General features: G+C 45.5%; 5 protein-coding genes across 21 annotated transcripts; all 5 read right to left on the bottom strand.

Moving 5' to 3' along the window:
- Window positions 1-18,298: 18,298 nt before the first annotated feature.
- Window positions 18,299-19,929, bottom strand: LOC149329075 (uncharacterized). 2 transcript variants are annotated; one of them, XM_089562099.1, is made up of 2 exons: window positions 19,905-19,929; window positions 18,299-18,693 (listed from the first exon to the last, which is right to left on the bottom strand). In XM_089562099.1, the coding sequence occupies exons 1-2, from the start codon at window positions 19,927-19,929 to the stop codon at window positions 18,299-18,301; spliced, it is 420 nt and encodes a 139-aa protein (XP_089418225.1). The 2 variants fall into 2 exon arrangements, with proteins under 2 accessions (XP_089418225.1, XP_089418224.1); XM_089562098.1 differs by having other exon boundaries at window positions 18,299-18,709; window positions 19,918-19,929.
- Window positions 19,930-27,691: 7,762 nt separating this feature from the next.
- LOC149329074 (uncharacterized) lies at window positions 27,692-28,727 on the bottom strand. 10 transcript variants are annotated; one of them, XM_089562094.1, is made up of 3 exons: window positions 28,030-28,189; window positions 27,805-27,996; window positions 27,692-27,765 (listed from the first exon to the last, which is right to left on the bottom strand). In XM_089562094.1, the coding sequence occupies exons 1-3, from the start codon at window positions 28,154-28,156 to the stop codon at window positions 27,692-27,694; spliced, it is 393 nt and encodes a 130-aa protein (XP_089418220.1). In that variant the 5' UTR covers window positions 28,157-28,189. The 10 variants fall into 10 exon arrangements, with proteins under 10 accessions (XP_089418220.1, XP_089418223.1, XP_089418213.1 ...); XM_089562097.1 differs by having other exon boundaries at window positions 27,692-27,747; window positions 27,802-27,996; window positions 28,048-28,189; XM_089562087.1 differs by adding an exon at window positions 28,716-28,727 and having other exon boundaries at window positions 27,692-28,195.
- An 11,979-nt stretch (window positions 28,728-40,706) lies between these two features.
- On the bottom strand, window positions 40,707-42,407 carry LOC149329073 (uncharacterized). Of its 6 annotated transcripts, XM_089562086.1 has the most exons (3): window positions 41,093-41,198; window positions 40,793-41,041; window positions 40,707-40,744 (listed from the first exon to the last, which is right to left on the bottom strand). In XM_089562086.1, exons 1-3 carry the CDS (start codon window positions 41,166-41,168, stop codon window positions 40,707-40,709), a joined length of 363 nt encoding a protein of 120 aa, XP_089418212.1. In that variant the 5' UTR covers window positions 41,169-41,198. The 6 variants fall into 6 exon arrangements, with proteins under 6 accessions (XP_089418212.1, XP_089418207.1, XP_089418208.1 ...); XM_089562081.1 differs by adding an exon at window positions 42,396-42,407 and having other exon boundaries at window positions 40,707-41,207; XM_089562082.1 differs by having other exon boundaries at window positions 40,707-40,759; window positions 40,793-41,222.
- Window positions 42,408-51,342: 8,935 nt separating this feature from the next.
- LOC149329072 (uncharacterized) lies at window positions 51,343-51,732 on the bottom strand. The gene has a single exon (XM_089562078.1). The coding sequence runs from the start codon at window positions 51,730-51,732 to the stop codon at window positions 51,343-51,345; it is 390 nt and encodes a 129-aa protein (XP_089418204.1).
- Window positions 51,733-65,584: 13,852 nt separating this feature from the next.
- Window positions 65,585-69,069, bottom strand: LOC149329071 (uncharacterized). 2 transcript variants are annotated; one of them, XM_089562076.1, is made up of 2 exons: window positions 69,046-69,069; window positions 65,585-65,959 (listed from the first exon to the last, which is right to left on the bottom strand). In XM_089562076.1, exon 2 carries the CDS (start codon window positions 65,918-65,920, stop codon window positions 65,585-65,587), a length of 336 nt encoding a protein of 111 aa, XP_089418202.1. In that variant the 5' UTR covers window positions 65,921-65,959; window positions 69,046-69,069. The 2 variants fall into 2 exon arrangements, with proteins under 2 accessions (XP_089418202.1, XP_089418203.1); XM_089562077.1 differs by lacking the exon at window positions 69,046-69,069 and adding an exon at window positions 67,866-67,877.
- Between the last annotated feature and the right edge of the window lie 2,369 nt (window positions 69,070-71,438).

The raw sequence follows: 71,438 nt of genomic DNA, 5'->3' as shown, positions 1-71,438 counted from the left end.
TCGGGATTGGACGAGAAGGCGCCCGAGTCGGCGAGGACTCGGGTCCACGTGGACCGGTACAGGAAGTCGAATTGGTCAAAGTCCACGCTCTGAACTGGCAAGTTCCACTGATCTTGGGAAATTTGCCTGAACATAATAAAAGTGAAGTAACACACTGAACTCCGCGAAGAACTTTAGTGACGAAGAGAGAAAAGCATACAACGCGATGATCCATAATACTACATGCGCGTTTGCATCCAGGAGCGACACTATAGTACTCAAAGCCGTCGGCATATCGTCTGGCTTTACTGGACCTTTGGGCTACCAGCAACGAACAATACATACCTCGGCGCGGATATTTTCAATCTTTTATTAAAGTAATACATACAGCGAGCTGATGTGCTGCGCAAACATGTTTATAATTATAGACTAAGATTTTAACAGCCTCGAGGAGTTCTCCTGGGAGCTTAAATTCTATTGAGTGTACTGAATACATGACAGTACTCTGCTATTCTTCAATGAAAACGATGTGGGCCGTGTTGGGTGCATTGGAAGCTTGACAGTTTGTAGAAAACTGGTGGGCTCGAATATGAGAGAGCTGGCAGTTAATTCTAAGGGCATTGAACAACGGCAGGTTTACGTGCCAGGCGTGAAAACGCTTAAAGCCGTATTTTTTCTGCTTTATTACCACACATTGTTATAGAATAGGATATAAGGAGGCGTGTATGGTAGTGGCCAATGCGTCAACCTGCTCAACTGCGTTTAGCATCCAAATGCACTAATATCTTAATAAACTTCTGGCTTTTCTACATTGTTAATGTTCTCCTTTGACATATTTTAACCCCTTGTCAACAGTCCGGTACCTAATGCGAGCTTGTCATGAATACTGGCCTTTTTCGAATAAAACCGATGCTTTGAAAAGTTTGTTCAGCATACTTTAATCGTTTTATTTCGGTTGGAACCGAATAGTCGAACCCCAAGATATCTTATTGAAGTACGGGTTTTAAGCACCGGGGAATAAAATGAGGCGAAAAAGGCGTCACAAAGAGGTGCGCTACAAGTTAATTGCCAGCGCTTTGGACGAAAGGGAAGCAGCTCTTTAGCTTGTTGATGCGGTCGAAAAGGAGTAGCGGAGGCCCCGTACTGAGAGAGAGCTTTTATGATCCGTAGCTCAGCGCCTTGGAGGCAGATTACCAACTGCGGGTTTGAATTCATGAGCAAACAACAAATGAGGGGATGTGTGCATCGCGAGTAGTATATTTAGCTACTTTTATATTCATATTAAATTCACTTTTTGCACCAAAATGTAACTTTCCTTAAGTTAATAAAGTGTTTTTTGACAGCGTTTTGAAAGCAGTGCGACTTTTTACTAGAATGTGCGTACAGATTTTACAGTTTTTTTCAAAGCACACTCTGACTTGCATCACACAAACGTATATATCGATACGAAATATATCTTAGCGCATAATATCCCATCACGAAGTCAAGAAAGACAAACGCAATGCTGACGTGATAGTGAACACACAAGAAAGTGTGGAAAAACAGGAAGGGAAATTCAGCTCCGCCTTAAGGTTATCATGCGAGAGCGTAAATGGTCAATTTGTATACATGCTAAAGGTCATTTTCTACTCAACATTCATAAATACCTGTTAGTCCTCATACGCCTCCTGGCGTAGTGGTGTAACGGTTAAGCGATGCACCACTGACCTGCGATGGCAGGTGCTCCCAGCGGTGGGCCTTGTGTGCCATAGGTTGGTCTTCTCGAGCGACCATTCATTAATTTAACTGCCACCTGACATGGTGGGCAATTTGTTCACTACCCAGCGAGCAGGTTGTGCTTGCGCTGCAATGCCATGTGACTTGAGGGCCCACCTGCACCCTAAGTGTCTCTCTGAGTACAATCTGCAAGAGTCATGCCAGCGTTTTTTCCTCTCACAACGCCGATTTCGCAGACACCGCATTTTCTGATGAACGGGGCATTCATCGCTTTCGCGTTAAAAGCCCCTTCTGTGGCTCAGTGGTTGTGGCGATTGGCTGCTGACCTGAAATATGCGAGTTCGATCACGGGAGTGGCGGTCACGTTTTGATGGAATGAAATGATAGTTGCCCGTGTGCTATGCGAAGTCAGTGGATGTTAAAGAGCCTCATCTGATGGAAATTACCAGGAGGCCTCCCGCACGGCGGCTCCCATAACCTGACTCGCGTTGGGACGTACAATCCTATAAACCAAATCAGACCAAAGTTGCACAAAAAAACAAACGTATAACTAAAGAAACGTAAACAATCAATAAAGCCAAACATGCCGGCATCAACACAAACTATTAGCGTTTATGCAGTTTTTCTGAAGTTTCCAGCAGCCCAAGGAGACATCCCAGGAAGCCAGTTTAAGATGAATGAATAGGGAAGAGTCCAAACGTGATTTGCAAAGAGCGACTGGGGCCTGCCTGAGTTTGCCGTCCAGGTACAGGAGGTCGGAGTGGTTGGCTTGTTCCGAGCCTGCGACGACCTCGACAGCCAGATCCAGGAGGCTTTGAGGGAAGTCAGAGTTGTCCGAGCAGCACGACCAGCATGTGCCAAAGCGGACGTCGGCGGTGTTTTGATCTCGACGGCTCACCCTTAGTACTGACGGGAGCCGAGTGCGGACAGACTTGTGTACCATGAAGGTTAAGAGCGTGGTGAAGTCTCCGACATGCATCCAGCGAGAGACGTCCAAGTCTGCGGCGGCCATCAAGCTCGAAAGGCTCGAACTCCTGTTGATCACCATAACCATCGACATCGTTATGGTCGTCGTCATCAGCTTTCTTGCATAGCGGACTGTATGGTTTGCCTCTTAAAAATGACTGAAAGGAAAAGTCATTTTGTTCATTTTAGTATGTGTGCGTGTGCCTGACAGCAAGGGGGGGGGGGGGGGGGGGCGGCGCAGCTACAGAGAAAATCTGGCATCATGAATTGACTTCCGTGTGTACGTTAACCTTATAACCCTTATGCGACATGCCAGGAACAAAGGTGTGCAGGGCTACAGAGAAGCGATCTTGTTTCACTATCCCAAACGGTTCACACGATTCCGACTATCGGCTCAATTCGCTTGGTCTGCATGCGCTTCTTATCGTAGTTATCAGAGCAGGGGCGGAATTCTAGGAGCCGTTCATTTTTCGTTGTTATTTCGCGCCCATTTAGTCAAGTGCCAATGGTCACTCAGATATATCTTTGGGGCCAGTGACCTGTCCACTGGGAGGGTGGCAACCGGACATCATAATTGACAGAATATTGCGGCCAATGGCGGCCAGTCACCTGCTGTTGACACAGGCCAGTGATGCACCTCACCACTGACTGCATATTGCATCCAATTTCAGAAAACGCTAAGCTCCGGCCCCCGCCATCCATTGGCCGGATCTCTTGCAATAGACGCTTGAAAGCCCCTGTTATATCTGAGTGACCACAGAGAGATGACCGAAAGAACGTGAAATGGACAACGGAAAAAGGCAAGCTTACAGATTACGCCCAAGGTAGCCGCTTTCGCGGCCTGAATACTTCCGTTGGAATAGCTCATTTCCCGCGGAGGGCCGTGTTTGACCCACTCCTCCTCTTAAGGTTTCGCTCACCATACCTTCTATTTACGGTTTCTTACCCATGATTGTTTACAATTCTGGGCAAAATGCAGCAAGCTCGTTTATTGCCTAAATTATAAACTGTCGTCAAATCTAACATATTGTAGATGCTGGAGGCACTGGTGGGAAAAACGTGTCTTCATTGAAGGGCTTATGAAGGGAACTCGGTTTTGCAGAAAAACGTTTTTCTCTGTAAGAAATTAAAATTTTTGGCACCTAATATTACTGGAAGTTCTTTTTTGAGCATGCACGTCGGTTTTGAATACTTCCGGTAATTTGCGGGAGCACAAAATTTTCATCAGATGCCACTTTGCACCACACACCTTAACTCTACACGCCGCACACGACAAGTGCGACAGACACTCGCCTGTTGGTGTAGAATGCGACGCAAGAGGCGTACACGCAGGCCATCTTGGCCGACGGCTCGTCGCTGTGGCACTCATCGGAGGCCGGTGCGCCCTCTGTGAAGTGTCCGTGCACTGCCAGCACGTAGTTGTGCCTCACGGTGTCCTCGTACGACATGGGCTTGCCGGCATCGTCCAGTTCACGCCAGCGGCCGCACGCATATTTGTACACGTCCTGAAGGGGAACGCATAGCTTACCTATTGATAAAGTATAGTATATTGATGTATACATAATATCATCATCATCAGCCTGATTACGCTCATTCCAAGAAAAAGGCCCCTCCCATGTCTCTCGAATGTCCCATGTCTCCCATAAGTAAGCATGTCTGATTTATGTGTGAATAAATAGAGAGTAGCTGTTTACGTTTTCTGTATGCTTTTTGGTAACAGCGGTGCTTTGGAGCGAAGTTTTCGTATCACGAAAAATTGAGAAGTCGGCCACTGAGAGAGCCAAGTCAAGACCGCGCAAGCCATCCCTCGCAGCGTGCGTGTGTACGCATTTGTAGCGATGACTATGTATTCATCCTCCATGCGTGCGAGCGTGGATCGGGATCGAGTTGCGTTCGCAAGTTATCCGACAGGGCCAGCAGCCTGTTCGAAATGCAGAAAAGTGTTCTGCAATACCCGCTCCGGTTGTAGCAGAAGTAGCGCTGGCGGCTGCTATGTTGAATGTTTACGTTTGGCTTGGCTAGTGCGAGCCCAGAAGGCTTTGCGCGAGGCCCGCTCATCGCGCAGCTCCGGGCTCCGCTTGGCTTGCGCGGGAGCGGTACTGACGAGCCGTTGCGCTCGCAAGTTACTGCAAATGGTCACCGCTTCCGCAAGACCGAAGTAGACCATGTGGCTCGTCTTAAGCAATGCCAGTGTAGGCTACTCAAATTGGCTCGAGAACGAGGTTCGTCTGCCACCTTGGAAGTTGTCACGCGACACACAGCCACCGCATTAGAAGAGGCGGCTGAAGACATGCGAAAGACGTTGGCTTGGCAGCCTGATCCGTTTCCCTTATCCGCCCAGCCTTCACATGTATATAAACCGATTCCGTCCGAAACTACATTCACCTACCAAGAAATCGCCCTTCACAACCGGGAGGCACGCTTGGCCTACCCTCCCCACATCATACTCCGAATCAGGCAGACCGAGTCAGAATCAGGCCGCTTCGCGATAGTTGCAAACCGAAGCTGTTCTTACAGGCTATCTCAACTCATTGCTTAATCCCAGCGAGGGCACCCCCCCCCCTTCCCCCCAAGCTGTAGCTAATGTGGCCACCCTAAAGCGGACTTTGCTCACAACTGTTGAACCTGAGCAAAAAAACCAGCGCCACCATAAGCTGTACTCGAACTTCCGGAAGGGTGGGAGGCCGCACGTCTGGCGCGCTGGGTTACCAACGAGGCCGCCGGGGTCCAACGACTCACGGCCATCCAGTGCGACCGCGAGGGTCAACCTAACTCTTTCTCACCCCACACTCCCACTAACCTCACAACTTTTTACGTGTCAATGAAAGTTTTTACCGCCACCAAGGAAAATCGATCTGTACAAAAAGGCGCAGTAAGTGCCACACCAATCGGCGAACACTCCAGAGCTACTTTTCAGAAAACGGCTGCCCAATGCCTCCCTTCTTGAAGAACATTAGTACCATGTCGACACAGGAAGGATGAAGGAAGGACTGAAGGAAGAAAGCAACAGAAAACAACGGACGATAAGATAATCTGTTGCGACCAGCATGAGTGAGCAGTGGTGACATCGCCTTAATGCTCTTATGACGAAACTTTTTATGAATGATGCGTCTCATTCAATCATTCGACGAACACATCGTTGTTACGCTAGCAGCCGAGCCCACTCTGGTGCATTATCTGGTGCTGGTTATTCCATCTGTCTAGCTTCACACTATCGCTGCTTGCGTTGCGTTTGCTGCTCGGTGCGACGAGCATACCGAGCTGCTTCTGGATCCACCCGCAAGTTTGAAATCCTTCCTGTCTCTAATCCTAAGGCTCGGTCCGCTCCCCGAGAGAGTTTTAAACAGGGTGTGCGTCCAGGCGCACATTACTCGGGATCTATGAGCAACGTACAGCATTTGTCAAAAGTAACCAGGCTGCACCTTTTTCATCTCAGTCGGATATTAAAGCTATTATGACAGCCCTCCAGCTCTAAATCTCTGTATAGTAAAAAGAAACCCTGTTCTCACCTTCAAAGAACTTTTTGAGCGTTAGGGAAGCTGTGAGGGCTCTGTTATACGAATGAGAAGCAAACCTTGAAGCCTGGTTACTTTTGACAAAAACTGTACATTTCAAGCAACAGCAGGATACGTCCGCTGGAAGCTGATGCAGTTGCTACCTCCACTCAGCTGCTGTCTCATGCCGATTGTTTAACTGGGCAGTTCCCTAGCTTAGCCAACTTTATTATTTCATGTCGTTGTCTATGACGATGTTTATGAGTCACGCCATTATGACCCCTACTTTATAAAATGTTTTTTTATATCGATTACAAATAATTTTCTTCTTTGCATTCACTTTCTGTCTTACTCGTTCTTGCCGTCCACATTTTGAAGGTTACGTTGACGATGTTCTCACAAAGATGATGCTTTATCCATAACCTCCCTGATTGAACCGAGAAGAAAAGGCAGAGCTATTTTGCTAAACGTGTCGCCAGAAGAAAAGAGAAAACTAGATCACCTTTACATTAAAACAGGTTTCCATACAAGCACTCCGCTTATTCTATCTGCACTTCGCATATTGCGCACCATGAGGCGCCTCATCCCTGGAGACTGTAATGTCTTAGTGGAAAAAAAAAACGCTCTGATGTCTACCGGCAAGCACCACGAATCGAATTCAGTGCTGTATACAGGAAACAACAAACAGAGACATCAGCTAAACATTGTCGCCTAACTATGCTTCACATTGCATTCTAAGTTGAAAAGAATGTTTCAGAAATAAACCGCTTAGTCTAAGTCTCTAATCACGCCAAGAAGAGCCCTCCTCTTCAGAAATCCTACATCAGATTACTGGCTAATGCATTATACGGGTAACCAGGCTGCATGGTTTGCTTCTCATTCGTATGGTAGAGCCCGCACGGCTTCACTAAAAATCAAAAAGTTATTTGAAGGTGAGAACAGGGGTTGTTCTTACCTTACAGAGATTTAGAACTTGACGGCTCGCATAATAGCTTTAATATACGACTGAGAACAAAAAATGTGCAGCCTGGTTACTTTTGACAAAGGCTGTACATGGCATAAGCCGAGGTGAAAACGATAGCTAACCTCGCAGGGGTTTGCTGTAGCGTCGACGGACGTGTTCATCTTGGCTACCGCTTTCTTGCAGTCTTCGGTGTGACAGGCCTTCTCCAGACGTTCGATGAGCGAGAAGCCCCGCATCGAGCTGGCCCTTCTCGGAGCTTTGCTCGGGCCTAGGAAGGAGGCCATGTAGCTGACGGCCAGAACGATGGCCACAAGCATGGCCGCCGCGCACGCTCCGACCGCCACCTGCGCAGTCAAATGGCATGGACTACGTATCGGATATGATGTGATAAGTCTAGATTAACGGTACCGAGATGGAAAGTGAAGTTGTCCTTTTGTTACCTCTAGTCTACAGCGTTTTAACTGTCATAGAGGTTATCTTAAAAATACATCATTGCGTAAAATTAAAAATGCAAAACAAACGAGGTAAAAAAATCGCCGCCACCGGGAGTTTTTTGGAGAAAATGATCGCACTAAATCCAATAGGAAACACTGGAGTAAGATTTGCAAGGAAAGTCTGCACCGCCTGCGACCTCTCATCTGAAATCAAGGAGTCTCTCCCGGTATTCATCATGAGTTTGACATTCGGCGGCGACAATTGCGTTTCTTTTCAGAATCCAACTTTCTCGCCAATAGTTGCACCTTTTACTGCCGGACAGACATCAACGTAGCCGGGAAGGTTTTTCTTCTGAATGTTAATTGAAAGGAGTGACCCTCACTGTCCGTCTGACGTCTTAAATGTGCCAATGAGCTGTGACAAAGGCCATTGTTGCGGGCTCCGTATTATGATAAGTAGAGCGACTTTATTGAACCCCAAATCTAGCTTAAATAAAGGTTTTTTTTTTATGCGGACTCCAACCTCCCGAGGCTTCGTGTCGGCTTTCAGATTCGCCGGAAGAAAGAAAAAGGTTCGACTTAGCCGGCAGACAGAAGAAAGAGCGGTAACGTAGAAGAATTTGTTTGAGGAAAATGATATTTTATGCTCAAGGAGCAGTAAACTGAGGTTCGTGTGTGGTAACCATTAATTTCTCGGTTTCCTCGTTTACACCTTTATCAATAGTAGCTCCGGCCTGCGAGGAAACACCGCTGGTCGCCATCTAGAGTTATAAGAAAGGTGCTGACCAGTGGTACCGGGGCAAAGAAATATCCAGCAGGATCGTGAAATAAAACCTCATGCAACACGAGCTTCGAGATGGAAAGAAATAAAAGAGTAACGGCCTGAAGAAACCGGCGTATGCAGTGCACTCTATTTTCGTTTCCTTCCTCACTGTGGCTATGTTTTTTTTTTTCAAGTTTATTGTGCACCAATCGTCAAAACTGAACACTTGTTCATGTCATGACTGCGTTTAAAAAGTAGCAACTTTCTTCGCCATGGAATAAATATCAAGATAGAGAAAAATGTACAAATCGTGCATGAAATACGGATGCAAACGACAAGCATGTTTATTCCAAGGAAGTACGTCGCCTATTTCGCCAAAGAATTTTATTCACAACAGCAAGCAACTTATGTCTCACTCAAGAACTCACTCAAAGACGAGTAGAGTGCTGTCCGGTCTCTTGTGACTCTGAGAACCGCCTGCAGTAGGTGCTTAAACATCTCATTATTGAATTAATGCACTTGTCTTACCATTTTTCGTTTCTTTGCGTTCTATTTTCTTTATTTTGTGTTTGTGCGTTTTTAAGGAGAGCTTTTTCGATTTCATGCATTTTACTTCTTTTTAAAACAACAATTCAAGGCTATTGTGGTCGAAGAAAAATCAATTTTTTGTTTCCATGGGACGCTCAAAAACATCATCCTATGAACGGAAGTTAGAACTAAGCACAGAAATTCTTTATAATAACGTTTGGTAGCGCAGAAGGAGAATATCGCAAGTAAACTTCCACGCTCTACTGGGATCATTTCATTTCGCCTTGACGGAAGTGGCTTTGTCTTTCAAAATACCTCTGGAAAATTCTGACAGAGTTCGATACCTTGTGAATCACAATGCCAGATGCAACCGTTTTTCATGTCAAGTGCCAGGTTCTCAGATGAGCTATCACATCTTTTTTCTTTTGTACAATTGACGGCGTAAAGCTCAAAGCATGTAGAAAGTGGATTCTCAAAGAGCACATTCAGATCCTCAAAGAGGACGCTTCGTTTTTAATTACAGGTGCACAAACTCTAAATGCAAGACACTGACCTGGGTGCGGCGGTTTTCAATCTGCATGCGCTCCTGCGAAGAGAACTCCTCTTGTGTGGGATGGGCATGGATTGGAAGCGGACGCTGAACTTTCCTTTGAGCCTCGCCCGTTGATACCTGGCCGGCTGTGAGAGAACGGGAAATAAGCGCTGTGAACTGTTGACACAGCACTCGGGTATCCAGAGTTTTACGCAACATGAGTGGCGGTGCTGCTGAGAGGTACATGCGTGACAACATCTGCGTGACAGAAGTTACGTCCTCTTTGGGTCGTACTTTGTAACGCTTGAAACAGGGATTTCTTTTCATTTGCGTGTGATGTCAGTCGAAAGGACACCGTCAAATGACACGAAACAAAAGTGAACGTGGAAGTAAAAGCAAGTTTAAAAAGAAACTAAAAGGTTTATTGGTTTATTGGGGTGTAACGTCTCAAAGCGACTCAGGATATGAGGTACGCCGTAGTGAAGGGCTCCGGAAATTTCGACCACCTGGGGTGCTTTAACGTGCACTGACATCGTACAGCACACGGGCCTCTAGAATTTCACCTGCATCGAAATTCGGCCCCCACGGCCGGGATCGCTTTCGGGCCAGCAGCCGAGCACCGTAACCACTGTGCCACCGAGTGACGGAGACCATGTTCTCCAGTTTGTTTCCTGAACCATACAAAAGTTGTTTTTTTTTTCACCAAGACGGGACTTTTCCCGATAATGCTCCTCGAAGATGACAATCGCGCTCCTCGAAGCTTCGTCATTCGCCACAGTCGGCACTGGTAGCCCTATCCGTAACGGACTGACAACGTTTACACAAGTTTACTCAAGGGGCATCATGTGCCTGTTGTGCCAAGAGCAGCGTGGCTTTATCTCCCGCGGCCTACATCATCCTGAGCAGCGATGAATGGCAGAGTATTCAGCGAAATGAACCCAATATTCAGCATTACAAAATAGGGCCTGCGAAATCCCGGATGCTTCCGGGAACCTCAGGGCTTAGTTTTAATAGCCTTTTTATTTTATTAGATGGGGTCGGCCGCATAATGAAACTAGTGTCGAAGGAGCTTAGAAAACGGGTTTGTAATACCAACTACAAAGTTACCCAAGCTATTTATTATAATGCACTGTAACTTTTACATGCAGATGGTTGGTGGCAATTAGAGATTTCTTGGTGGCCGTTAGTGATAGCAATGTCAGTTTCCAGAATTTGGAAAAGCTCATTTCCCGATGCCTATGGCTCAGCCATTTCCGACCATCTGGCAGCCTTTCGGAAAGTGCGCGTCTTTGAAGTGCGCTCACCAATAATCTCCGCGAGTCCTTTTACCGATCGTACGATTCGTTTATTGACTGACTGACAGATATATGAGTAGACAGACAGACAAACAGAAAGACTGACTGACTGACTGACTGACTGACTGACTGACTGACTGACCGACCGACCGACCGACCGACCGACCGACCGACCGACCGACCGACCGACCGACCGACCGACCGACTGACTGACCGACCGACCGACCGACCTACTGACTGACTGACTGACTGACTGACTCACCGACGGACTGACCGACCGACCGACCGACCGTTCGACCGACCGACCGACCGACCGACCGACCGACCGACCGACCGACCGACCGACCGACCGACCGACCGACCGACCGACCGACCGACCGACCGACCGACCGACCGACCGACCGACCGACCGACCGACCGACCGACCGACCGACCGACCGACCGACCGACCGACCGACCGACCGACCGACTGACTGACTGACTGACGGACCGACCGACCGACCGACCGACCGACCGACCGACCGACCGACCGACGACCGACCGACTGACTGACTGATTGAGCATGTCACCGCCTACTGCAGATGCCCTCCAGAATGACTTAATCAGCATACAGGACTGGTGTAACAATTGGCTCATGGAACTAAACCCCAATAAATGTTAAGTCGTGTCATTTCACCGAAAACGTAATCCTGTCCTCTTCTCCTATAAAATCTCGCATGTCACGGTAGAATTAGCTCAGACTTACAAATACCTCGGAGTAACATTGTCCAATGATCTAACCTGGAACGCGCATGTCACTAAAATCATATGATCCGCTAACAGAAGCCTTGGATTCTTAAAACGACATCTACGTCATGCGCCACAAAACCTAAAATTGCTTGCCTACAAATCACTTGTCCGTTGTAAATTAGAATACGCCTCTGCTATTTGGAGCCCTAACCAAAATTATCTAATAAATTCCCTAGAATCAGTACAAAATCGAGCCACAAGATTCATACATTCGTGCTATTCATATAATGTCAGCATATCAGCACTAAAAGCAGAGGCAGGATTAACATCCCTGGCTTGTAGGCGTCGTATTACTAGTATGTGCTTGTTTCACAAATTTTATTTCAGCTCACTTCTTCGTCCTCCCTACATCAATCCGCCGGCACGCATTTCCCCCCGCATTGGTCATCCCCTTCAAGTAGCCCGGCCATGTACGCGTACAACTACATTTGCATCGTCATTCTTTCCACGCTCAGCCAAGGACTGGAACAGCCTTCCACACGACATCGCCGCAATCACCTGCCCATCAACATTTGCGAACTGTTTAACTGCTACCTTTAACAGCGAATAATATTTGTATCTTACGTTTTTTCTTTGTTTATTTAATCTGATTTTTCAATGTAACCCACCCCTTATGTAATACCCCCAATCCTGGGGGCCTTTAAGGTAATAAAGTGAAGTGAAGTGAAGTGAAGGGTTATCGCGGGTTCCCATCAGCAACAGAACTAACCGGATCCTCGACGAAGCTCGTCCTTGATGCTGGCTGCCAAGGAACGCCTCCTCTGCGGAGCCACTTGTCTCGAGGAGTCTGGGGAAAACTTCACGGGCTTCGGCGATGCGCTGCTGGTGCGGCGCGCGATGCTGGGCCTCCGGGTCGGGGGCTTCCTGCCGATGCTCCCATCGTCAGCAGCACTGCTAGGCCTGGCCTGTGTGTGAAGATTGTTGTAGTGACTCTATGCACTTAGATAGCAAGGAAACGAAGACAAAGACAAGGAAAGAACGGCACTATTATCCCTGCTGTTCTGTTTTCGTTGAGATTGAAGGAAAAAATTCACTGCGAAGCATTACTGATCATCAAGGGTGTGCTACAGCAGAGTCTCCAAGGCGTAGTGGTCAGTGCTAAACAAGCCCATCACGTAGAGGTTGGGTATGAATAGATAATAGCGGAATAAATGTTGAGGGTGTCAGTGTTCCATACGACTCTTCAATTGCTGATGCGTACCAAATCGCCCACTTTGTCTTCACTATTGCCTGCAGCTCAGCAGACATGTGCATGTTTTCAGAAGCAGAACTCAAAAACAATATACCTTACTTAGGACTAGAGCTACATGGTTAAACCTCGGATAGTAACTTCATTGCCACGACAATGTCTCTGAAAAAAAACTGCAGTATTTCGCAAAACTGGCTTCAAAGGTGTTATCAGCGCATTTACTCTCAGGACGGACTAGCAGTTCGGAGTGAGGCTTACGTCCCCCGGTTATTCACGCCTGGCTTTTGCTAATAGTATTGCAGCCTATAGCGCGCACAATGGGGTTAGAGGTATTTGCGTTCTGTTTTTCTCTGTGGCGCGGCGCTACGTTGGGGACCCTTCACCAGTTCTTCTCGTATTTACCGCAATAACGATAGCCTCTAAGCAATGCCATTTCAAAGCTTTTGAACGAAACGAGGCCCCCCAGAACACCCCCTAAAGAAACGTAAGGTCACTGCTCTGAAATGATACAAAGACGGCACTGGCTCCAGGCGAGGTAATGAAAAAGCGCAGCGACTTACGTTCCCGGTGCTCTGCTTCCGTTCGCGACTCCTGTGGCGAGTCCTAGAGCGCGCCTTGTGGGCTCCTGGAGACTTGTTGGGGTGTGCTGGCGCTGGCATGGGGAAGGCTGTGAGCGACGGCCTAGGACGCACCGCTTCGAACGACTCCGGTTCGTCTTCTTCATGTGGCGCCAGTGCCACGTGCCCAATGGGCGTATGGATCGCCAAACGGAACGCGCTACAGCACTGTGACCGTCATAATCATGTAAAAATGAATAACGCTACAGCACTGTGACCGTCATAGTCATGTAAAAATGAATAACGTTGTGTACAATATGATGAGGCTTATATTTATGTATACTTTTCTAGAGATAACATTAGTTGTTCTTTTTATTGCTTGTTTTGATGACAATGCTTGCGGAAGAGACTTTGTTGGTGAGGTGTTTTCTGTTTCCTTTCTGTTATCCTGGGTGGTCCTTCAGTGCAATTGATGCCCATATTTCACGTCGTGTTGCATGTTTACAATTTATTCGCTATACTTTCTATTGACGGGTTAGTTTACCGTTCAAGTGGTATTTTAGTATTGCTTGCCATGTTTTTTCTATCTATTTCACTCGCACTTCCAAAGTACATGTACTAATGAATTATTTTTCAGACCTACTTTTAACCACACTTTGCCAAAGCAAATGCTTTGTCAATGCAGGGGCCCTGGCTTTATCAGGCTAAATAGAGGCTATGGTCACAGCGACCCTGAATATACAAAACGTTGCTTATATCGTTTTAGTTAGTGTGTCCAAATATAACCACAATTTCAGTCTTTCAGTAAGAGCAATAGGGTGGGATAACGCCGTCGAAAATCCAACTCTGTGCAGAAAAGAATGCCAGTAGCGGGTGCTTGCTATGAAAACAGACTATTCGCAAGATGAGCGCTCTGAACAGCAACACTGTCCGTTGAATAGGACACCGTACCGTTAGGTTCGATAAGGTTCAGTGTCTTTTCAAGGTCCTAGGGCTTCCTCAACTACTCACGATGGGAACCCTTGTTGCTTGCCGGTGCAGTGGTCTGCTTACGCTTTGTTTATTTTACTGACATTCAGGATTTCTTGAGAAAAGCGCGCTTGTTTTATTTAAGAGCACGTATTTGTCTTCAAAACAGGGATCAGAAGAAAAATATTTCGTTTATGTACAAAGCCGAAATTATTCCATGGATTCTGCTTTCACATCCTTGAAGTGGACATGTAGCAAGTCATACCCCTTTTGGGCTCCAATGACATTTAGAACGATCACTGCCACACAGCGAATACTACCGCTCTCTACTGAATAGTAGGTACCGACGACAGTATCGGTTAGGATAGGAGGTGGGTTTCTTTTAAGGTTAAGAGCTGAGGTGAAGAATTGTTCCTGAGCTCCTCAACCATAATTGCTTAGCACACTTCCGTAATCTTTATCTTCAGAGCGAAATATTTTTATCGCGTGCATTCGGTCATCAATATGATATTGTCGTACTTGAAACTTTAAAGCATAATCAGGTCAGTGTATCGACGGTAATCTGATGTTCGTATTCAGGTTGCAACAAAACTTTGCGAATATGCCGCATTGCGCATGAAAACACACGTAAATCTGATTACGAGAAATCCAGACTCACTCCCTACTCACTCAGCCAATATGAAGCCGGTATGCGCATCGCTGTGCCGTTTCTTAACCGGTCCTGGCACAACTGCGGATGCAGTAAATCGAGAAAGTGTTGCTCGGGAGCAGCAAATAGTCTAGGAGGAAAGGTGCTAACTTGGCGATCCACTTCATAGTGATGACTACGGTGGTAGGGAGAGGCTTCGTCGTTCTGTCTAGCTATGAGCTTGGCCACAGGTTTCCGCTTCATGGTAACGTCAAACGTTTAAATCTTAGGCGCGAATATTTCTATTGGTGTGCATAAAGGCACTCATGTATGGTGCATGAATGCAGCAGTGTGGATATGAGGGAGCAGAGACGTCACAAAAGGAAATAAGTAGTGGTTTCATGTACATGTATGTAGACCCTATGGTACGTTGCGCGCTAGCGCTCTATGCTCCGAACTTTCCGCTCAAGCTTAACTATTGACTGAGCGACGGCGGGAAGAATGCGTGATTGTTAAAATTAAATGATGTATGTATTCTTCATACTGGCACTCAACAGAAGGGACAGGTTACTTGACTACCATCTCGCTGAATATTCCGGACGGTTTCCTCAATGAGATTTCATTCTCTTCTTACAGCAATTCTCATGTGCGACCAAATTTTATGCCACATTTACTTAATTATTTCTTTATTTTACACATATTTAGCAATTTATGAACTGAATGATGTTTTCAGCAATGTATTTGGGATATTCCACATTATCCCGCTACTTCAACAACCAGCAAAATCTGCCACCTGCTTACATAATGCTGACTTCCCTTAGAAAATGGTCTATAGACAGTCTCTAGACTTCTTATAGATTTTACTGACTTCCTATTGATATTTATTTTCGTTTATTCAAAGTCCATCGACTGTCTACATACCAAAGTCTACTAAAAGTGTGCGGCCAAAAATCTATAGATTGCCTAAAGACAGTTCTTTAGAATTTGTCTATAGAGACTCTATAGACTTTGTAGATAGAAGTCTATGGACAGTCTGTAGACTGTCTAAAAAATTTGTAAGGGTTAGGCTATTAAGAAATTCGTGATACGTGCATAAAAGCCTCGTATTTAGAAGAAATGGTAAAATGCACGCTGGTGATTACAGAGAGTTAAGGAGTGTTCAAGCCGCGATGCGAACTCCGCTGTAGCCAGAAGAAATATTTTTCTCAGTGATCCTTCGGTAAAGTGACAGTAACCTTGCTGCGCGCGTATATACGACGTTGGCGTCGCTTCTCTAACGCAAAGAAAGGATAATTCTAATTTGTTTGTTGTCAGTTATTGATTGAACTATGTCAAGACAGTGGGTTTTCTATGCCTGTTGGCTACAGGTGCGCACCTCACACGACTCGACCACAGTTACACTACACGTAAACAGGTTAGGCCCCTCTCAGTAAATCGCAACACAGCCTACCGGTGAAGAATGACTTCACTATGTGCAGTTTCTTGAAACGTCCAGTCGTACCGAAGGAGGATACTGCCGCATCAGAAACAGGCTTGGAGCAGGGCTGCAAGAGTAAATTTCAGTTGGGCAGTTTTAAAATGGTTTGAGTTTTGCTGTTGTTGTGGGCCTCTGGTGGAGTGGCTCATCCTCTTTGTTGTCATTAACTTCTCTGACACTGTTGAGGGGCCGCTTGCAAAATTCTTGGCAGTGATGGCGACAGCAGGTGTCTGGTAGTTTTGCATGTCAGGGTCTTAAGCCAGCTTAAGCGCAGCTTAAGCCAAATCTTTCCGCATGTCTCAGGAACGGCTTCCAAATCCGCCCGTATTTGCTTCAACGATATGATGTTGTTGCCTTTATGCTCACTACTGCAGTTCTAGTAACAAACAATTGAGCTCATTAACGCCTCACCTTTTTGTCTGTAAATGAAAGTATAGTGCATATTTATAACTTAGCATCAAAATTTCATTAGCTAAGCCGACTGAAGGAGTGATGCATCACAGTTTCATTTAAGAAGGGAATTCCTGCAATGCCTCACAAAGAAAGAAGACGGCAGAAAATACTGTTGCATGTTACAGTTTTCTTGGTACGGCTGATGTAGCTTCGGAAAGAAAAACTTAAATGAACTCTTATTTAAGTGTCCTGCAGCCGCGCAGGTGTTCTACTGGAAACAACGTTAGTAGCCTCATCAAAGCAAAAGTGGTGGGGGTTTAACGTAGTCGAACCAAGTAGGCATGTAAAAGCAGGAAGCAGGTGTTCATTCTTCAATCGGAGGAGACGCTGAGCTCCTCGTTTAGGCGGTGACACGATAGCTTTAGTGGGTTATTGCCCATGTTTGCATAATTGATCATTCTCTAATTAACATTCATATATCACGGTGAGTCATCATAGCGCTGCCAGCGCAGTGGCGTAGCGCAGCGGTTAAGCGACGCGCCCCTGCACTGACTGGTGGCTATTTCTATTACAGCCACCGGTAGCGATTGTGCGACCCATGTCCTTCTTCACGAGCAACCTCTAACTACCAATCATTAATTTAACTGCCACCGTTCTCCCATTGGCGACAGCTGGCGCGACGCTGCTCCGAACTTACCTGAGCTTACGCGAGTAATCGGGTAAGCACGGGTTAGTTCGGTGCACAACACAAGGGACAAGACACTTGCTCCTGGTTGGTAAGTCTGGAGTAGTGCTTTCGCCCAAAAAAAGAAATGTCTCTGGAAGCTAAATTCGCACGTTGGCTGGAGGGAAGAGACGTCTCCAGACCTGAGCCCTCGCACTGCCTGGAGGCAGGCAACGCCACCAGGGGAGAAGTGACGTCACATCCGGTAAAGGCATCAAGAGCTGCAAATGCTAGCACAATGCAAACACAATGTACTTAAATTTTCCTGTGAATTTTAAACACACCTGTTTATTCTGCTATTCAGTCCCAACAGTCTTGACTACCGTTCTAGCAGACAGTTTCGAACAAAAGAAATGGGGAAGAAAGTAAAAGACCATCAGACACACGTCAGTATTCGTGTGTAATGTGCAATTAAATCGAAGTTATGCGCCCTACGAAAGGTATAAGGGGCCATCAAGTTCGAAGCAAAGCAAATGCGATGTCTAACCATGGTGCAACAAAAGTAAAGATTTCATAAGCACCTCGTATGTGCTTATTTTTTTTTTTCGTCCCAGAACATTTTGTGCAAAGCATAGGAATCACAATTTTGGTATTCGAAGACGATAAAGAATACTGCCAGGGAAGCTGATTGTGCCAAACATATTTGACTGTATAGCACAGGAGCTAAGTTTGGGCAGATTGCTGTCCCATACACGAACCCCAAAAACGCACTTTTGAACTCAGTTGTGAGGGTTGCGGGGAACAACGGCCTTTCACTTTCCGCTTTATCAAGTCGGAAAAGAGACACCCCATACACAAGAATTTCTCAGGGCCTCTGCCCACGTATCTTGTTTAATGACTCCTTGCTTTTTACATTCGCATTATAGCGGGGATTCTTTGGTTTTGGTACACATACACCAGTCTAGCCCTTGTAACCAACGTACTTCACTCCGTATCCGAGTCCACCGCCATATCCAAGTCCGCCGTATCCGAGTCCTCCGCCGTAGCCAAGTCCGCCTCCGTATCCCCCGAGTCCACTGTGTGCGACGATGGCGCCTCCGCCGTGCACTTTGTTGACATGGTGTACCGTCCTGACGACAAAGACGGGTCCAGCTACAGCTCTGGAGAAACCGGGACCACCACGCAGAAGCGTCACACTGCTGCCTACTCCCACGCCTCCGCCGTAGCCTAGGCCACCACCGTATCCGAGGCCACCTCCGTAGCCCAGTCCGTAGCTGCCGCCGTAGCCACCCAGTCCATAGCCGCCTCCGTAGCCACCCAGTCCGCCAGCCATTGCACAAACGGCCAGGGCAGAACCCAAAAGTAGGAAAGCCTGTGGAGAATGCAGTTCAGAGAAAAAAGGTGTTGCATGCCTGAATGGCATTTGGGAGTTTAAATATGTTTGTCCAGTTGAACTGAGAAAGTGTGAAATTATGCAAGTAAATGCACGAAAAAACATCTCGATCTACAAATTCTGGTGCACTAATTAATCCTCAAAGCTGATAAACAGATTAAAGAGCTTTTGGTAGCGCCCATGGTGGAGCTTTTGCGGCCTTCCTCTGAATGTCGCAAGGGTTGGAAATTTTTTCGCCCTCTGCTCGACAAATAAAGTCTCAGAATCCAATGCAATCCGCGTCACTAAAATATAGTTTGTAATGTAATATGCTCCGCAGGCGCGTCTTGCCTTCCATTCTTTTTGAGGAAGCTTCTGAAGAAACTTTCTGAACAGTTTCTTGCCGAAAACGGGGCTAACGTGCTCTGTAGCCTGTAAAAATTTGAGCAGCAAGTGCGAATTTTTAAAACATAATAATCTTTTGTTTTCATGCACAGCTATATTTTTCTATGCATTTATAGTTTTTGTGTTAGAAACGGCGGTGAATTTTGAGCATTTGCATAAATTTAGCACTCTGCTGGAGCAAGAATTTAGTAGACCACGTTTACGAAACAAAATCAAGCTCACGGCGGCATACGGCTGCAACATCTCTGTGCCTGGTAACGAAGTCTGCAAATCATGCAATCATGTGGGTTGCAGATCACCGCAGAAGAGCCTGCCACTTTCGTCAGTAGTCTAAAGCACAAAATGCCGCTCAACTTCATTCATTCATTCATTCATTCATTCATTCATTCATTCAGAATTTATTTAAGACAACGAAGAGGTTGTCCAGGGTGACGTGGCAAAAGGCATACATTGCCTGACGAGGCCACGCCACCCGGATGACAGGCGGCACCACTGGCTACAAACTTAATGCAATATGCTGTCTGTGGAAAAGTATCTTTAGTCTGTGAGAGATTTCGTGCAGCAGCTATTGGCCGAAGAGAAAATCAAATTTAACTTTGCTTCTTCGCTTGCTGTAAATGACTAAAATGACACAGCGGTTCAGGAATGGTTCCTATGTAACAAAGAAAACTAAGGTCTATACTGGGACAAAGTCTACAAACAAGGCACAAAGTCTAAATTAGTTCGAAGACGCAATAAATCTCCCATTTTACGCATCCATCTTTCAGCCGTAGAAACAGCATAGAGGAAAAGGTAAACCATACCAGAGAGTTCATCACGAGGCGGTTGTGAACTGCTGTCTCGGACAACTGTGTTGTTCTGGCTTGGCGAACGGACTTCTTATATACCCCTCGCCCCTCCCCAGGTTTTATTGCGCTTTTGCGAGGCCACTGCGCCGTATCCGCTAACGAAGCTGGGTCATTTGCCTTTTTGCAATTTTGTTTAATGCCTGAAAACTGAAACCCAGATCTGCCTGCCCACGCCTTGTCCACATGTAAGACCACTTCGGTCGTAATTTGCATAATGCCGAGTGCATTGCCGATTTTATACGATTATCCAGGCAGTCTCCAAGTGTCCTCTTGCAGGGGAACTTAGTTCAGTGCAGTCCATTCCTTGGAAAAACGTTCGATTATCGGACGACTCAAGCATACTTATGGCCGCCTCGTTACTCTGTCAGTTTGTTGAAGTCGTTATAAGTATGGCTTCCCTAGAGAGAAATGACATGCGAAGAATATCGTTTACTGAGCAGGTAAATAATGGCATAAAGGTGATCAACGAGTGTGCTACAATAATAACCGCTCAGCTCACAAACCATGAGTACTAATAAAGAGAAAAGCATTTCCTTGTTGCGCATCTACTAAACATGGGTTTAACCTTCTACCGAGACGGTTCACACTAGTTAGACATGACAAATACGGGCTGCGAAATTTCACACCTGAGCGGTAAATGCTCTTCGGACGTCTATAAGCTATGAATGACTCTACGACGGCGAATTCCTTGCTCGAAGGCAGAAATTTAGGTGGGTGCAAGCAGGCTATGCTTTAGAAAAGATATTCAAGGCCCTTCCAGAAACTTTACACCACGTAGGATTGCATGTATGTCAGCTGACAGTTTATGAATGCCAGCGCCTTGAAAAACATTAATGTATGCAATTAAGGTGCACTTAAAGTCGTTTTCTATATTTAACTTCTGCGCAGTACCCCGCCTAAATAAATTTTTGGAATCCCCACCATTCACTTTGCGATCAGGTGATCATGAAGAAATCCTTTTTAAATGGTTCTTGTTATGTGATCATGAGGGACGTTACTCACTGTGACTTTGTCCTATTGCTTTTATTCGTGTATCGCAACGTTCAATTTATGTTTACATGTGAACAAAACGAGCAGGCCTGCCAGAGTCGTCGTTGGAGTCTTTGGCACAGGTCCTAAGGCAGGGACAAACTCTTCCAGATGTCACGCCGCAAAAAAGACATATGCATAGCGCATCGCACCTGTCGGTGCACATTGGGCGTTCGAGCGTGACAAGTGGACGGCACTCGCCGCACCTACAGTCACTACCGCGCTGCACGTAACTGTTCGACCCGGCGTTTAAACAAACGTCCGGGCCCAAGTGACGGGCTTTACCGGCTTCGTTCTCCTCGCGGTGCTGGTTTCGCATCCGGGTTTGATTGCGCGCAGTTAACATACCTGGAGCACCGTCCAGATGCAATCGCAACAAAAGGAGGAACTCACCCGTAACAGCTACACGCGTCGTGGGAATCGAGGCGGAAAGATCTTGGAGTGCGCGGTCTTCGCGTCTTAGGACTAGAGCCCGCTTCCCTTTGTCATTTGTTTTCTTTGTTGCGCTAACCGTTCGAGTTTCACTCTCCGCCAAGAAATGTCGGCTCTCAGCGCATTTTCTCTCTTTTTTTGTTACTAAGCGGGCTAACGAGGAAATGGGCGGCGAGGTAGAGTATGCAACCGATTCACTTTCTCAAGCCCCCCCCCCCCCCCCACCCCCCCCCCCCCCTCCCGCCCCACTCTTTACTAATCCGGCTCCTGTCTTGCAACATTCAGTCTGTCTACAAAGATGGTCACATTGACCCTGTTCGCAAACATATAGCCTAAGAGGAAGTTAACTAGTCCGTAGAATTAGCGTGGTAGAGGTTGCCTGACCTCGCATATTCTGCGGAGTTCCAAGTTGGCAAAAGTTGATAACACGTTTTGGGGCACGGCTGAGAAGCAGGTATAAGCTGTGTGGTGACACGCCCGCATTCTTGCATGGACCGGGGACCCACAAGGGCACACGTTGTAAATACCTCTAAAATATGGCTCAACGCTCACAAAAACTTAAACGCATAGGCTGTGACAATGTGCTAAGGCGATGTGTAACGAGGTTTGTAGTGAGAATCTTGTTTTTGACGGCAGAGGTACTTTATTTCAATTCTATCTCAAATGTATGTCTGGCTTTCGACATTTGCTCCAATAATGAATCGCCATTGCCCTCGCTGGAATGTCGAGTCGTCGAGTGGACAAGAAGCTAATTGATTGTCACGCAAATAATCTCTATATTATATCTTGTCACACTGTGCGTATCGACTTGCAAGTGGGTAGAATGTCGAGGCGTATGAACTGGATGGTTTCACCATATAGATTCCTAATCGAAGAAGTAGGAACGATAGTTCATATGAACTCCTCTGATGCGCATTTCCGGACACAAGCCAATTCTAGTGCCTTATAAGCTATAATGAGTTATGCCTCTACGCCATCCCGTTTTGGGGGGATATTTGCCTATCGGCGCAAGACTAGGCAGTAATTTACGCTAACCTTATTGGCCACTTACCGAGTAATAATTTGTTCTGTCGAACGCAAAATGGTTTCATTGCTGCCATTTCTTGTGGTACCCATCTGGCCGTGCCTACTCACGAAATTGCAGCCTCTATTAATGCAGGTACAAAGGTCGTCTGTATATTTGCAATTTCAATAAAGCCTTTGACTCTGTGCCTCAAACGCTTTTTTAGCAAGGTTATCCCTTGTTAACGTACCAAAAAATATTTCATGACCAATATTCTCGGACAGAAGTTTCGAAAATTGAAAAATTGTAAGATAATTTCTTGCAAATATGGAAGGTAATGGTCTGTTCTGCTGATATTTAGCAAAACATTTCTTTTAAAGTGTCTTCATCGATCGCGTCGAGCAGTTTAAAATGTCATAGTAAACCAAGGGCGAGCGCTTTTCACAACAGCAAAAACGTTAATAGAAAAAAAAATGCAAGATACCGGCAGTTGATCTGCGAATATATAGATTGTCATAGTAAAATCTTACGTTATATGAAAAAATAAACTAGTGCGTCGATCTAAGCGAGGAATGTTCACCAAGTGTTTATATTCAGTCAGATATACCAGCGCTGTGTTCTGTTCCCAATCCTTACTTTGATTAATGTCAGTGTTCTTCTCGTCGATACCATGAGCCGAGTTGGATTATATGCTCATGACATTAGCATTTACCGTGGGATCTCTTATGACGAGAACTGTCTAGAATTGAAGACTGATGTATACTCCGTTTTGTTGCGGCGCCGTGGTCATGATGGACAGTCCTTAACCTGCCCAAGTGTGACCTCATGAGGTTTACGGTCAGTCAGCAGCCTATACTTTAAAATACGTCATGGATGGAAATCACTGACCAGTTTTCAGCGCAGTAGAAATATTTAGGCAGTGTTTGCTCAGGCAACTTTTTCTGGTATGCTCACGTCCATCAAATCACGTTGGAAGCTAGCCCCGATATTAAAAAGCGATAGTCGTTATTAGGGCTCTAACTCTGGTTTTTTCCTTACCCTACCCATTTACAATAATTACAGTATGGGCGCTCTGTGTATCTAAGTATTTCAATCAAATATTTGGGCCCGAAGTGCATAGCTAATGACTCTCACTATACCCTGACAAATTTTGTAGCATTTTCGCTTACTGCACTCCTGGTGCGTCAAGCTTTGTGCATTCGTGCCTATTCTTGCCTTGTTCGAAGTAATAAAATCATTTCGCAGCGTTAGTGCGGGGACGAGGTCAGTATTGGCGATCATCATCTTGCAGGCAAGGTTAGGCTGTGGCTGTCATGTTGGCCAGAAAGTTTAGAAACAGTGTCCTGTCTTCACGGTTGGTTTTACACCAACGAAATATGAACGCATTTTAGTCAACACAAAAAGAATTGGACAAAGGTGGAGGGGAGTAAATTTTTCCGCAACAGGACTTTTTTTCGTGCCTTGTCGAAACGTTGGATAACTGTGAGTCTTCTTCACTACCCTTTTCACTTTGATTTTGTTTGTAAATATAAAATACAACCACCTCCATTTTCGTGTCACTTATTTTCAAAGGGAATATTTGCTACACTTTGCTAGCTTTTTGTTCAAGCTCATGTAATGTTGATGTAATAAAAAGGCGCGCATGACGCCTGCGTATGCGAGGTGTTTCACTTTATTGTGGTCAGAGGAATGAAGAAGGAGGCGCACTGGAGCTGGATGTAACAAACGACATAATGTTTTCAATTATTAGAGAGTTTTAGTATAGCGTACGTAGACATACGCAAAGGCATAGCGTACGCTGTAAAATAGCGTCAGTCGCACTGCGCATGCGCCAAACGCTATTTCAAACCGATGTCTTACGTTACGTACGCTATTTTTCGAATTTAACGTGAGTGATCTAGCGTACGCCAGGAAAAATAGCGTTGTCAACATGGCGGCGCCTACGTCGCCCGCTTCGGAGAGAAAATGTCATGTTATTGGGTTTTTAGGCATATTCATTGCCTTTAAACGGAACGTGTGATATTCGCTTTGCCTCCTCTCGCCGACAGCAGAACGAATGAGTGATAAACTTGCCCTATTTTCGATTCTGTGTAACGATTCCGCCGTTCCTAACCCTAACAAAAGACTGCCGACTGTGGATTGGCTTGATTTGGATTTTTATGTCAAGGTAGTCATTGTCTTGCCAAAAGTAGCCGTTGCTTGCTCGGTTCGGTTACCTAAAAAATTTTTAAAAGGCTTGGCCCTGTTTCGACTGCGCAGTGCGCGACTCATCGGGGACGCCATGCAACCGGCTATCTATGTGATACGACTTGGATCAGCTTGGCCAATGCCTTGGCTAAGCGCGAAAAATACGACTCAAAATGTTTTTACATTATAACACCAGATGGCGCCACTGCGGCCTTAGCTATCATTGCGTTCGGGCGGTTTTACGGTAAACTAAAGGTGCTCTTGCGACTTCCTCAGTAACCTCGCGCTAAATGCTTGCGTATAGCGTACGTAAGCGCTCAAACGCTATACTAAAACTCTCTAATCGTGTGAAGCTTCTTAGAGCCTATTTTAAATATCGCTTAATTAGTAATTAGCTAACATTAATTATGCAACAATTTTAATATTCATTTTGGTCACGTGCGTTTCCTTTAGTTGTACAGGGGGTGAAGAAACCATTTAGTCATTATTTTCTAGCAGAGTACTTTCAACATGGTAATTTTTTTAATTCATAAATGGAAGCCCGCGAAGTATGAAAAAAAGACAAGTGATTGCGCTCTTGCGTTGCAGTAATGCAGCGCTGCATACAGAGTTCTCAATAAACAAACAGGCCGAGCTCATCGTGTTGAAGAGAGCGGCTGATGCCGCTCTCAGCATAGTCTGAAAATTCGTCAACACTTTCGTCCTGAACATGGGAAGTATGCGCCATGATCTGCGATAAGTGACAGGCAGACCAAAGAGGTTAACTAAAGGGAAACCGGGCGGAGCTAAATATAATCCGCCATGGAGAGGCGCAGGAATGCGAAAAAGACGAGGTTTCTTACTTTACTTGGTTATTGTTGGGCATGAAACGTGGATTCAGGCGTAAAAAAGTCTCCTAGGGGCAAACTTCGAAGAAACGCTGTGAAAGTTTCCATACCAGCGTAACACCGAACATTCACTTACGTTAATGAAAGCAAAAAACAAAGCATAGAAATAACTTAATCGGCGCACACAGGAGAGCAACGCGGTGAAACTACCAATCTCGAAGTAGAATTCCTGGTAGCCAAGCCAAACACAAAACCTTATCTTCTCGACATTCCCACGCTAGATGAAGTGCTCTTTAAGAAACTGCATAGCGCCAGCACTGGGGGTAATATTTAGAAACACTATGAGGAATACCGCCGACAGCCAGTTCAGATGGAGCTTTTATTGAGCTATCGCGCAGACACAACAAAAGAGGGAAGGAAAGCACCGTAGTCACGTACTTCGAGGCAGCCTCCGCTTTTATTATTTTTACCATCGTGCAGACCGTAGAACAGAGCACGTCCGCTGACTTGGGCACGGTCAGTGCGCACGTTTCGTTCGTTGAAAACCCAACTGGGTGCGCTGGAATACGATGTCTCATCAGCCATTCCCGTGTGTTTTGGGGGGATATTTTGCTTGCTTTCGTTAAAACCCGGAAAAAACAGACCACGCTGGAGTAAAGTTACTACAAAAAACTGGATCGGTTGTTTCTTAATCCTGTATACAACTTCTCAAAATGCACGAGACCCTAAACTGGATATTAATTATTTCGCATGTTTATTTTTGCTAAATATCAAATTAAACAGACCGTACTCATTTGCGGGACGCCTGGGCCAACTGCCTGAAAGTCAGCTCGCAAGACGCAGCGCTCCTTCTAAGACAACATTCTATCAGAAATGACGAGACGAGATTTGCATGTGCATCTTCACTGCAACGTTTCTTGTATGAACCGGTATTATAATACTAGTGGAATGTAGAGGTCATGTGAAGAAGCAAGTTTTTACAAATTGTAAGCTCCATTCTAACTTTTCGCCAGCTTCAGTCTGCTTTTCTCGGGGTGTCCTCATTATGAACGGCGGATTCTGGCCTTTTTGTAAGTGCATCTGTACACCCCGTACATATTCCTTACGCCCCTTGTGAGCGAAACAAAAAACGCACTGTCTCTAATGAAATTCATATTAACCATGCAAAATACATGCGACATTCCCAGAATCGTTGTACGGTAGGTATATTTCGCTTTTCGCTGAGGATCCTTGTGTAGAAATCAAGTGTTCATCGATTGCGTCAATTATGAATATTAATTACTGCAGTTTTCAAAACAATAAAAATAGCGATGCCTAACATATTGGCTCTGACGGGAGAAACACAGTGCATGAAAGTGGCTGCAGCTTCTACGTTAATGAAAGTACCCAAGCATTATTTACTGCACACCATCTCCAGCTTTCTCGGAAAAAATATTGAAAATTAAAAAATTGTAAGACATTGTTATGGAAATATTGAAGGCAATTCTCCATTATTCTGATATGTAGTGAGATCTTTCTCTTAAAATGTTTCCATCCAGCGCGTCTAACAGTCTACAGCGCGTCTACAAAATCAATAGAAATTGCTTTAGACCAAAACAAAACCACGAATATAAAAATATTATAAGACTGCCTTCGGGTGTTCTGCACATATATTGATTGCTACAATGAAATCTTACATTATGTGAAAAACAAGATGCTTTCATAAAGGGTTTCCCCGTCAAAAATGCTTTTGTCCAGAATTGCTAGCTACGCATGCGTCACGGCGACTGCAAACACAAGTTGAGTTTGACCTGTTTCCAGTACGTAATTGGGCCTCGTTATAACGAAGTTGAAAGGGCCCAGCTATTGCTTCGTTATAGGTGTAGCTTTGATCCCTACCTTCATCCCTACCCAGTTAGAGAAGAAGGCTGAGGGCACCACCTTCTCCCGAAAGAGATTCCCAAGAAGATTAATTTATTTGTATTTCTTTGTTGGATTTGAAAAACTGCTCTAGCACTTCTGACACAAAATGGAGTTCCGAAATGAGCATTTATTCAGGATTTTCATGTTACAAGTCCGCTGAGCGAGTACCTTTACAGCAGTCTTTGGAGAACCGTTACGCAGAATGGAACCCTGAAACTTTTTTCCATCTTGCAGTTCTTTGAAGAATTGGTGATCTGTTCCAAGTCCGCCCCACGTCTTGAATGAAATCACGTTGCCGAGGCTCGCATCGCACAACTTCTTCTTACTTGGATTGTATCGAGACACACACCTAACCCTTGAGTGAGTATCCGCCGTACTTCAGGCCACCTCCATACCCGAGGCCGCCTCCGTATCCGAGTCCGCCTCCGTATCCCAGGCCGCCACCGTATCCGAGTCCACCGCCATATCCGAGTCCTCCACCGTAGCCGAGACCACCACCGACTCCTCCGATACCACTGTGAGCCACGAGGGCGCCTCCGCCGTGCACCTTGTTCACGTGATGCACAGTCCTCACGACGAAAGCAGGTCCAGCCACTGCCCTGGAGAAGCCGGGGCCTCCTCGCAGCAGGGTCACGCTGCTTCCGACACCAACACCTCCAGCGCCGAGGCCGCCCCCGTACCCGAGACCACCTCCGTAGCCAAGACCTCCTCCATAGCCGAGTCCTCCTCCGTATCCGAGGCCACCTCCGTAGCCTAGGCCACCTCCGTAGAGCCCTCCATAGCCGCCTCCGAAGCCACCCAGTCCACCGGCCATGGCGCAGGCCGCCAGAGAAGAGCCAAAGAGAAGAATTGCCTGGGGACAGTGCACATAATCTTAATTTTCGAGGAAATATTAACAGGATGTCAACAATCAGCACAACACGGCACATTTCTGCGGTTCATCGCCTCTTTTAGCCGTGACTATCCAGCGTAAAGCTCCTAAGTGGAGCACTGCCTATGCAGCAACGTGATATCTCACACTAGGCGCCTTGCCTCAGGCATGCCGCTTGGTTTGAGCGTATTTATATGCCCACAAGGCTTCTCTTAAAGGCTTTCCGCTAGACAATGCGAATGCCCAGGCGGTTAAATTATGGCACAAAGTTTAGTTTCTCTTTGCTCGGAATGGTTATCGTCAATTTAGGGGTTTTAAACAAATTCTTTCGGCGGACATAAGATTATTGCAGCCCAAAGCGGCAGAGTGTAATCTCATGTTACTAAGTATATGGCAAAAATTTCTGTTACCCTCACAAAGACTCTGAGAAAAAAAAAGACTACATGTCGCATCATTTCACTCCATAGGATTCAATGCATCGCAGTTTCAAAGAGTTTCATACCAGAGGACTCATGGTGATGCTGCTGAGCGGAGTGGTTCCGAAAAGCTGTGCTGCTCTGGGCTCGTCCGACAGCCCCTTATATACCCCTTACCCGTCGCAAATCTTCGAGATCTAGTTAAGCCGTCGTGACGCATCTGGGTTATTTTGCGCTTTGTGGTTTCGTTCGCGCCCGAATAGTCGAACCCGTATATCCTCGCTTTCTTCTCACGTAATGCCAGAGGCGGAAAGAATGCACAGACGCGGTTAAAATAGTGCGCGTAGCAGGTTGCAGAGGTTTTCATCTTTGCCATGTATAACCTATAGCGGAAGTTAGGAAGTTCGTTCTGTTAGTGCCCGCCGGTGTGGCTGATACCATCTTCGGCTGGTCGACCCATCCCTGTTAATTTTTTCTAGGACGTGCGTTATTGCGAGGAGAAAAGTGGAGTGTGGCGCTTCGATATTATCGAAGCGTGAACTACTTGCATAAACTGACAGCGAAAGTGGCAAAACGAAATGACAATGGTTCTTAGCGGTGTTAGTCGATTCCATAACCTAAGCGGAAATGAAGTTCTCATCTCGAAATGCAGCTCTATGCGAGAACTGGTATCATGTGAGTTGCGAGTTCGAAAATATTGCCTAGTGGCAGCATTTGAACGCTGCCGTGCATTTTCCACTCCAGACTGGAAACATGTGCTAAGACAGTGAAATGCGTGAGTATCATATTTTATTTTCACACCACCTGCGAAAGGTACTGCCTTCTATTTGAATACACGTTCATAAAATAAATGGCTGCCATCAGGTAATACAGTCCTTTTTTTCTATTCGGTTCCACCAAACAGGCGAAGTCGTTATTGAAAGCTACGGTTCCGTACGAGATACTTTGCACTTATTATTAATCTTTCGTTTCTGACGCAAGCCAAATACTGAAGACTGAATCCTGAAGTGTTTCATATAATCGTGGCTTTGTAGGAAGAACTGTTTGTATAAATCCGTGAATAAAATGTATGTTCTTAATTTCTATACCCCAACGGTTCTACTTCAGTATATCAAGACTAAATATGGTTGGCGAATATATTTGTGTAGAGTTAGCACGCGTGATCACTATATATTGCCTACACAAAGAATAAGGCAACAAAAAATATCGACATGTTTGATACCTTCCCTGATTGTCCACCAATTGCATAGCTGAAAACTTATCGCAACTCTCTCTGTGACTCAAAAAAGTTGAATGAACATCTCGTTTTTATATTTGAACGGGAATGCAATTATTATTTGAACACGTGCCACGGTTCAGATGTGTCTTTATTTCAACGTCGGGAAGTCGGAAAGCAAAATCAAAGGGCCAACAAAATTAAAAGTAGGGTTATGTATGTCCTCTACAAGGCACAAACAGCCGAATCTGTGCGATCAGGGCAAGAAGATTACACAAAAAACAGGGCACATTATAAACACAATATAGCTATTGCATAGCTGAGCTTAAACCATTTGAAGTATTATACAGGCACCTCAAAGTGGCGAAAAAAAATTGACAACATTAATATGCGCGTACATGCTCGTTTGCATGGTCGTTTAGGCAAAACAATGATTACGTTCAGTGTTAAGGGCTGGAGGAACCTGTAATGGAAGCATTTGGCGCCCTTACATAGTGGGAGACGAGGCAAGTACGGATCATAATTATCTTGTAGTGAAGGTTTTTTTTCTTCACGGTGATATTGGCGAAAAATTTAAAAATGGTCCACTTGTTATTTCGTTGTGTTTTAAACTGACAATTTAGTAACGTGCTGTATATTTCAATAACAGGCGTTATTCGTAAATGCAAATAGGCGTGATGTAAGCACATCTCATCAAATATAGAAAATAGCCGATACGGACTGGTTAACACATGTTTATGAAAGGAATGTAAAAGCTGTAAGCGTGTATTTCATTCCCTTTTTATCCTTTCTTAGCGGTGTTATATGCTTTCCGTCTTCATATGAAACGGCTGCATTGATGCGAAATAGCTCTTTTTTGTAAATTTTTAAACTTTACATTGTTTCCGAATGTTATCCTCATATGAGGCGAATAACAGAATTGAATGGAATGAAATAACGAATTATATAATAATACGGTAAGGCCCTCAGGCAAAACAAAAAACACCATGGACAGAATGCGTACTACAGCGGAAGCTTGACCGATGAGATTAGTCGTATGATTATCCCAAAGAAGCATCACTTCACGATATATGAAACTGTGAGTCTGAATGGAAAAAACAATTTCTGTGTTTTTTGGATCCCCGTGTTAGAACTAGACGGATGTCTATGGATTCGTTTTTCGCCAACAAAACAGTTCCCTTAATTTTTGTGGAATTCTGAAGGAGCAATACGTGCTGATCTGAGGCTGATCAGGCATTTTATCGTTCTTTTCTTAGACTTCAGGTGCAGTCGATGCAATAAAAAATAAGCTCTTTTGATCTGCATAAATATGTGCGGCATTTCTGTCGGTGTTATGCCATTCATCTCATTCAGGTCACACAAAAAGGGGCCAAGAATACTCCTTTACGGGACGCATCCAAAAACTAGGTGAAAGAACACTGCTCTCAAAACATGCTATTTATCAGGCAAGAGTCTATCAGCAATAGGGGAATAAGACTGCCATGTATATTTTTGGGTGCATCTCAGCAGAGATATTTATGAATCAGCCGCTAGTACGTTAATATCTGTCACCTTTCATAAACCAGCGGGAAAAGACAACTTGTCGTTTCTCTCATAGAGCTGGTTCATGAAAGATAATGGAAGGCCAGCTATCGCAACAGCAATTGATATCTGAGCTCGCTTTGAAGCACCTCAAAAGAGTTCCACGGCGTGCTTACAAAAACCTGCAGAAATCTTGGAATCGCTATACTTTGTAGAGCCATTTTCCCAATTTTAACCATTTGAACAGCGCGGGCTCTTCCCTTCGCCCCAGGTGCGTGCAAATACAGCGTAGTTGAGAATCAGTGGCCTCCCAGAAGACGGAACAGCTTTGTCGCATGAGTAGCTGCTATGCGAGCTGCCAGGAGCCGTATTCTATAATCAGTCGATTTTTTATTGTCTATTTCGGGTCCTCTCGGTTTTGTGCCATTGGTCACTCAGATATGCCGCGTGGCTTTCAAGCGTCTGTGGGAAGGGACCCGGCCAAATGGCGGCTGGCGGCCAGACCACACAATTGGCTACACGTCGCTGTCAATGGCAGACAGTGGTCAAGCCCGGTAGCCTGCTGTTATTAGAGCACTGTGACGCACTTCACCCGTTGGCTGCACATCACAGCCAATGACATCCAATAGTGACGTCCGGTGACCAATTACCCCATGACCGGGTCGCTTCCAACGGACGCTTGAAAGCCACGGGCATACCTGAGTGACCAATGACAGAGGTCCAAGATGACTCGAAATCGACAATACAAAATGGACAGCTTATACAATACGGCCACTGATTTCTTAAGCACTTCGAGCCCTTACCTGTGCCGCTTTGTCTCATTCGCGTCTCAGTGTGTTTTTTTGTTTTTTGTATCTCGCTCCGATATTAGTGATTGCGTTGTTGTAGCCGTAGCACTGCGCTCTCAAGAGCTCTGACCCGTAGCTTTGCTCCCGCACTACGTTCCATGTTTTACCCCTTAAAAGTGTTTGTTTGGTTCGCAATACTCCCCTGTCGTTTACGCTTTGTGTCGGTGTGTCACTCGTAAGGCGACATTGTCGCTCGTGAGCCCTGTTCACCGGAAGGCGACGTTCTAACTTGCAAAATTGAAGATGAACTTTTGGATTAGTGTTATTGCTATCGCTGCGCGCGCCTACGCTTGACCTCGCTGACATTCGGCTATTTTCGCAGCTGCTTTCGCTGTCCCGGTTCCATTCAGTAAACCACCGTCTTTCAACAGGCCTAGACCCCGGGTAACAGGCCTGGATCTCCGCAGCCGTGGTGTCACTTTTTACCCTCTTATTGGTCCTCTCGGAAAAATATACAAACATTACAAAAGAGAAGGCGAGGCAGCCCGGACTATCCCGTTCTTTCAGTAATTCCGAATTAAACGAAAAGCACGAAAACGCTAAAGAAGGAATATTTAAACGCAAATGCAGCGAAACAAACAAAAAAGCAAGAATCTTGAAAACAAGCGAAAACCAGTCACAGCGCAGTCATAGTCACAGCCAGACAGTTAAAGTACAGTCAAAGCAGCATGCGGGCGACAGCGGTGTAAGTTACATCGAAATTTTCAACTTGTACAAATATGTATAACCTTCACATGTTGGAAGCTAACAAGATGAAAAGTCGGATGCTGTTAGCGCGCGACGCACACAGTTGCTGAAAGCTTTCGGGTTCTGCCAGAGCTGCGAGGAGTGAGCACCCAAGATAAGTTGCGTCGCTCACCTCACTTATGCCTGCCACTGACAACTTTCTTCACATCTTCGTTGCACCAGCAAATTAAATAGTTTGTTCGCGACCTGGTGCGTCGACTCTCCCTTTTTCCGAGCCCTCCAGAGTTACCACCATATTTGGTTCCGGCTCTCCAACATGTCGTTTAAGAGCAGGCTGCTGAGGCTCTTCCGCCAGCCCGTCCGCTACCACCTGTAGCCGCTCTGCCGAGATCCAGGAACACTGCTGCAAAACGCTGGCCCCATACCTCCGTTTTGCCTCCAGTGCCAGGAGCGAGCGCCAAGATCATGCAATCCTAGGCTCACAATAGACAATCGTCTTATTTGGTGAACTTTAGAGTAGCCTTATCATGTGAGACGGTGTTGCCAGCAACAGCTCCTCAAGCTTCTGGGTACTCGCCTACAACAAGTGAAGACTGCGTGCCTGTATAAACGCCACCAAGTCCTCCCATCTCATCTTACCGTCCAGCCATCTCTAGCTACAGCGCGCCTTCGCCGCGTCACCTCTTCATCTGTCTGATTCGCCCCACTGCTTACTCTAGAGGAAAACAAGCGACAGCAGCTCGTGAGGCTTAAACTGTAAAATTTAGAAGGCATCAGCTCTCACGAGGTCATTATAATAAAATTTCGAATGAGGACGTTTCAGTGCTGTGGTTTCGGTAACCTGCGCTAAGCTTTGTAGCTCCTTGTCGAGGTGCGAATTGCTGGATTTTTGCTGCGCATTGCCAACGCTAAGACCATCAAGTCATTAGCAGCGTGTGCAGTCTAACGCAATTCGAAGGTGATCCTTCAAGGGCTAAGCCGCCGCGGTGGCTCAGTGGTTATGGTGCACGGCTGCTAACCCGAAAGACGCGGGTTCGAATCCGGCCGAGGCGGTTGAATTTCGATGGTGGCAAAATTCTAGACGCCGGTGTACTGTGCGATTTCAGTGCACGTTAAAGAACCCCAGGTGGTCAAAATTTCCGGAGCCCTTCACTACGGCGTCTCTCATTGCCTGAGTCGCTTTGGGACGTTAAACCCTATAAACCAAACCATACCAAACCTTCAAGGGCTAACCTACTCAAATTAGACAGCTCTAGCAAGGCTTTTCTCACGAACGGTGCAACGAGTAAATGAGGTGGTGGTGGTGGTGAAAACATTTATTAAATCATAGGGAGAGGTGTTGGGGGTCACGACTTGAAGGGTCACGCCCTTACAACCACTAGGTGGGATGCCTAGTCAGGTACCCCATTGACGTTTGCCGCAGCCCGGGCGCGCTGCGTTAAGGCCCTTTGGGCCTCGAGGGTGCAGCAACCGGACAGGGTCGCCTCCCAGTCCTCTCGGGTGGGGTTTGGGATAGGGGGTAGGGATGGGTTCTGCTGGCAGGCCCGCATCATGTGGTAAGTGTCAGACACCTCCCCACAGTGTGAGCACCGCCCGTCGAATTGAGGATCGAAATGTTGTAGAGTTGCCGGGCACAACATCGTGAGCTAGCCAAAGCATTCCTTTTTCTTGCACCATCTTGTCTGTTGCGGACTAAGTGACCATCAGGCCAGAAGAATTCCTGGGTCTTTTGCAGCCGGAAAGAATCGCTCCAGACTGCACACTCAAGTCGTGCTCCAGCAATTCCACCCTATGATAGAATTAGTCCTTCTGCCTTCCTGTTCTTGGGATATTATCCTACTCTTTGCTGAGATTTCCTGTCGCACCATGCCGCTCTAATTTTTTTGAGAACAAACAGCGCTTACAGACAAAGGACCAGAACAAGAAGGACACACACCAATTCTGGTCCTTTGTCTGTAAGCGCTGTTTGTTCTCAAGATGTTCCCCAACCAACTCGCCCAGCAACACACCTCGCTCTAATTTACTGTGCTCTGGCTGCAATCAGGTTCTTTCCTATGCCTGATCTCTTGCCGGACGCTGCTCTTTCTGATCTTTCTCTTAAAGCCCTGTTCACCGAAGTCACCGACCCTTTTTTATGGTCTCCCGTTCTTGTACTTTTCTCTCGTGTATTTCCGGGTGACGACGCTGTCCTCTTCAAACCAACTCAAACTTTTCTGCTCCGCAAGTGTCTTCCACTGCCACATGCTGTACCCCTTATAACCGCTTTTCTCTCTGCACATTGCTTTCTGACCCGTTTTCCCGCCCCACTGCATTGCACCTAAGCGAATCTCTGCGGTCTCCACGCATCTTTTATCACCCACGAGGAAACTGATACTCCGTCCACTTTTTCCTACACAAGATCCCGCCTCTACAAAAGTGCTTTATACCTCCATCAGCGCCGATGTTCCTCTGCTGCCGCCAAAGCAGGTCAAACTACATCATTCTATAAGCTGTCCATTTTACATTGTGCATGTCCAGTCCATTCCGTGCTCTGTCACTGGCCATTCAGATAAAACCGCAAATTTCAAGAATTTGAGGCAAGCGACCCGGCCATTGGGTGGTTGGAGACTCGACCTTACCATTGGCTGAAATTGGATGCAATATGCCGCGAATGGCGAGGTACATCGCAGCCCTTTCTCAACAGCAGGCGACCTGGCCTCACCCCTCCCTGTTATTGGCTGCGATATGCAGCCAATGTATCCCCGACGAGCAGGGGAACCCCGACGGCTTGTAGAGATTTCCTTGATGCCTTCCGGCCTTTTTAGTGCCCTGTGACCTTCGAGCCGATGATGGATGCCTTTTTGCCCGGACTGTAGTGGAAGACATGCCTATGCGAATGGTACGACAAAACAGCGCTGACGGACGGGACGGAAGAGACAGACACATACGCAGAACTAGCAACCAAATTATTTTTTGCGAAAGAGGGGGGAAATATAAAGCATAGAAGGGAAGGAAATGCGGGAGGAACATCACATATGACATACATACAGGAAATCATCACTGATGAAGAAGGGCGATCTCCTGTGGGAATAGAGCCACAGATGGTTGGCTTACACATGAATTGCCTAATGCGTGAATGTGAAAAGCCTACGATATCACGCGCGAGGTGTCATCTCTATACTTGCCGACGATAGTGGTTTGGTTCAGAAACGCCTCACATTCATTGCAATCTGCGGAATGAATGAGCTTTTTCCGCAGCTCCTCTGTCACTTTTGGAGGCAGAAATAAAATTGATTGATTGATTGATTGATTGATTGATTGATTGATTGATTGATTGATTGATTGATTGATTGATTGATTGATTGATTGATTGATTGATTGATTGATTGATCGATTGATTGATCGATGTTGTTTCGGCGTGACTGGTTTTCAATGTTTTTCGCGTGTTCGCTTAGCCGTTCGTTGAAGCACCAACCGGTCTCCCCGATGTAAAAACGGCCGCATGACAGTGGGACCTTGTAAACCACACCACAGCAACAGTTGACAAGTTTGTTTCGGTGTTTCTTCTGACGAGCCTTCTTTCCACTTTCCCGGTTCACTCTCTTGCACAGGCCTCCTGACTTGTTCCTGGCTGAGAAAAGGAACTTCACGCCGGCTTTGTTCACAATCTTTTTCACGTTGTACGGTACTTGGTGAACATACGGAATACATGTTATGTGCTTATTGTCCAGCTTACGCGTCACCTTCTTATTTCTGCATTCTTTTAGTATCGACTCTGCTACCCTAGATAAGACCTTCGTCGGGCAGCCTGCAGCGGTTAGCCTAGTAACCTGCGCGTCAAAGCTGGCTGGGGTTTTATGCACACATGATCTAAACAGAGCGGCTTTCATGCATCTTTTCCCTATCCCACGCTTAACTATCTTAGAGTGGGCCGACCGGAAGGGGAGCAGGCTCTTCTGATGTATGCAATGTCATGTTTGTGCCGCATTTTCCTCCCTTCTATGCTCTATATTGCCCCCTCCCCCTCTTTCCCAATAAACCATTTGGTTGTTGGTTCAGCGCATGTGTATGTCTCTTCTTCCGTCCGGTCCGTCAGCGCTGTTTTGCCGTACCATTCAATATCAACAACCAACCCGACTCAGCCCTCTCCATGCCTATGCAACCTTGCCCCCTTAGCCGTCCTTCTCCAGACTTTGACACCCATCTGGCATGCTTGAAACGCTTGACCTGCCTCTTTCACGGCGGCCGGCAGATCGACTTAAAAAGAGCAGTTTTAAAAGCTGACCGTTTTGGGCCATGCCAGATCTAAGGAATGTGTACGTCCCGACGCGGCTAAATGTCATACTCCGACTGCTTTTCCCAATCCTACCTCCCTACCTGCCCAGCTTCATAGGCCTGGGCTCTTACTGCCACCGGTTTATTCGCAATTGTGCTTCCATCGCGGTGCCTTCTACAGAACTGTCAGGAAGTTCCGATTCATCGCTGTGGTGTGCAGCCTGCAACAACTCAAAAACACCACGCACCACCTTCTCAGTGCTCTGCCTATAATGCGTCATCTCGACTGGATCGCCCTTACCGAGGTCCGCACGGACGCCAGAAGTGTTGGCCTCTGTGCCATACTCGTCCAGCGCAAATCTGGCTTCCATAAATACGTTGTAGGACATGTATGGCACACACCCACGATGGCTGAACATAATTCTCTGCAACTCAAAACGAGTGTTTGGCCACAATTTGGGCCCTTACATAAACACGCCCTTACCTTCATGGCCACTTTTTAAAATCTTGACCGAGCGACATGACCTTTCTTCGCTTTTCTCCCTCAAAGACCCATCCGGCTGGGTCTTCCGCATCGCTTTTCGTCTCTGGCAATTTGATATCTGTGTAGTTTATCCCATTGGCAGCAAGCACCTAGACGCCGATTCCCTGTCCCGCTGTCCACTTCCAGCTGAGAACAGCCTTTCACCTCTAACAAGTTACCGCCATCGCTCCAGATCAGCGGCATGCTTTAAGCGCAGAATACAGACACGTGAGCCGCGTCTCTTCATGGTTTCCTCCCCGATCTAGCGGCAGCTTGTCTATGATGTGCTCTCAGCCACCATTATTTCCTGTTCGCGCTTCGTAATAATTTTCTTTGCCGCCGCCACTACAGCTCCGATGGCCGCAATTGGTTGCTAGTCTAACCCTCGATACTTGCGCTCGCAAATATCTCCATACTTCCATACTAACCTGAAGTCCGTGCACGTGGTAGTATTAAATGCCCATGCCCGAATCCGGCTGCGCTACTACTGGCAAGAAATGTAGAAATACGCGAGTTCATGCCTCACCCGTCCCCGTCGCAAGACACATCCTCATCATTCTACTGAACAGAGTTGCAGCCGTCACCTTGCAAACCCCTCCTGTTTGGCCACGTCAACATTGATTTATGTGGGCCGCTTCCAAACGCTCCAGCTAGGCACCGTTGGGTTACCGTCGCGGTTGAGGGCCTGTCAAACCTGCCCATGCCACCGCCCTTCCGGGTCCAACGGCTAAAGAGATCGCCTCTTTCATTTTGCAGCGATTGGTCCTTCATCACGGCACTCTGCTAACCCGTTCAGAGACCAAAGACGCGCCTCTTTCTGTGGTGTTAAAAAATCCTTGCTTATCAAGTGCAACATAATTCATCGAACTAGTTTCACCTTTCATCCGCGGGCCAACGGCCTCGCAGAGCATGTTAACCGCACCGTCTAGGACATGATGTCTATGTAAGACCCCTAGCACCACTCGAATCACCTTAGCGCCCTTCCATGCCTCACCTACGCCTACAATACCACTGCCCAGTCCACTAATGGCGAGTGCTCTTTACAACCGTTAGGCCTGGGCAAATAATTACAATTCTCGCTTGCCAACCTCCCGCGTACGAGTATACCCTTAGAAGGGTTGTTTTGTAGGCCAGTTGGTGACCCCTAGTTCAAGAAATGCTTCGGCGCGGCAGACAAGGACGAAACGTTCAAAACACACCACAGAGCGCCAATTGGTGCTCTGTGGTGTGTTTTGCACGTTTCGTCCTTGTATTCCGCACCGAAGCATTTCTTGAAGGAGTATACCCTTGTTTCTGAAGCCGCCGAACATGCATACGATTGTTGCCATCCGCCCGTTCACTGACAATTGACACCCGTATCGCCATAAATGGAACCACGACAACGATCACACCACACAGCACTCCGCTTCTGGCACTATTGTGCGGCTCTGGTTCACGTCAAGTACTCTAGGACTCTACTTTGTCCTAGCCCGCTCTTTTGCTCACTGCGTTGTCGAACCCCTCATGACGCTTTCTGTTTTCCACCACTGTGGCCGCATCTCAGTCCATACTACGACCCCGCCATCTTGCCGTCGCATATGTCACCAAGAGGGCTACTCTTCTTTCAAGGACGATTGTTAATATTGAGATGGACAATCGCTTCAGTGGCATTGCGGTAATCGTGCATGTGTCTGCTGGACCAGGCTGACCCCGGTCTGTTTTTGCTGCTCTCCCGTTGTCCCAGTTCCTTTAAATTAAACGCCGTCTTGCACACGCAATATTCCTCTGATTATCCTTGGGCAGAAACCAAGTGGTCTTAGAATATACATGAAACGTTTATTTAGCGCATTATTTAAAAAACAATAATGGCAGTGCCTCACCTATGGGTATATTAATAGATTTACTGTCTATCAGAGTGAGTGCAATTTCCCTTTGATAGAGGTACCCAAGCATGAATTAGGCCTTATTCGCGCGCGACGACAGTTTAATACACGAACAGAGTGTACCGTGTTTAGAACGTTTGGAAAACTTAAAGTAGAGTTGAAAAAAACACTTAATAATTGAAGTTGGAGAATTGCTCTCACTGGCAGCGATGGCGGAAGAACCCAGGAGCATACAAAGGTAGAAATGAATGCAGTGTCCATGCGCAGAACTATGCTCCCTGTTCGAATGGGTTTTTCCCCAAGCCTCGGCGTTTGCAGCACACAAGCGGAGGATTCCTGCAAACGAGCTAAATGTGGCCACGACGTCGCGTGAATGCTGATCGTAATACAGGCGGCGCAGTATACTAGTGCTTGGGCGCCGCTCTTTCATGCAAACAAGTTCCGTACGAACCCCTCCGGCGTTCCTCTACATCATTTTTTCCGTGAACCTCAGCTGGCGGGGGTAATATGAGCACTCATTGCCGGCGTAACAAACGATTTTTTCAGGGGCCGCTCACTTCCTACTGCCCTAACTCGCTGAGGAATGAAATGCATCGAAAAGTAAAATGTTTTTCCCAGCCGTTTCTGTAAGTTTTATGTTTAAAATGATGCACATTCAGCACTGTCTTATGGGTTACGGAAGTGTAGATAAAACTTCTGCCAATTATTTAAGCCATGGAACTCAACATGACTGCAACACCCCTCCCAGGCCGTTCACGACGTCGCGTTACCTGAACGTATTGACGGAATAAATCCCTGCAACAGTAACCGAGCCATTAAAATGGACTGCACCCTTTCTCCTGAAATAAACCTTCATGCACTAATTCACCACTATTTCTATGTTGGACTTCAAATAAAGCGAGATGAACTCTTTTTACACTTCAAATAGAAGACCGAAATGAGTATTTATTGAGCATTTTCCTCTGTTACAAGTCCGCAGAGCGAAAAACTTGCCAGCACTCTTTGGAGAAGTGTCCCCGCAGAAATCAAACGCATGACTTCTGCCTGTTGCCTCTCTTTGAAGAATGGGTGATGTTTCAGGTTTTCCCCACGTCTCAGAAGGAATTATGCTCCCGAGGCTCACATCGCACAAATCCTTCTGGCGTGGGCTTCACAGAGAGGCACATCTAACCCTTGAGAGAGTATCCGCCGTACTTGAGGCCGCCTCCATAGCCGAGGCCTCCTCCGAGTCCGCCTCCGTAGCCGAGTCCACCTCCGTAGCCGAGGCCGCCGCCGTATCCGAGTCCTCCTCCATATCCGAGTCCGCCGCCGTAGCCGAGTCCACCACCAACGGCTCCGATACCACTGTGAGCTACGAGGGCACCTCCGCCATGCACCTTGTTCACGTGGTGCACAGTCCTCACGACGAACACAGGTCCAGCCACAGCCCTGGAGAAGCCGGGACCTCCTCGCAGAAGGGTCACGCTGCTTCCGACACCAACACCACCGGCGCCCAGGCCACCTCCGTACCCGAGACCACCGACACCAAGGCCGCCGCCGTAACCGAGACCACCTCCGTAGCCGAGGCCTCCTCCATAGCCAAGGCCACCTCCGTAGCCGCCTCCAAATCCACCCAGTCCTCCAGCCATGGCGCAGGCCGCCAGAGTAGAGCCACAGAGAAGGATTGCCTGAAATGAGTGCATTGAATTTGAATTCTTGTCTAATTGTAAATCATAAAAAGGTTACAAATACGCAACAGGTGTCGGGAGTGCTGCATTGAATAGCCAATAACGTAGTGTCTCAAACCAGGTTCCATGTGTCGCAGCCGTGATGCTTTGTCCAAGCGTATTTCTTTGTGCAGAAAGTTTTCGTGAAAAACGAAAGCACGGCGTCTCTGCTGCTGTTCGTTACGGCCAGATGACAGATAATTTATGCCAACCCACTACTCTGGGGTTTCTGACGAGATTACCCAGATTAATGCAGCGTGCGCTGAGGGCACGCTTTTTGTGTTATTCCTGGTAAACGTGGCTGATATTTGTTGTATTTCATTAAGTTGTTGCTCCAGCGTTTTGTCTTTTCTCTGATGCCGGTTCTGTTCTACAAACGAACGCTAAAGTTGTGCATTTAAAATCTTAAATATAGATTGGAGATTTTGGGCGCAAAAGGTGAACATATTCAGGGTTTTGTAAATCAAATCGAGTCGCGTGCATAAATCAGTTTCAAATATTACCGCCGCACCACGCTGCCTAATCTTGTGTTTGAATAACTGCATAGCGCAATATAATAACGGACTTGATTTTCTGCATTTAGATAGGCATGGCATTATAATATAATTCTCTTTAATAAATTAGTTACCAATGCTGTTACGTCATCTTATGCGAACCGGAAACCAGCCAAGCATACATAAATTACTTCTCACACTTCTCAAGAACAATGGTATTTCATTACAGCCCATAGCGGAGAAAACTCCGCTTGATTTCAGGAAGCGAGGATATTGATAGAGAGTTCTGAACAGTGCTGGTGTGTAATATTTGGTTATGAATATTTCCACTGCTCATAATTTCTTCCAGAGTTTTGCGCAGCCGCACGGAACCTAAAGGCAAGACTGCCGAATTATGGCAGAAAATTTCGTTTCCTTAGACGCGGAATGTTATTCGTCGCGTTAGGAGCTTCAAGGCGATTTACAACACTGCATTAAAGGTTTTTGTTAGCGGGAACAACCCAGGGTCATTGGAGATTAATAATTACCTAAGAAAATTTACAGGCGCCTTCACTAACTAAGACACTGTAGAAATAGAAATTACGACTCAATGTCATTTTTTCATGTACAGTCAATACATCGCAAATGCAAACAAAAGGAAGCTTATTGTTCATACCAGAGGACTCATGGTGATGCTGCTGAGCGGAGCGGTTCCGAAAAGCTGTGCTGCTCTGGGCTGAGCCGACAGCCCCTTATATACCCCTTACCCGTCGCAAATCTTCGGGATCTAGTTACGGCGTCGTGACGCATCCGGGTCATTTGTTGCTTTGCGGTTTTGTTTACCGCCCGAGAAGTCGAAGCCAAATATGCTCGCTTTCTGCGCACGTATCGCCAGAGGCGGAAAGAATGCACAGACGCGGTGGAAATAGTACGCGCGGAACGGTGCACCGTTTTCACTCTTCTCACGCATAACCTATAGCGGAAGTTAGGAGGCTCTTTCGGTTAGTGCACGGGGGTACCTTCGATAGGATCTTCGGCTGGGCAAACCATCCCGGTTAATTTCTCCTAGGACTTCTCTGTACTGGCACCGGGAACAGCGCAATCTGGTGGTTGGACATTATCGAAGCGGCCACAGCTTATATAAATTGACAGCGGAAGTTGTAAAGCCCTATAATGCTCTGAGCGGTACTGTTGCTCCGATAACGTGAGCAAAAACGCATCCCGTGCGCTGCTGTATCGTTGCGTCTCCATGCAAAAGCAAGAATCATATTAGAAGTTTCAAACTTTGTCTTTTAAGTAGCAATGAAACGCGGGATATTTATTTCGCGAGAAAAAAATCAACGGTAAGATAGTGAAATATAAGACCTCCTTTCTAAATTTACTTGCCCACCTTCTACCTGCTTGCCGCTTCACATATCTAGCGAGTAAATTGAACTAATAAAATTCATTTTGCTATGAAACATATAAAACCAATAGTAAATGCTTTAGTGTTTAGTGCTGTACGGCATCGAATACTTTGCTTTTAATATTATTCATATTTCGAACATAAAAAGGTTGATTGGATTTTAAGAAATCTCCTAAAAACTGTTTTATAAATGGTAGCTTATATAGATATCACTGTTTGAACACTTGAAAGTTTAAAATTGCATATGTATACTCACATAGCCAAAAACAATCCTGATTAAACTTATCTTAACCGAACAAATAGGGGTTCTACATTTACCTGTGCACAACCTCAGTGGGCGTCATCGTCTGTTTTGCGTGCACAGCGAACAAAATATTAGTGACCGTGCTGACGCTTACTATGTTCCCCCAACTTTCGAAAAAGTACATCGCCTGAATGCTGTCGGAGCTCTTTCTGTGACCCATAAAAGTTGATTGAGTGCCTTCGTTGTATGCTTGTAATGAAAATGTGCCTACTATTTAAACATAGGTCGTTCTGTCAAATGCTCGGCACTCGCCACAATTCATTCATCTTCTTGCACATGCAAGCATATACAAACAGAGTTAAAAAACCTAAAACACAAAATTTCCATTACTAGTAACGGTTAATAAATTTTGCCTTTGCAGTACGACCCCTGAAATAATAAAGTACTTGAAGGCGGTATTATCATAAGTACAAAAACTCATGACGAAAAGAGGAAAATTGATTTAACGTAATTACACAGTAGGTTACAGCATTAAATTCTGAATATTTATTTACTCATTATGATGGCTATGTTGTTAAGATTATGATATCTGTTTATGAGTAAGATTATTATGATCACGATGTCTAGGGCGTAAGAGCATCTGCATCCAAAGTGCGCCATGACCGAAGGTTTTTCCGTGTATTGAAGGTTGAGCTAAAGGCTCATTTCTCAAGCACTGAGCCCTTAGAAAGTCGAGCACGAGGCAATCGGGACGTTTGCCCCTATTGTATCACAGGTGGGTACCCAGCGGCACCAAGGACCAAACTCAGCTCCTCTGGCATGCGAGGCGGATACTGCCGGCCGGGTTAACTCAAGCCTAGCCCCGCCAGTAGCCGAGAACAATCTCCTCCTCAACCTCTTCTCGGGCCAGTAACGCGCAGGTATGTGCGTGTGGAAGACGTTGGGTCCGGACAAAAAACAAACCGTGCTGGAATGCAGGCCGGCGACTATCAGAGTACGTCATTTTGTTTCTAGTTCATCTAAGTGTACCCTTTGACACCCTGTTGGAAAGTCATTATATTTATCAACTATACAGCATATTACCATTTTTGTTTTGCTTTCTCCGACAGACAGTTTCTCAACCCAAAAATCTGCCAAAATGGCTGATTTGGGGCAATGTAATATACCTTAAATGTGCTCCAGCCGCAGTTGTTGCCTTTAGGTGAAGGTGATAACAGAAAAACACTCATATGCCGTCTGACTGCACCGTAAAGAACCCCGGGAAATCTAAATTAATTCGAAACCCTCTACTAGCATATCCATCCTAGTCCACGAGCAGCTTCCAGTTAAACATCACACGCATACAGTACATCACCGCATGTTACTTCCTAACGGACTGTTGAGCCCTCTTTTATTAGGTATGGGAAGTAAAAACTTGAATAGCGCTCAGCCCGTAGAAATTTTAATGACTGAGAAATCAAAATTGGTGGACTCTTCTCCATGCTAATGAGGTCAAATCAACAAAATATAGATGTTGAGCACAACGACTTTATGTAACAATCTAGCTGGTAATGTACCTTTGCAGGAACATACCGGCAAGGTAACTGGTACTCTATTTAGTTCGCTCTCTGCTAACGCTGTTACAGTTTTCCAAGCACCAATATACCCGAGGGAGAACAGTTGGGAGTTGTCCCTCCTCTGTGTAATTCGGGGACGCACACAGTACAAGGGGCGAGGATGAAAGGACTGAACACAAGGAGGGCCTTCCTTAACTGCAACGGAATTTGTCGAAATAGCTGAAAGGAAAATTCAGCTCGAATTGATGCTAATCACTGCGGTTAATCATTCGTTTTTACTCAGAATGGAAACTGGAAATTAAGAACCAAATATCACGCCCCAGGAAAATTCTCAATGCTACTTGTTTCTTGAACCGCTCTTGATGCTTCACAGCAGACTCTTAGGAGTAACTGTTTTGCAGCGGCTGTAAGTCTGTTCCAGTGCCCCTCAATAGAGCAGCCTTGTATTTTCTTTTCTTGAGCATTTCCATCTCATTATTTGAGATATTCAGTGCTAAGTAGATTGCAACAAGAATTGCTCTCAGACTATATTTTATGCTTGCGCATATACCGTTGAGACTTAGCGACAGAAAGACGTAGCAGACCCGTTAACCTACACAGTGCATGCCTCTATGCAAAAATCATCCAGGCCTTCTTACTTATGAACAAACATTAGAGTATTGCTCCGGTTCGCGGAAACCGCAATGCATACGTAATGCACATTCAAGGCACTACAATATCGTGCATTATAACTACTGCCCTACATCTACAGACTGGCGTAGATGAACTTCCGCAAAGGCGTAGTTTTCTTTTCTGGTATTAAATGCAAACAAAAACGCATTACTCATCCGTTCTATAAACGTTGCAGTCAAAATGACGAGAACGCTACGAGCTGCGTTTTCCCCGGTGGTGTTTTCGGAACCAAGTTTGGTTCCACGCAGTGAGCAACAGACTGGCACCCCGTCGAGATGCAATCGCTAGAGGAGGCGGAACTCGGCAACGCCTCTTCACCGCGGGAATCCAGGCGGAAAGCTTTCGGCACGTGCTGCACATAGAGCCTTGGTCGAAAGGGTTGCTGCTACCCAATTTTAAGCCGTTTTTCATCGCTCTTTTTCTGTGCTCCAGTCATGCGATGCATTACCCGGCCTTTTTCCTTCTCACAGCGCAATAGGAAGCGAGAGCCGGTGACGACAAACGCTACATAGCCCTCTACATAATTCCTATCTCATAACGCCCTCTGCTATGCATATATGAATCATAAATGTGGATTTTATGACGACTTTCTGGGACATTCTCATCGACCGCGAAGTGAGCACAAGAGCTTCATTACCAATCGCCAATGTTTATTCATGTGTTTTGTAAGCCTAAAGCAAATGATAGTTGACAAATGAGGCATTTTGAGTTCATGCCTCAAATACAGTGGTGCATTATGTTCCCCCCTATTGATAAGATATGGTATGGAATGGCCTAGTATTTTGAGTGAATATGAAAAATCTGATAACTTCCTAGAAATGTAGAAAAACCGGGCAGGCGAAAGAAAACGAGTATACCATTTATCATCGATACAAAAAAAAACAATACTGCATTTGTGCTCACGAGATGAAAAGATGAGGAAAGAGGACAATAAAGAACGCACTTGACAAATATGACGAGACAGAAGACTCCGTGTTCGCTGTACATATGAGCCCTTCTTAGACGCTGCACGTAAAGCATTAAAATGGAGAAAGAAATGGAAAGACGAGCGTAGAACAAATAAGTAAAAACAAGGCAAAATGAACGTTAACTTGGTCCAAACGCGTCCACTCGTACAATTTGAGTATTAAAGCGACCGCGAACCACAAGTTCAAGTTGATTTGTATTGATCAATTTCCGCTTTGGAATTCCTCTCACTCAAAAAAACACGGCTCTATGAACTGTAAAAATAGAACAATTAAAATAGTCATTTTGCCACCGCAAATCGCTTTCACCAGAAAATCACGATTACATCAAAGCATTCTTTTTATGCGGCGGTCTTAAGCTAGGCTACAATGCGATTCACATTGAAAGGGTGATCATGGAGGTGTTGTTACAATATAACGTGTAACGTCAAGTGTTTCAATTCAGTGGCCTGAAAAATGTGTCGTATTTAAATCTATTTTTTTTTCAGCAATAAATGCATCTTTTTGTGTCAAGCAAACATCAACATACCCACAAATGACGAAGCAGTTGATCTTGGAGCGTGAAACAGTGATTAGACTATTACTTCAAATACATTCAACTGGCTGGAAGCGGAAGGAAATGGACACTCGAAGCATTATGAAGTGCCTGAGAACGCTATGAGTCAAACAACGCAACTTTGGTGCCTACCTAAAGCAGGAGACACTATTTTAAAGGTAACCGGAAAGAATGCAATAACATTATTACCAAGGGTAGACTAAGTGAGAGTCTAGTCACTACTGCTGGGGTACGAGGAAGGAAATAAACTTTATTAGCAGCCAATAGTAAAGCTCGTGAATTGAATGCTTCCTCCGCTGAGTACTCTTAATGATCTGCAAAGTTCGAGTGAAGCAAAGCATTCAAAGAAAGAGGGAGAGGGTAAGGAAACGAAAGCGAGGAAATGGCAGCGTTGAGTTAGCAACGAGTGTGTTCTGCAGGTGCCTTGATCTCCACACAGTCGGGACACATAGTTGCATCACTCTATGCGCGGTCGCATAGCATAGGCCATAGAGTTTCTTACTATTAGCTAGAGGGAAAGCTGGCGCCCCGTCTATGGAAGCATGCATGGAGCTCTCTCAAGACCACTTCAGCCACCATGGGCGCTCAAAGCATCATGGGGCGGTGAGCTACCGACTGTAGGAGAACAACTTTTGGCCAAAAAATAATGCAAAAATAAACGCTGTTCGATAATCACGAATGCCTTAACATTCAATACCCTGTCTATAAATTGCAACAGGCAAGCATAAAAACATGTAAATGCAAAGTTTGCCCAAAATGGCTTGCTCTCCTATTGGCCAAGTATTGCACATTGCAGAAACTATTATTTCGTGCTTAACCAGAGCACTTTTAAAAGTAAACATGTTTTGAAAAAAAATGTTGTTGCTTAAACACTTTAAGGGTTTTTTTAGCGACATTTAGGAAAAGAGAAATGACGTCGTTTGCTGTTGCGTTTTCGCTACTATGGCGTTTGCACACTACGTTCGCGACAAAGTTGTCTGCGCGCGTGGTGCGCCATTTGACGGCTCTTCCCTGAAGCAGCATGTACGCGCTCAGGCACGGACAATATCGTTTTTGGAATAAAACGACTTAGTAATGCCACTCCGTGTCCCCGAAAAAATACGACTGTGCCGCAACAAGTAGCTCACCGCCCCATGATGCTTTGAGCGTCCATGGTGGCTGAAGTGCAGCGCCGCCAGCTTTCCCTCTAGGTAGTAGTAAGAAACTCTATTGCATTGATGGTGTTAGGATATCGTTAGAGTTAACTTTACAGAGGATGTGCGCTTGTTCTGTGTCGAGCGGCGAATATGTTGGGAACACTGCCACACATTTCTCTTCATGTTTCCAATTACCCTTTCTACTTTATGCGTAGGACGCCCCATCACCTTTCTGCAGTACTGTACAGAGAAACAACGCAACCTTTGCAGTGCATTCTAAGGTGCTAGCTTTTAAGGGCCCTACGGACCTATTATTGACGTACAGTCAGGCTAGGAATGAAACGTGAACATACATATTTCACAGTTTTTTGCTTTACTGTGACATACGTTTTTACAACCGGTCTATGAATTAGTAGTTGAGTAGAACACTTACCTAGAAAACCCACTCAGGCTATTTGTACACCGCACGGCATAGTAGATAGGTAAAGAATTTTTTTTGTCAATATGCGCTGTTCCTGTTTCATTCTGGTCAGACGGTACAGCCCCTCCATACAGCTCAAATCGGTTGCACCTGGGCCTTCTTGTGAGTCTCTTAACGAAAGTTCTGTAAGTCCTGGGCTCCAAAGTGACGAGGGCAAGGGCATATCTCACCTACAAGACATTTGGAACGCCCACAATGAAGATGGAGTAATACTGTACACCGCAATGCTGATTTAGTAGGCTTTACATTTTATTGCATATGGCCCACTTCTCAATGTGTCCTATTTAAAGCGAACTGCAGCTTAGACAATTTAACGGCCTCCGGTCGCGCAATAGGCTTTTCCTATTTTCTACCAAACAAGTAGCTCAAATTGGTTATCCTACCGTCGACTTGACTCCAATGTGCATGCTTTACTGTTTTGCCAAGCGTCACAGTGTCACGCATACACCTTGTGTTCAACAAATGTGTAATTACAAACATGGCCTTTCATTTGGAACATAGTTTTTTTTTTGCAGTAACCTGCTTGGGATATATGATAGCACATTTTTAGGGTTTCACGTCCCAAAGCGACTTAGGCTATGAGGGACGCTGTAATGGAGGGCTCCGGCAATTTCGAGCACCTGGAGTTCTTTAACGTGCACTGTAGCGTTTCGCAACCATCGAAATGCGACCGCCATGGCCAGGATCGAACCCGGTTTTTTCGTGTCAGCAGCCGAGCACCATAGCCACTGAACCACCGCGCCGGTATTTCGTGACGCATACGTGCTGGCCTACCAGAGATGCAAAGTGGTAGTTACGCGAGCAGTAACCTTTTCTTGTCGGTCGCTGGCCACGAGCTGAAGCCTTTCCAACGCTAAAAAATTTCTACTTTTCTAACACGTACTGCCTAGATCCATAGCAAGTCAGCATGGCCACGCTTCAAAATCTATGTGTCTGTGTCTAGCTATGAATAAGTTACTCTCACACAATGTCTGACATGCACATGACCGCTGGTACCTTAGAGAGACAAACGGCGGCCACTGAACCTCATTGGGCCGCTATTTCTAGTGTTTATTTGTGTTTTAAAAGGCACGCTATTGACGCTATCAGTATTCGATGACTCCTGTACTGTTTCCAGTTTTGTTTAATGAAGACAATGCAACAAGAACAGATTTCACCATGGGTGTTCTAGTGCGCCTGAGTATGCGTTGCGCGTCGACAGATATGCGCGACAGCGATGCGTTTTAGTCTGTTTGCATTACTAGCAGGGCCTTTCGCGGAGAAGCTTGAATCATCGTTTTGCTCATTACAGGTTACCCAGTCAAAAATTAGGAGACAGTCCGTCTTAAAATGCAACGAAAATGTTATGTCCATTCGCAACAGTCGGTAATGTTGCGCCGCTGCTTTTGTAACGAGAGCGCAAAACTACAGGAGTCGTTGTTAGGTACAAATATGTGCTGTAACACCCGTAAGATTCCTGGTGCGTTCTTACAGGATAGTGTTAAAAGGTGACGAGTTTTGTTTGGTTTGGGGCGCCGTTTCTGCTTGGCTGCGGTGCGGCAGGAGATTTTAACGGAGCACATTGGCATCTACTGCAGCTATTGCGGAGTTGCTTGTACCATGCGGTGACGACGAAATTTGCCCTGATATATATTAAAGAAAGAAATATGTTTAGTAGCGCAAGTAACGACCGGACAACTGAACAATGTGAAGAGCTTAAAAATCATGATTCCGCAGTTTAAATTGAGTACAATGCGTCCCTGTGTTTTTTTCACTGCACATTGCTGTGTACCTAAGGTATCTACCATGCAGTACAGTAAGGTTATGCACTCAAGTTACGGCTAGGCGGTGAATAGATCACAAAAATAGATGCAGAGCAAGAGGCAGCAGAATGGAAAAGCTCTTCACTATTGTGGGAATTCTATGAACCTGCCAAAGGGCTGGGCGGCAAAGAACTGATCTAGATTTACGCTAAATTTTTTAGAAGCCCTGCCCTCTATATACAGTGATCTCTATTTTTTCCGCCAGTATCACTATGCCTAGTAACGTGGAAAATGCTTCGTCCGAAGACAGGCATCTCCACAGGGGTTACTTCCTAGGGCCACTCAACCTTGACCAGTAAAAAAAGCGTACTAAACATTACGCTGAGGATCACTCAAGGAATAACCGAGGTCTGATACCTGGCTTTCCATATTTAGTAGACAAGCCTTCAGAGTCAAATGAACCTCGAGGATTCCGATTCACGTATTCCCTCCCGAAAGGACCGGATGGAGTCCAGAACATTACTTTTCCATTTCCCCATAAGCACATTAGTGGCTAGGCTACTCCTGGTACCGCTGTAGCCTTTGCCCCGTTATCAGTAATCGCGCATATGCACTACAAGAAAAATTCAAAGTTCAGCATTTATTTAAAAGCGGCGTGCAGGGTTGACTTTCTAAAATTCCCTTCTTCTGAGGGACCACATGCAGGCGATAGGCTCGTGACGAAGAAATCCTTTTCTCCTTGCGTCCTTCTCGTTGACCTGCGCCGACGGAGCTATCGCAGTTGCCTGTCGAAGCCTTCAAACGAAAACACACTTCCAACCGGACGTACCACAAATTCTTGCACCATGACGCACAAGGACACACACCTAGCCCTTGAGACCGTAGCCACCGTACTTCAGTCCTCCACCATATCCAAGTCCACCGCCGAATCCTAGTCCGCCTCCGTAGCCTCCGAGCCCACTGTGGGCCACGATGGAACCACCTCGGTTAACCTGGTTCACGTGATGCACCGTCCTCACGACGAATACGGGTCCGGCAACTGCCCTGGAGAAGCCCGGTCCACCGCGAAGTAGCGTCACGCTGCTGCCTACTCCTACTCCACCTCCGCCTCCAAGTCCACCACCGAATCCAAGACCACCTCCGAAGCCTCCTCCGTAGCCTCCGCCGAAGCCACCTCCGTAGCCTCCCAGTCCACCAGCCATTGCGCAAACTACCACAGCAGACAGGAAGAGCGAGAACGCCTGTGGAGAGTACATATTACTGCATTAGCACTCCATTGCTGACAACATGAACAACCTTCACATTATTGTGTCCCCGCATTACTTGGTGTGAGCAGTCTTGTCCGCAGTGCGGGAGCAATGTGATCGAAGCGAAGGAGCCCACTTTTCAAACAAGTCGACAGATGTGATGCACATGCTAGTTTTCGCGCTCTTTGCATAGTTACCTGAATGAAAGTGAAGACAGGCGCTCTTACTTAACATGCTACATTTGCTCTCACATCTGTCGCTTCTGAAAACACAGGTCTGCAGCCATGCCCGGAGGAGCTGACGAGCTTGGTTTGCAGTACTCTATGGTTTAAAAAACTAAATGTATGTGTCGCTTGTATTTTGAAATTCTGTAACCTGTTGTTACGTTTAATGGCTGAATCACACTTTCTATTTCCCGGCAAGTCAACTGACAAGTTCTCCGAAGACTAATGTTCAAAGCACGTCCATGGATACCTATCCTATTTCTACGGGCTTATGCATGAATTCTTAGATTTCCAGTATTGTAGCTACTGCTAACGCTTTTTGCATGCGTGCTTAAAGATGCAAGCGCAAAACTTTTCGAACGCCGGAGAAAACAGTGTCTTAACGCAGTGTGTCGTGAAGTCCAATTCGAAGTGCTGCATTAAGTCAGGCTTTTCTGTCAATGTCATTATCAGTGTTCATTTTCTCGCTTATAGTTCTAACGCTCTGAAACTCAGAAACAGAGACTGCCGTTAATGATGTAAAATTTGAAACCCATTTCGTTAACTGAATAGCTTTGAACAACCTATGAGATTTTAAACCTCTTCATAGGGGCCCCATCAACGTTTATTCTACATTCTTTTGAATATATTTGCAGAGACGCGAATGAGAAATTTTTTTATACGCACCGCTGACTCCCAAATATCTTCCTGCGCCGTAAGGTTTATGTATTTTTCATAACACAAGTATACACTCGTAGGAATAGCAGCTATAAGATAAGACAATTCATACCACGGGATTCATCTTGTAGTGCTTTGCCGCTGTTGTCCCAGAACGTTGTAGTGTCCTGGCGCTCACCGGCGCTCCTTTATATACCATTGCCCTTCTCGGATCTTTGTGCTCTAGTTAAGCCTTTGTAGTGTATCCTCGAACGAAGGCGGTCGTTTTTCCGCTTCGCGGTCTTATTCGCCGCCGAAGAATTCCAACGGAGATTAGAATACTTTCTTCCTTACGCAGCACTAGAGCGAAGAGAGTGCAAAACAAGGCAAACATAGGGTGGGCTATGTTCCACCTTTTCTCGTGTGTATCCTAGCGGAAGTTTGAGAGTGGGATGGAGCGGGAGTGCTTGTAGTGTTTATTCGCGCCAGTAAAGCGGATAAAAGTTGCAACATGAGCGCGCCATCCCTATTAATTTCAATCAGGCCATCTGTGAATCCAGTTACAACACCACAGAGATGTTTTCATCTAAAACGTTTTCTTGTATGCACAGTATGTATTCAAAGAGAAATATAAAGCCAGTGTATTTTGTTGTGACCATAAAGTAGCCTTGGAACCTAACCAAGAGGCTGATAATAAGGCGAACAGCACTGCGGCAAGCGGTGGAAAAGAAAATAGGTGGCAGTGGTTTAACCTAGTTAAACGAAGTCGGCATGCGAAAGCCAGTATTCATTTTTTAATTTTTTTTATTTATTTATTTCTATTTACACATACTGCAGTCATAGAGACCAAGCAGGGGGGCAACATTCAAAAAGCAAAAATAATATCAAACACTACGCAAATCCAGCGTTCCGGCAACAACAACAACAAAAACAAAAAAAAGAAAACCAAACAGAGGGCAATGATATTGTTAAGTTTACACATACAATAAGATACTCTTTTCAAAAGCAGCGGCATCCTGAGCCGAAAAGACATTTGCTGGCAGTGAGTTCCATGTTGTGATTGTTCGGGGAAAAATGAGTTTTTGAACGTATTTGTGCGTGCAAAGTACGGGGTAAGGTTATGGTTGTGCTATTGCGTGTCTGTCGTGTAGAACGGGGGGATATATAGGGAGCAGCATTAATATTAAATTGACTAGTGTAAAATGAGTACAGAAATTTAAGCCTTGCAAGTGCTCTCCTTCTTTCTAGAGTGGATATGTTCTTCGTAGACATCAGAACGGATGGCGAGATAGAGCTATGGTAAGCGTGAAAAATGAAACGGACGGCTTTTCTTTGGATCACTTCAAGTTTCTTTATATCCTTTTTTAAGTGTGGATCCCATACGACAGAAGCATACTCAAGTTTCGGACGAATTAGTGTGTTGAAGGCAAGTTGCTTAAGTTCAGAGGGAGCGTGTTTTAATTTGTGTCTTAGAAGGCCAAGGTTTCTTGAAGCAGACGAGCAAATGTTATTAATGTGGCTGGACCATGAAAGCCGATTTGTAATGGTGACTCCAAGATATTTGTATTCGCTCACCTGTAGCAGTGGAAGATTGTTTATTGCGTAATTAAAACTGTATGGCGCTTTCTTGTTAGTAACCTGAAGAAGAACCGATTTGTCGCTATTTATTTTCATGGACCAAGGGGTGCACCACTCTAGGACATTATTAAGATTTGACTGCAGGCATTCTTGGTCGGTAGTGCTGCTAATTTTCTTAAACAGAATGCAGTCATCTGCGAATAGTCTAATACTGACTTCGGACATATTTACGGAGTTAACCAAATCATTGATATAAATAAGGAATAAAAGAGGCCCAAGTACGCTGCCTTGAGGTACACCAGAGGTAACGGGTAAAATACCTGAATGAGATTTTTTAACATCGACGAAGTGTTTTCTGTTGGAAAGATAGGTTTTAATCCATTCGACAAATGCTGCTGGAAGACCAAGATGCTGAAGTTTAAAGATGAGCCTATTGTGCATGACGCGATCAAACGCCTTGCTGAAATCTAAAAAAATGACGTCAACCTGTCCAGCATTGTCAATCGATGAAGCGAATTCATGAACTGTAGTGACGAGCTGAGTAACCGTAGATAGACCTCTTCTAAAACCATGTTGAAAGGGAGACAGGATGTTATTTTTTTCCAGAAATGACATAAGATATTTAGATATAACATGCTCCATAAGCTTGCAGGTACCTGAAGTTAGCGATATGGGACGGTAATTGTTGACGTTCAAACGATCACCTTTCTTAAAAATTGGAACAACGCGAGCTCAGCGCGAGTCATCAGGGACAACAGAATCTTTTAATGAAAGTCCGAAGAGGCGAGTTAAAATGTGGGCTAATGGTTCGGAATAACGACGCAGAAACTCATTAGGGATATCATCAGGCCCCACTGCCGATTTCGTTTTTAAGTTTAGCAGCATGTTTAGTAAGCCTTCATAGCTTATAAAGTCACCTGATATATCAGATCCCGGCGCCTGAAGTTTCAAATCTGGATCACTCGAGGCAAAGACAGAATGAAAGAAATTATTGAAGTGATTTGCAATATCCCCAGGAATCTCAGAGACCATGCCGTCAATAGATAGCTGATTTACCTCATCTTTAGAATCACGTAGGTAACGCCAAAACTTCTCAGGGCTCTCTCTTAAGAAGTTGGGCAGTGCATGCGAAAAGTAGTTTTTTTTTGCTTCGGAAAGCTTAGAAGCTAGCTGAGTTTTCAGCGTGCGAAAACAGGTAGATTTATGACCGCTTCGTTTAGCGCGTTTAATTTTTCGATGCAAATGAATGATTTCTCTAGTAATCCACGGATTAGGCTTATTTGTACGTACACGCTGGTTGGGAACAAAATTTTGAATGCAAAAGTGAATAGTCTCCTTAAATGTAGTCCATATTGCTGTGACGTCGCTAGGCAGGTTATCACATAAATCCCAGAGTTTGTCTAGGATCGCAAGATCATCGGCACGTGAAAAATTTTTTACAGTGTTATTGTTCGCTATCTTATGGTTTTTCTGGGCATCAAGCAGCAAAGACAAATGAACGCTTTTGTGATCAGAGATATCCGAGTCAACATGCACACTGTATTCAGATAAACTAGCGCTCACAAATACCAAATCAAGAATTGAACGAGCGTTACCCACTTCTCTAGTGAAATCAGAGACAGTCTGCACCAAATCACACATCAGCATAATATTCAAAAGAGGGTTGGTTGAATCATTAAAAACACAATCAGGGTTAGCCCAATCAAGTAAAGGAAGGTTGAAATCACCAGCGAGAATAAGGCGGTCATCTCAACCAAGAAATCGGGGGAGGCAGATGGTGGTCTGTACACTGCGCAGACTGTGAACAAACTACCCCAGCAGTTTACCCTAACAAATAAACTCTCATGGTCATCTATCTGGTTAAGAACAGTGCCATTCAAACAGTTTTTTTATTATGACGGCTACGCCCCCATCACGGGTAGGTCGGTCTCTTCGGAACATTTTATGTGACGCGGGGACAATAACACTGTCAGTGATGCCATCATGCAACCAAGTTTCTGTAATTATCATTATGTGGGGATCATGGGCCAAAATGAGAAACTCAAGCTGGTCAACTTTATTGGCAATACTCTGTGCATTCAAGTTCACTACCCGTAACTCTTTGGGCGCAGTGGATGCATTCCGTCATGTCTCTACGGCGTTCCGAGAAGGAAGCGCGACGCGTGTGTTATTAACTTCGTCCCAAACGAACAGGTTACCGTCAATCTTCAACTTATCATAAACAAGATACACCTTTTGTTTATTATCTCTTTCTGCCTTCGAGCTTTCCCAAAGCAGTTTGCGTTTGCGCAGCGTGTGCTGGCTGTAATCGTTTTGCAGGTATATATTGCTACCTTTGAGCTTGCTTACGTTCCGCCAGACGGCTTGTTTTTCATTAAAATCTTGGAAGTACGCAATGACTGGTCTGCGAGTTCCGCTGAGCCCAAGACGGTGAATGCGAGCGACGGACGTGCACTGGACGCCCAGTTTTACACCAAATACATCCGAAATCACCTTAGTTCTCAGTGTTTCTTCACTTTCATCCGGTTACCGCCGCGGTGGCTCAGTGGCTATGGTGCTCGGCTGCTGACCCAAAAGATGCGGGTTCGATCCCGGCCGCGGCGGCTAGAATTTCTTTGGAGGAGAAATTCTAGAGGCCCGTGTACTGTGCGATGTCAGTGCACGTTAAAGAACCCCAGGTGGTCGAAATTTCCGGAGCCCTCCACTACGGCGTCTCTCATAGCCTTAGTCGCTTTGGGACGTTAAACCCCACAAAACCAAAACCAATCACTTTCATCCGGGGATTCATCAATGCCATACACAACAACGTTAGAACGACGACTGCGGTCCTCAAGATCCGTTAATTTGTCCTTTTGCCAAGTAATAATGCTCTGAAGTTAAGCGGTAGAATTTTCTAAAGTAGCAATTTCAGGGGACTTTACATGCATTTCTTTCAGCTGTCCATCTAAAGAACGTAACCGAGAATCGACATCACGCAACAGTTGCTGATTTTCTGACACACAGGTTTTAATGGATTCAAGCTCTTTAAAGATTCGAGTCTGACCTTCCAAAATACACTGAAACATATCTTCGACTGAAGGTCTAGGGTTTTGCTCAACATCGCCCCAGAGTAGCATTTTGCACATGAAGTAAAATTCATACACCAGGTTCATATAAGTGCGTGGGCACGGCACAACAACAAGAAAAATTTCGTTGCCAGAACGAACTTTTGAAAAGGAACAACTAACCTGTGTTGTGAAAAAGAATTTCGTGGTAAGCGACATGATGCCAATCGCTTCGCCGCGCCCACTGCCGAAGAACTGCTGTGGAGGCTCTTTTATAGCTGGGTTCAGTGTCGATGTAACGGATGTGCGAATGTCGGGTAGAAAAGTATCCGGTTTGCTGGCCATGAACGGAGGATGCGCAGAAAAGGCAATGTCCACAGCGCAGCTTGAAACCTTTGGCCATGTACACATGCCGTTGACAGTTGATGAATCGGCGATCACACACAGGAGAACCTGTGTTGTGAAAAAGAATTTCGTGGTAAGCGACATGATGCCAATCGCTTCGCCGCGCCCACTGCCAATTTCAGTGGACACATAAGCTCCGCCGTAAGTGTATGCTGCGATAATTTTAGTGGTTTGGAACCCGTATATGCAGAAATGGTCATGCTATACTTGATGTCTATAGATCGCGGCGCGTACTGATACCACCACCAGCGCAGTCGCGAGAGGGTTAAGCGATGCGCCACTGCAATGGCAGGGGGCTTTTTCTATCCCTGCCAACGGTAGGGATTGTGCGACCCATGTTGCTCTCCACGAGCAACCTTTCGTGCAGCTGGCGCGACGGCCGTCCGAACTTACCCGCGCTTCCTCGCATTGGCTGCAGCTTGCGCAATGATTCTCCGAACTAACCCGAGCTTACCCGTGTAGCTCGGGTAAGCTCGGGTTAGTTCGGAGCTCAAACAAGAACAAGACACAATGACAAGATTCTTGCTCGGAGTTTGTATGTATGGAGTAGCGCTTTCTTAATAATATTAGATGTAGTGCTTGTTAGTAGGAAGAAGGAAACAGCGTGAAAGCAAGACAAAACACAGCATCAGGGTAGTCCAATTTAAAAAAGATTTAAAAAAAATGCATTAACATAAAATATGATGGGCAAATTGAACAACTCTCTGGTCTGTTGACGGCCCGAGTATAGGCATCAGTAAAATGAAACCGCTACCGTGGGGCAGACTCTCTCCTAGTGTAGTAACGAGCTCAGAAAAGTCGCTGGAAGAAGCAAACCATAGCAGACAAAAAGCAGGAATAACTGGAGGTAACTAAAGAGGCTTTACTTAAGCACGTACTTATGTCATTGCTATGAAAACCGCAATAATGTTGATATATATTTTAAAAAGACATATGAATGAATGGTACAAGCTACCACCGCCTACGCTTTAATTCTCAGGTGCTATTGGCGCGTGCTAAAACCAATAAAATACAGCTCCTATGACATTAAACATGCTCCAGCTGTAGCAACAAATAGGGTCATACACAGAAATTATGAGAAGCGCATTTCACAACAGGAACTTCTTTACGGAATCAAATTTTCAATACAGCGAAAAATTGCGTTATAACAATCCTTATGTCTGCAGGTCTCCCCACGTAATGTTTTCCTTTTTTTCCTATTAAAGCGTTTGATTTCGTCAATAGAGTTCCCTATCAGTTTTTTAGGGCTATCGTTACTCGATGATGGTGACGGTCAAACTTTAATTAACAGAAATATTTTACAACGCATCGGAGGAATGAGCTATTACCTTGAATATTTCCGTAAGGATGCCTTAATATATTTCAGTGTTGCCTCAGACTTAAAATGAAAGTCCAAGAATCGGACTTGTTTCGAAGGAGTGCTGCCGAGGTTGAGTTCGCAGTCCGCGCTTAGTAAGGCAAAAAGGTCCGTTCGGTCGCATGGCATTTTCTCACTGTGAGTTTTTTTTTTATCGCAAAAATTGGTTCGCGGCCATTTCTCACTGAAATTATTATGGCACAGCTAATGAGACCAAGGACTCTCATTAAACTGTTTACTCCATTATTTCTTTAGAAAGCCCTTCAGCTTTCCCGGCCGCATTCTGTCAAGCTTGGTAACCGCTGTCGTCATTCGGTATACTTCAAACAGTAGAGGCGTCTCTTAGAAACGCTTGAAAGAAACAATAAAGCGTGTTCTGTAGTACAGTCCGCGCCGTGTTGCTCGGCCCAGATCATCGAGGCTCGCCAATGCGAGCGCAGCTGTAAGGATAGCCTGATCGCTCCCTACGTTGACGTCATCTCCCATGCCTTCCACTGCGGTACCCTACCCGGGCGCCCCAGTGTGGTGAGAAGCATGAATGGCGTCGCCTCTTAAAGAGCTAATTATATTACTGTTACAAACGCGTGCTACTAAACACGTGACATGCTTTGCCTACCGGTTTCATGAACTAGATTTGTTTAAGCTCATCGAACTCGAAAAAAAGCATTCTTCTCCTTAACAAAACAAGTTGTTGGGCTAGTTTGTTTCCATATTTCATGGTTACGGAGTGGCAGACGAGGCATAGTAGAAAAGTTTGGTTTATTGCGGTTTAACGTCTCAAAGCAACTCAGGCTATGAGGGACGCCGTAGTGAAGGGCTCCGGAAATTTCGACCACCTGGGGTTCTTTAACGTGCACTGACATCGCACAGAACACGGGCCTCTAGAGTTTCGCTTTCATCGAAGTTCGGCCGCCGCGGCCGGGATCGAACCCGCGTCTTACGGGTCAGCAACCGAGTGCCGTAACCACTGAGCCACCACAGCGGGGCTAATAGAAGAAATGACATAACGTAGCGCTTAACTCTAGGCACTGTGAGGGATTGTTATTGTAAGCCCTGCGATTTGTATTTCCATCGCCATCAGCGCTGACCTTGATCTAAACTAAAGCTTACACTTTGTTTCCACACCTAAAGCTCACAGGGGCGAGCCGGCTGGATTGATAATTCACATGATTTCAACTATAGTAAAGTATGTAAGATGTAAGAGCGTTTTCATAACGTTCGTGGGCTGGAAAATTCACTCAAACATAATTTTTTTCGTCTTTGTCATGTCTTTCTCTTGACCCTGATCGGCCGTCACTGTACTGCATCCCTCGCAGCTGCCGGCATTACTAACTATTGGGAACTGCAGTATCTCGCATCGCTATCAGCCAGTTATTAAATATTCACCCGAATATTAAGGCATAACTAAGCTCTTTTTTTTTTCCGAGGCGGCAGGCGTGGGTATAATATATTCCACCGGTTACGCTGCCAGACAAAGTACTCAGCACTTTGCTAGTGTGGTCTATGAATTTTGTGACTACTTCTCCCCAGCATTTTAGTTGTGCTTTTAACTAACTACGGTATAGATTTCATTAGAAAGCTTGTTGCTCGGCGCAGAAAACTATCCTTATTTCGTTGCTTTTGCCAGAAACAAAACGTTTTGTTGTGTTTTTTTTTTTTTTGCCGGGGACAAAAAGAAAACAAGAAAGATAAATAATGAATCATATCCAAAGTCACAAAATGGCGAACAAAAATGCACCCTTTCTCCACACGCACTATCTGGCATAAACTGCTGATCCTTGCGAAAGTTAAAACGTGTCTTGAGGCGAGAATGAACGCGCAGCAGAAGCGCTGCCATTTAAAGCTTAAGGCAACTCCAGGTGATTAACTAATAACCTCGACAGCCCATCTTTGCCTCATCCCATTTCCGTTAAGTTTCGGACTACGTTTTGCGTTGTGTGTTGTTCGTTCCCATGTCCAGCTAACTAATGAAGTTAAACATGAAAAACCAACTAGGCATATTTGATTCTTTACTTAAGTACGCGACCTTCAATTCACCAACATGCTAGGATATATTCAATATACAATGCGCTTGTAGTTGCCGCGTTGCGCAGCCTTGGACTAACGTGAACACAAATGTAGACACGATTGTCAGTATTGCGCAGTCCGAATTTCAAAAGAAGACAAACTCGTTCATTAACCTTGAGAACCTCAAAACTTTTCAAGCGCATGTGCTGTCTTGTGTATCTCGTATTTGTTCTCTTGCTCCAGTTCGCACTTCTTCGGAGCTTTCAAACTTTTCTCTGACAGTAAAATTGTTGGCTCGTTTCTTCTGTTTACATAGTTTCATTCACAGTGTCTCGTGCGCAGAGGGATAAAATCAACTCATTATTTGCGGAGTAAGTAAAAATGGTTGCGCCTTTTGACGTTGGAAATTCAAAGCTTACTGTCGGGTTGTGAAGTCATGCGGCGCCCGGATCGTCTTTATTACTGATAAAATTCACTAGTGCTGGATGCTTTCGATCGTCAAGAGAAAACTCTATGGGAGAAGAAAATTTCTGATCGCTCCAATGGGGCTGCGTAAAAAGCAGTTGTATGCTCTCCCTTGCGCACAGACGCTGAAAATGTGGTAAGAAACAGGCAGTAAAACTGAAGCAAGAATTAATGTGCCTGTTAATTTTATAGCACAGGAGTTACAGATGCAAAGCCTCGCACATTTTTTTGGATGGTAAAGTATCAAATATTCTGGACCTCAACTGAAGACCCAAGCAAAAAGTGTCGCCACAGCACTACTACTATCAGTAGGTAGTATACCAAGGGAGTAAAGCACTTTTAAAAACTGTACGAGTTACTTGAGGTGGAACGATGTAAGCACAGTTCACCCTCACAATGTTCTAGCCCGAAATTGGTAATCAAGTCAAACGTACAGGACGAATACAGCATGTAAATCGTCGTCAAAATGCGTGGTATGATGCTATCTCAGCTTGAGATGGTTATGTGAGTTTAACTCATTAATTTTAGTCTCAGTCGTCGTACGAAGTGAAAGACAAATTGACATGCTTTGCAGCGCCTGACGTAATCCTGTCACAGATGGGTAATAGATGGTGATTGCCTCATTCTTAAACCAGTCCTGTTCAAGTCATGCTATGCTAGACCACAAAACAAAGAACTTCCAACACCGCCCTCGTAGAGGCATCGAATGAACCAGACACTCACGTCCTAACGAGTAAACGGCGTTGGCCTTTAACGTTCTGTAACCGTAACATCCGCGGCAGCACCCGGACGCATAAGTCCACGCTCCCCGCATTACCTTGTTTTTGCAGCCCTCACACTTTTATCTCCACCCAAAGCGAGCGATGGGTAAAGACGGGATGAAGAGATGGAATCCCTCTTGTACAAATAGTGTGACAGCGCTACAGTGGGCAACCCGATCTTCGCCTTGATAGCGAAGACTTCGAAAGCCCGCATCATGTATTTCCACTCCCGCGTGCCGATAATTTTTCACACAAAAAGTTTCCCAAAGTTCGCCTTAGGTTCTAAATCATGGTCTATCTCCGGTTCGCCGCAGTTTCCGGACGATATTCATCTGAGTTTTTCAAGAACAAGAGCTAAAAAAATTTCGTACTAAATAGGATGTTCACAATGACATTACCCTTTCACTTTGTGTCCGCCTGGTCGTGTAATCTGCGTACGACAACGACTTTTTTGAGCTGTTAACCATGCGTTTTTGAAGAATCCTTACAAAGGGATTGTGAACACTCTGCCACTATTGCAAAAACTGCTGACATTCTGATGCCAACTTTACCACTAATGAGATGGTGATGGAGCCAATGATATTGATGTGTCATCTGCCGGAGAACGGCACCTTTTGCGTTAATAATCTTGATTTCTTTCACAAAAGGTGTCAGCTAGATTGCCCTAGACCAGGCAGCAAAGAGGTTAAAGCATCAGAAATAAAGAACTTTAATCGTTTTGTCTAGGTGCTTACTGCAAAATAAAAATTGCACAGGACGGTAACGCTACAAGTCTAGCTAATGACACCGGATGTTCTTCTGACCTATCGTTTAGAGCAGTGTCAGAAGAATCGGTGTAGGTGTGGTGTTTTTGAGAAATGACTTGTTGAGGAGCATGTATAGAGGTATTATGCTTGGACGGGGCTATGTGGAGGGCTGTTGTAGAGATATCATTACAGAGGTATTATTGATGCATTGTTTTTTTATTCTTTAGCCATCACGAGGGCCGTCATGTTATCCGCCTAATAATAAGAAGGTTTCGCTCCCGTCCTCTTGGTGCATGTTATTCGCCGACTTTCGATCATCTTCTGTTTAGCGCATGCGCGCTGGTTCTTGCGAGTGATACTCAGAGACCTGCGTCCGGCTTTGATGTCGTGTCGCGCAGCCAATTAACCTGTTCCGTCTCTCCCGCCATTGCAGGTTCTTGGACGGCGCGCGCGCCTTGCGTGTAAGCATATCTAGGATAACTGAGCAAGTGAGGTCAGCTTATAAAAGCTTCCATTGATTCTACGACCGCTAACGCCACGCCTCGCCCCCAAGCGGCAAGGGCACTTGAGCTGGGGCACTTACTGAGCGTACGCAAAACCCAATCAGCAGCCGGAAGCATGACGAGGAGAAATTCTCTCGTAGCTTATAGTGATCAACACAATTGTTAGTCTTAATCTCCAAAACGCTTTAAAACAGCGTGCACAGCGCAGGAACAAACGGACAACCCAGAGAAATAACACAACAAAGGCAGCCTTATTTCAAGCCATCGCCGACGATTCTTCTGTTTTTCTTTGCTTTCTTTATTATTTTTTCTTGCGGCATTCTTTTATCGCTGCACAATTTTTGTCATGCGCCAAGATTAGATAACAAGCTCGAACCCCGGCTAACAGTTCATGTGCTGAAATAAATAAATGTGAAGAAAGCATGAGCACAATTCAGAAGGCATAAACGTGTCCGAGAAAGATTTTATTGCGTATAAAAAGGTGTATAAGGAGAGTTAAAAGGTGCTTTTGTTGTGCTACAATTCTTACCCTAATCAGCTAAGCTATACAAGAAGATCAACCCATATATTTGGTTCTCCGCAGTTTACCAGTCGTAGCACGAAACGGCAATCCAGCAAACTGAATAGTGACAAATGTGACATTGATACAACTTTTAGTTTTAATGTAGCACCTAAAATGCGTCTTCCCAGAAGTGTGTATATAATTTGATGGCTTCTATTCTTCTGCCTACAAATGTGCTTATAAATAAGCTTACTTTCGCATTAACCTGTTGAAGATGCACTGTGACGCCACATTTCGATGACATTAAATTGTATAAATGTTTTCTAAAACAAACGCGAGACAATGTAGTCAGAGTTAAAATGATTACGCATATTTTTATGTTTGATTTTTAGATCATTTAAGTTTCCTATATACACAGTGGTAACGTTGTCTGAAACAGTTTTATTGCCTGTGAAGTGAAAATTTCTTCTTGCTATCTGAAGACAACCTATAGCTACCTGCAATGTCTTAGCTAATTATAGAGAAAACCACTATGCTTGAATCATGTTTTCCTTCACCATGCGAGCTCTATAGCAATCAGCACTGTTGAAGCCGTAGTAGGCAGGAAGATATTTCTTGAGAATTGGCTTTTACAGCACAGTTAACGTAAGTGCGCCCCATGGCGACCCACGCATTTCTCTGCTCCGTGACCTTGTGACCACTGTAGGGGGGTGTGCGCAAGGCGGGTTGGAGATGATGGAGGGTGCGTTAAGGTGCCCTACATGTTCCCACCTCTCGCTATGTGCAATCTTCGCCGTCGTTGAGTGGGGCACATAATCGTGAGACACACTAAACGCTTCGAACCCCCCACCCCAGACGCCGCATGTAGCCAAGTGGTCAGAGCCCCAAGGCATGCGGCGGATTCAATACACTTAGCATGTGCACTTGGGTCGACAACAGCCGCAGATTGACCAAATTTGACAAGCCGAAAGTGAGAGTGCTCCCTCTAACAGGCTTAATTGGGTGCTCAACGAAGGGGTATCACCTGTCTTTAAATTTTGCAATTTTTCTTTCAATTTTGATAACGCGCAAAATATGTCCCTTTTCCAGTAATAACTCTATAAGTCGATAATATTATTACAGTTGCGATGGTTTTCGCAATCATTATGCAATATGCGAAAGCAAAAAATTCGACCAAGAGTCTGTCTTGAAGAGACATAAAAAAGAGCTACATTTGTTCCAATCCCGCAACGTTGGCAACTAAAAGGATAACGGCGTATTTTTCTACTTGCCCACATGGTCTAGAAAACATTGAAGAGAGGTCGTCACCCTGCCCTTCCCTGTAATTCAGTTCATATTTACACTGCACCATTTTTGGGGCTGAGCAGGCATACTGGAAATCACAGTAACAAGTTGTTTAAATGAACACCAAACTTTCATTCCAACATTTATTCAAAACCTCCTGAGAGGTTACATGCCAGGATGAATCGATTCAGAACATTTTACGATCAGGCCACAAGTTGAAGATCGAGAAAAAGGCAAACATTTTCTTCTCTTAGGAGCTGTTCGTGAGCTGTTTTGAACCACCTGATCCAGCGGCTTGTTCAGGATCTTCAATGAAATCTCCAGCAGCTCGAGGCACAGAAATGCAAGCTTAGCCCTTGATAGCAACACCGCCGTATTTCAGGCCACCTCCCAGTCCTCCGCCGTAGCCGATCCCGCCGTCGTAGCCGAGACCTCCACCGAATCCCACTCCACCGCCGTAGCCTCCAAGTCCACTGTGGGCCACGATTCCACCTCCTCGCTGCACCTGGTCCACATGGTGTATCGTCCTGACTACGAATACGGGTCCAGAGACTGCCTTAGAGAAGCCAGGTCCACCCCGCAGTAGTGTCACGCTGCTGCCTACTCCGACTCCACCTCCGTAGCCAAGGCCACCTCCGTAGCCCCCACCGTAGCCGCCTCCATAGCCTCCTAGACCACCGGCCATAGCACAAGCGACCACAGCAGACCCAAGACACAGGATAGTCTGCGGGCAATACATAGCCACAATAATCGTTGAATCAGTGAAAAGTACTTATCGCTCAAGATGTACACAACTGTCAAAAGTTTGGAGTCCAAGGGGTTTGCTTCCGAGCCACACCGTGTGGCTCGTAATGTATTCTCAGCGTTCCGAATATCCTGAAGCTAAGAAGATTTCTGGTCCTGCCCCTTAAGATTGTTGGAAATCCCCCGAATGCTACTAGACTACATGGCTACACGGCATAGAGCGCAACCCTTTGGGCTCCAAGCTTCTGAGAAAGTCTGACTATATCTAAGAAAGCTTCTCCAGCGTGAGGCCCCTTTGTATACGACACTTGAATAGTGTGAGAGGAACGAAGACTACATCGAATCAGATGCCATTCATAAGAGAGGGCCGTTCTTCGGCGCTTCTTGGATGTCTGTTCTTGGGACATTAGGTCTGCAGTTTTTTTCGCAGTGACTTTAGAGAGAGTGTTGGTACTTGCTTCCATGCGAGGACAGGCGCTGTCGCGTAAGACTTTGCGCCTACGGTTTTAATGTTCTGCCTGTCTAGGGCACTAAGGGTCGGTAAATCCTCATTCGAGCGAGGCCACAGTTATTCGCTTGGTTCGCGCAGGTATTAGCGAATTCTCCCCTGCTGCTCTCCCTGATACTTCTGATGGTGAAGCATAACCCAATCAAACTTCTCAATTCAAGTAAGGCAAAACACTTTTCTTTTCGAAGGCAAATATAAAAGCGGCACCTGTAATGAGAAAGAGCAATACTGATGCGCTCTGCCACCTAAATTGGCTCAGTGCAAAGAATGTTAATCATCAGCAGTAGAAGTAGAAGCAAATGTCATGGGGTCGTTTTTTCCACCCCTTGCTTCCGCACTAGTATTATCTGCACAGTTTTGCTTGTCCGGGCACAGCAAGCATGTCCAGGACTGTGTTTATATAGTCTCAGGGTTGGATTTCCAAAACATGCAAGACAAGTGCTTACTAATGCTTTGCTCACTGCTTATATCCTTCCGGGGTTAAGTGTTGACGGCCATTTCTAAATTTGTGCTTCAGATTTACTAGTTTATGAACTATTTTAAGACATCCCAGTCTATCACCTGCATTTGTGCTCCTCTCCGCCGTGAAACTTGCGAAAAGATATGGAATATATCGGCAGCCTGAAATATTCTCGTGCCTCTGAGAAAGTTTATCCTGAATGCACCATTTAATGGAGTACACTTTGCAACGGAGCATGAAGCGGATGGCAGCGTTACCGAGCTGTTTGAAAGCCTAATCAAATTTTTACTTCTTTCGAAACATTCGCGACACATTTGCGATTACAGCTCCTTGCACAGTAGCACCGTCTACAGCCGGATACAACTTAAGAAGGCAGCGGCTTTTCCCCCTCAAAGGATCCCCCCCCCCCCAGCCAATGGCGTCAGCCGATTCCCATGACCATGCTAGTGTCACAAAGCAGGGAGTGGTAGATAAAAGGTGGTAGTCCCCTCCCTCCATAGTGGGGGATAGACCCCTCTCTCCATTGTGGCACTGCTCCCTGCATTGTCACCCTAGCAGGGTCATGAGAATTGGCCGATGCCATTGGCTGGAGGGGGCGGGGGGTTCCTTTGACGGGGAAAAGCCGCTGCCTTCTTAAGTTGTATCCGGCTATAGAAAAATTCAAGATACAACAGAACGCATTGTTTTGTGTGTTACGCGTAAAATCGCGCAGCGCCTTACCGTGTTCCCCAGAACACAAAGTTCTTCTTTTAGGTGCGACACGAGCCTAGAATTTTTTTCGCGAATCTCCGACAGGCCAGAAATCTCTTCTGAGAGCATTAACAGCGAAAGTTTGACTTAATGTGGCAAATCTCATCTCTCTTTTTTCCGCGTACGAAGCGCGATTGAACGGATAGCAGTTACACTCCAAGCGCATACCAGAGTCTTCATGGCGATGTTGTAGCGGGCTGTAGTCCAGGGATGCTGTGGCGATTTTGCCTGGGCTGGCGGGCGTTTATATACCGTCTCTCTTGCCAGTCCTTTCTGCATTAGTTACGCCTCCATGACGTGTGCGTAACGGAGTCACTCATTTCCCTCTCCGCGATCCCATTCCTTTGCGAACAATTGCCAAGATGATTGCTTACTTTCTTCTTCACTATTGGACTACAGTAGATAAAATGTGTAGGTATGTTGAAAACGCAGCGTTCTTAAGTTTCCTCGAGTGCATCTTAGCCGAAGTGGGCAGTGGGCATGTTTCAAAAGTCTATTCGCGTCGATACCGTGTATACGGTCCATCGTCAACGCGGAGTTCCTGCTAAATTCACGCAGAGCTTGTGTAAAGGTGTCTGAAAGACCAGAGCGGATGTTTCAGTATTTTTATTTTTTAATTTGTTGTATGCATTCAACAGTAGAAGATAAAACCAATGCATACCCTAAACCACTCTCACTCGGCATCTTGCATAATGAAGCTCCAACCCCTAGGCAGGGGATGCCCTTTAGGGCAGAAATCCACCGGAATAAAATGGAACTGGGCCAAGCTTTGAACCCGTTTCTCTAGTTTGGACATTTTGGGTGGAACAACAGTCTTGTTTTCATTCTATGCATCTTCAACGTACTTTGTTTTCATGACTATAACTTCCGTGCTTTCGTTACTATAACTTTCTGAGTAAGAATAGTATGCGCTTGCACAGGCCAATATTGAGAGGTTCACGGCAAAGTTGAAACATAAATCTGAAAAATCAATAACGGCAGAAACGATAAGGGGGCGTTGAAAGAAACGATTTTCAACACCCGTTCATTAAAGAAATGTCTCACCCCTTTATCTTCCACTCTGGGCTTTCCCGGCAGCACGCTGTGCGGGAAAAAAATAATAAATGCTCACGGTTTAAAAATGATGCATTGCCGAAACTGACGCAGTTAGCTGCTTTTTCCAATGTTCCCAACTTTTTTTGAATTTGTGATACCAGACTGAAATTCCCTTTCAGTTTTAACGGTGTAAGAATAGATCAGTGCAGGAAGGGTCATCAAAAACGGAGTCGCAATTCAAAATTATCATTCCGGTAACTAGCTGCTTTGTAGTGAGCGCTATTCAGCAGTAATAGAACCCGCAATGTAAAACCAGAATAAGTAGAGATCAATTCATCAAACTTCCATCTTATCTATCCAAAAGGCGTGACCATTCTTTGAAAGTTAGTGAAGTTTTTTTAGAAGTGATGTCTTGCGTTATTCTTTTTTTGCACGTTAGATTACAGGCTGGAATGCATTGTAATGAAATGTTGTTTCAGTACTAGCAGATGATGCTTTCTATTATGTTTTGCGCATGTGATTTCGATGTGAATTTTGTTACAAAGATGTCCTTCCTGCTGTAATGCCTGAAAAAGGCGATGCAGGCAGTAAATAAATAAATAAATGCTCAAGTGAAAGCGTTAAGCTATATTAAACAATAAGCATCATGCATGTGTTTCCTTGAGGATTAAGGAAAGCTCTGTATCCGATCGCTTAGGCGCCGAAGACCGACATCGAAAACGTATGGCTCATATTAATAGGGAAGGAATGAACCAACACTCTTTCAGCCCTAATTACTCATGTCAAACTTTCTGCTGTGTTTTTTCGGTGCAATTGTAAAATGAGAAAGAAATCAATTATACATTTTGTAAAAAAAATTGAAAAAGAAAAAAACACATGCCACTCAACTAAGCAAAAGCGCCGGCTTTCTCGCTTTCATCTTCGCCGAAGGTAATTATGTTAAATGCAGCCTGACCTTCACAGAGCTCATCAGTGCCCACCCAACCATGTTTGCTAAGGAGGAACATTCTTTTCATTGCGCAAGCCCTCGTGCTTTCCAGGAACCTTCCGCATTCGTTTTCTACTTGAAGCGAAGAAATACTGCGCAGTTGAACATTTGAGGTACTTTCCACTTCTTGAATTCTTGATAGCTAAGGTATGAAGGTATTTCTAGTGCTCACATTGTAGCGTCTAAAACAAAGAAAGGCTTTCTAGTTGATGATTTGAACTAGTATGTATGCTGGCACCACCGAAACGAACACAGGGACGCAGTAAATCTATGTCCTATTTGCCTCTCACCTAGATCTCTGTTTTAGTTTGCGTGGTTCCAGTATACGTCCTGTAGCCGCTGTGCTATATCTGCCGAAACCCGGCTGCGTGCAATTTGTTATGAAAAGAACCCAGTTGATTATCGCCGAAGCGCACGACGGTATGCTCAGACTCACCAAAAGCCGAGTATGCTCGTTACATTATCGAATCGGTGCAGACAGGGTTGATACCACGAGATTAATTTGTTATTAACAGAAAAACCCCATACTTCTGGAGTGTTTGTCGTATAAATAACTAAATGGTATTACATCTAGCTTGAACCAAAAAATATATAAAGATAGTCTACGATGGCTGGAATAAAGCTACGACATACTCTTTACTGTCATGTGGAACTCCCAAGAGTATTTTTTATTTGCTGTAAGTTTTAACTAGATGTGGTTATTTATGCACAATTTTTATTCTTAACTTTATACCCAAGTGCGCATCGTTAAGTTCTGGAGGTGGTTAAGAAAGAACCGATGTCGTTTTCTGCAGCAACGTGAATTCTACGTGATCGTTTTTTTTTTCGGCAGTTACAGAAAGTCTGCGAAATACGGAAACAAAACATCATGCTGCTGTATTGCAGAGCTCAGAAGTGTGTTCTCAACAAACAATTTTACTTGCGCGTAAAAGTCCTCTCGCGCGCTTCTAACGTGCGCCTTACACAGCGCAAGCACAAGACTTTCGGTTTTCTACGCTGTGCGTCCAACAAGAGGACGTGCACACAGTGGCGCCGTCTAGGGAGGAGAAGTCGCAGCACATTTGCGCTGATTTGAAAAAACTTTTATTCTCGACTATTGATAATAAATTGCTTGCATTGCCAGCCTTTCTAGTTTGAAGAAAAAAATTTACAAACGGAAAAGGTTAAAGCCTACAAAAAGCTGGACAACTGCTTCGCTCAATAAATACTTTTCCTAAGAATGATCCCTGGGCGTCTCCATAATGCTCACTGGACTGTTTTGTGCACCTTGGGGTGGTGCGGAGGATACTAGCAACGGAACCGGTTTGCAACAGTCTGGAGAGGAGGCGTCCTATAATCTCTGTCACCCAATGAAAAGGTCAAAGCTAGGTTAAAAGACTGAAAATCGACGAACAATTTGTAAACAACGGCTTGCTCTAGGTTATACCTTGCCGTGCGGGCGAAAGTATGGGAAATGAAACTGGACGCTATTATTTAGGGCGAGCAATCACGTCGAACAACACAGAGGCACAAATATTTGTTCCGAAGTGGCTGTGCAGCGCTCCGCCATGCTGCCAACGCTTAGCCTTCGCACGCTATGGTTTGTTAGGGTTCATAAGCCTGCGAGACGTAGACGAGACACGTGGTGTTCTGGCGCACGCGGAATTGTTACCCGCAGATTCGCTGAATACGACAGCTCACTGCGCACGCCAAGCTAAAGCTGCTTGATGAACGAAGCG

The sequence above is a fragment of the Amblyomma mixtum genome, chromosome 9 (assembly GCF_055824585.1).
Source record: "Amblyomma mixtum isolate Tamu chromosome 9, ASM5582458v1, whole genome shotgun sequence".
In the NCBI taxonomy this organism is placed as follows: Eukaryota; Metazoa; Arthropoda; class Arachnida; order Ixodida; family Ixodidae; genus Amblyomma; species Amblyomma mixtum.
The sequence above is the reverse complement of the archived record's forward strand: the minus strand, read 5'-3'. Positions and strand labels throughout refer to the sequence as shown.

Bases quoted from the DNA above. Each gene is read 5' to 3' on its own strand.
- LOC149329072 (XM_089562078.1), bottom strand. From the start codon at position 51,732: ATGTACTCTCCACAGGCGTTCTCGCTCTTCCTGTCTGCTGTGGTAGTT.